Raw genomic sequence first — 72089 nt, forward strand, 5'->3', positions numbered from 1 at the left:
ATGAACATTCATAATAGGAAATGACTCATGATAGGAAAACGGGAAGATAAAATGTCATTTGATAGAGATATCGAATAAAAATACAAGTATAAAAAGTAGAACAGATACGATAGACATCATGATAAAACTATAATGAAAGTTGTAAGACTTTGTCGCAGTAAAAATATTTAGTCACAGAAAATCTATTCGAAATAAAATTAGGCATACACAATATAACAACTAAAAAAAATCAAAGAAACGTTACGATTTAAATACGTATTACCGTTAATTTTTTTTTTCTCTTTGATGAACAATTTTCGAAATTATAAGCATTAATCGACGATCTACTTTGCAATAACCGACGTGAAAAGTGATGACGTGAAAATAATTCTATTATTAAAAGTGGAAGATTATATGCCTATAGGAAAAGTCAAGTATACGCGGCAAGAAGAAGATAACGCGAGAGAAGGTGTGATAACTGCGGAGAGACATAAGCTATGTCAGCATAATCGGAGATATATCTCTGTGATTCTGTGATTTTTGCCACAAACGGCAGTATTGGCGCGTCTTAAGAAGAATAGCGGCGAAAAAGTCCGCCTTCGAATAATATCTGAATATTGAGGCACTATGCGAGGACTGTCACGGTCGTAAAGCAGGACTGATATGAATGCGGATAGCTCAATTTTACACGCTTACGCACACCCGAAGCAAGGCTGCTCCTCTTTTCCCCTGTCTTCCTCTCTTGCTCCCTCGCTCTTTCCATTGCCTGTCATGCATCATTTTCATTGATCGCATCTATCAACTCCCGTTGCGGTGTAAAAGGGTGTGAAACTATTCTCTAGAAATAGATAGCAAATATCACATCTATTTTCTAACTTAACAATTAAATTACTTTTACACACAAACAGAAAATTTAAAAATTATTATAATATACTATTTGAGTATTATATACCTATTATATAGTTATTTGATATTATCTTCAATATTTTTCATATATATAATTTTATATATATATAATTAAATATTGTAATAAATTATAATTATTATATCAAATAAATGTATTTATCTCATATAAAATTGAAAGTCTGTTATATTTTTCTTAATATCAGTTATATTTTTAAACAAACATAACAATATGTTTAATATGTTTTCAAGGAATGTATCATTGAAATAGTTATCAAAAGAGTGCAGAAGAATGTCCGATTCCGAGGGTAGCGTAGCGAGTCTGCATGGCTCGGAAAAATCAGCAACGCGAGATGAAACCGTTGAGGCGATGCCGAATCACAATGGAGACAAGCTTGAGGAATTTCAAGAACAGCTTCAATCAATGATAGCCTCCCATAGTGCTTCTGAAGAGGAAGAACAGTTGGATGAGGAAGATAATGCGAACGAGAAGAAGATTGTAGGTAGGCCATTGTATTTATTGATTTTCAACATTATCAGAAGTTACTCGCTCTGTTTTTTACTGAATAAAAATAAATTTCCTAATAAAAAATAAAATTCTATATCAACACAAAAAATATCGTAAAGATAGACGTAGTGTAGAATATGAAATCTTTTCGCTTCCAAACGCTCGTTCGCTTCAGCGTTCGATTCGAACGATGCTGAAAAGTACGAGGATGAAGCTGTACCGTAAAACTCAGGTAACCTGTTGAGAGATTCTAGAGAGTGGGCGAAAATAGAAAGCTTGCTGCAGCTTAACTTGGAGAATTTCCCAGACGCTCGCCAAGGGCATTATCAGGGAAAGTGGCTGAACAGTGGTAGACGAGGGAAATTTCTCTGGCCTCGGGGATTAAGTTCCACAGCTTGAATCGTCTCACTCTTTTCCTCCCCCTCTTCCTCCCCCTCCTTCGTCCTCCCCTCCCAGGCTTTATTTTTATTCTACTCTCGTGACGAGCGTTCGCGAGAACACAGATGCTGACTAGAAGTTTGGCGATCCCGCTGTCCCTCAGTTTTGAAAATTAGCTATTCTTCTCCGTAATTTCGTGTTCTCCGTTTTATTCCCGACATGCTGCGATGTGACGGCCTTTGTTTGACAGAACTTCATTTGCGTGCAAAAGAAAGTTCATTACGCGTGCAAGCGAGATTTAAAAGACAGAGGAAAGCGATACTGTCATTCCTTTTACTCGAGCACACGTTAGATTCATGTAAAGTCGGCAATTATTTTAATTGCTACCGGGTAAAAAGAGATTTACGCGAGTGCGTAATCCAATATCCGAACCCGCGGAATCGGCAAGCTGTTACCAATTCCACGACTGCGCCGCGACACTATCTCGGTCTTATACAAAGCATCCTAAATGTCTCGGTAAATTTCGCCAGAACCGAAACCCATACACGATGGAGAGAAACCGTCTGCGTCCCAAATTAAACTCATAAAACGCCCGCAACGCCCGCGGCCGCTTAAAGGTAGATCCACAAGGGTAGATTAAGATCGAGCCATCTGCGTACGAGAAGAAAAGATTAATGCTGGACATATTAAAATTGACTCGTCTGAGAGATATTATAATAATCTCTTATCGCCTTAGAAATAATTACAATGTTTTTGAAAAATAGAAGAAAGATTTATATACAGTCCCAAGTTAAAAAAATAAAATACTTTTCTGGCGACAGATTCGAGAAAAGATCCTTTGTGAGAAAATCTTCATTCGGAAATTATTTGAAATAATAATCATTTGTGCACAGCATTTTGTAATAATGATATTTTTACTCTTTCCCGTCACTTTTGAATAATCACGTATAAGTATGGTTAAATTTGTTATGAACGTACCCTGCCACTTGACTGCAACGACAAGCGTTTTGCAATGCCACATCCTTCTAGGTACGCAGAGACACATGCTGTCCGGAAGAAGAGAGGGGGAGGGATGGAAATTATAGTACGAAGCCATGATTAAAATAATAAATTTTCGAGATACGAGTAGAGAGGAAACGCTTTTAGACCAAATTAGTATTGCATCGAGCATGACACCGCACGACCGCACACGTTCTCGGACTGCAAAGGATCTTGAATTATATATAAATACTTTAAATTATGTATATGTCTTGAATTATATATAAATCTCAGGCTGAGCCCGGTAATGTTTCCGTATAATGTCGTTCGAATAAGGAGACTTTCGAAAGAAGGGGGTGAGATTTTATTAGGGTAACGTTCGTTAGGTTCGTCTCTGGGCAACGTTCCAATTCGATCTCACGGTCCGTTTCATTCTAGTGAATTGCAGATATATATTAGGCACACAAAAGATAGTTGGATAAGAGATTTTTCGATGTTCTGGAAAATTCTTTTGACGTAGAATGTTTATCGATAATTCAATCGTTTTCTTCTTATCTCAATTTCTATTTTTGATTTTCTTAAAAAGCTTAAGCAATACGTTAATCCGTAAACATATTAATCAAACGAATAATATAAGTTTATTAAAGTCTGCAATATAATTCAGAATTAATTATTCAAGTAAATATAAAAATTATCAATCATCAACAGAATCAAATAAATAAAAATTTTTATCTAATTTTTTCTATAATAGGTAAATGTCTAAAAAATGAATAAATATGTGAAATATTCATGTTTCTTAAGAAAATTAAATTTTAATAAAAAATAAAACCGACATGAGAATGTTATTTAGCACAATCAAATTTTTGATTGAATCATTTAATAAAAGTATCGTAGATAATAAATATTATTACTAATTAAACTAAATTCAAGAAATTGATTCTCTTAATTAAAATTTCATTATATACATAGACTTATGTAGCCATTGCAGTTATGTTATTTCATTTCTACTCTCGGTACGTTTTTAATTTCCTACAGTATGCAGGATATAATTACATGTAATAAAAACACATCTTATATTATTACACGTTTATTACGCGCAAATGTACGATAAAATGAGAAGCAAGAAAAATACCTCGAGTGTATACGACATCATATCGCAGTGCAAATAACATTCAGTTCTGTTGCGTTCTTTATGCATTTTATGTTCTACCGTATATTTCCTCTCGGTGGATCAAATCTCGATGTAGTTTCTCGTCGAAGAATAAATGTATTTTCCAAGGCTTTCACGCGTTCTCTGGCTCTCCCGTCTGAGAGAATTGGTACGTAGAGCGCAATATGCGATTTCGGATTACCATAATGTCGGCTGTCAAGCTTGTATATGCTTTCTCGCAAGTTTGACATCTTTTTTCCCTTCCATCACCAAGACACGCTTTAAGCTCTACTGGAAAGTTTCAGACAACGGATTTGCCAGATGTTCCGTGTTGCACCTTCTCCTCGAGAGGGTCCCTTTTGCGTTATAGTTGGCACTCGATTAGGGTCGAGTCCATAGACGCTTAAACTTTTATTCACCTTTGATTTATACGGTCATTTCTCAGATTACGAGAATGAGAACGATGTAGAGTTCACTGCACGCTATTTTATTTTAAATTTATAAGTCATGTAATATTATAGCGATATGTAAAGTGTATTTATGACTGTAATATTTGGACAGACATAATAAGCACAATCAAAATAAGTAACGATTAAACAAGACACTAGCATTTATAAAAGTATATTTATCTGATTGTAATATGTTTCCGGATTTATATTCTCACGAAATAATAAATGTTGGTAGTTTGTAAGCGACAGAAAAGAAATATTAATAGTCAAACGATTTCTCAAGAGGAATGATTCTGTGTAGAACGTCAAGTTCATGTTTTCACGATATTTATCTCGCTGGTGTCTTTTGTCGAGATAAGTGCGCGAATACTATCAAGATTCCATTTTTTGCGTCCGTATCTCTTTTACAAAAAAAAAAAATTGGAAACGTTTGCTAGCAGGAGTCGAGAAATATTCCTTTCTTTCGCGCGACATCCGGGGAGAGAAAGCCGTGAAAGTTTCAAAAGCGACGCTCATCGTATCGCTGCACCCGCGCGGTGTGAAAAATGACATCAAGTTCAAAAGCTCCCTAAATAAGAAATCATTCCCGGAGGCGCGCGATCGCATTATTCACTCGTCCGAAAATTCTAAAGTGAAATACCCGCGTGGGAGGCCCGCGGGATTCCCGATCATCAATTTCAACGTCGTGCCAGACAAAAAGGCAAAACACCCCCAATGGCGACGAGAAGAAGGAGAAGCAGAAGATCGCGATCTTGTTGGATGATCTGTTTCGCGAGGACGCGCGATAATCCGCGGCGGTCGCCGGTTTGTTAGAAAGACAGAAATCGCAGGGGAATGACGAATGGCTCGGAAGACAAATTTTCTCATAGGGTAGATAATGTCGAGAGTCATTTTTTTTATCGCGCAAATTGTTTTACGTCAAGAAAAGATTTTAGATGGCTGTATATATTTTTGCGAGAAGAGGAAGGCGTTTTTGAAATAAATGAATCCTAAAAAGACAGTTTAATCCTTCTGGAATAAAGATATAAGCTTGTATCAACTCGGGTTTTTTAAAATTTGTCACTTGCACCCCTTTATACGTGTACAAACCTTTCGAATCGTAAATAATGGCTCTATGCTGGCACAAAGAACATGTGAGAAAGCTTTCGAACGTTATTACAACGCATTTACTTCTCCGGAGCGGCTGGTCTGTGCCGCTCCAATTTTTGCGACCACCTAGCGAGGACGAATTTTTTTTCGCACACCCCGGCGACAGGGTGAAAAGTACGGGTACGCGGAGGATAAAAAGGTGGAAAGGAGGCGGAGTAATTTGATATGGTGGGCCAGAGTACAGGGGCACTTGCCCTTTTTTTCCTAATTTGAAGAAGGGCGAGTATCCGCGAAATGAAAAGCGTCGGGGCCCTTTGTAGATAGGCGCGTACGCACCCTGCTCAAGGTCGCGCGTGTGCGTACACGTGCGTGTGCGAGGATTAAAGCGATGAAAGAGAAACTCACCCCCACAGCGCGAGTAAACGTGCTCGATCGGGCACAACCGGAGATATTTTTATATGCTCATTTAAACATTATAGCGACATTAAACATTCAAGAGAAATTACATGTGCACAATAATTTACGCTCCTTTTAATAGTTATCTAACATTTATAAGATTGGTATAAATGTTTACGATTAATAGAAAATATCGCTTATTTGATAAAATTTTTTGATGTTAGAAAAAAGCATATTTAAATAATTTAAATATCGTGTACTACAATAAAAAATTTTCTTTGTGCTTTTCAAAAGAATAAAAATATCAATTTTGGTAAACAAAAAAATTTTTTTATTGTGTTTAAAATGTTCAAGTTTACTCCAAAGTTCAAATGCTTTATCAATCAGTTTTTACTTTCATGTTAATAAACTTTTATGTTAAAAATAAACTCTAATATCGAAATAAAATATTTAAGTTTACGGGATTTTATAATAAATCCAAGAAAATATAAGATCATAAATTAATTATAATGATGAAATTGTCGTCAAAAAGATAATGAATTATGTAGAGTATAAAAGCAGAATTGTTTTCTTACTACTATGTAATTTTTATGACCGATCGATCAAGATATTCGAGGTTATCCCTTCTTTTGTGCGCGGAAATGGTGCACGGCACAGAGTGACATTTCGAACGTAGTAAGTACTTTGCATTAAGTAGAGCTTTCCGTGACATAACATATTATTTATCACATTGATTAAAGCAAAAATTGTGTTTGCGTTTTTTGTAGCAAAAAGAAAGTAAAATTAATTTTGAAAAAATACTTTATAAGTCACAATATTTTTTTGATCAATTTTTTGCAATCTTCTTGGAAAGTTCCTTAGAAAAACAATGCGAATTATATATATATATATTTCATATTTTTATAAGATACATTCATGTTTAAAGTTTAAATTAATTGCTAATAAAATATAAAAAATTAACTGTATGTATATACTATGTTATAAAAAAAGATATATATATATATATATACATATAAAAGAGCTTTTGAAACTCACGAACAATTACAATGTTTTACATAAAAACTTACTGAGAAACACTCCGATCACTATGAACAATACAAAAGTACGAGGCATTGCTAATGATTCGATACTTTCTTCTATCAAGTTGCGATTGATATTGTTCGTGAGTTTCAAGAGCGCATTTATATATAAACAAATTGAAAGATAAAGATATAAAAAAATATCGTTTTACCTTTTTCGTCGCCGTGTCGTTACCGTTAATATTAGTCCTGAGGCTACCTTGATAGTTCTATGAGCATACCCTCTTTTTACAATGGGCAGGTTGCTAGCCTCACCCATAAACCTTCCTCCTTTACCCGGGCTTAGGACCGGCAGTGCGAGTCAACTCGACTCACAAAGACGAAGTTAATAAATCGCAACTTGATAAAAGAAATTATCGATTTCGCATTAGCCATGTTTCGTAGTTCTGTATTGTTCGTAGTGGTCATGTATGTATTGTAATGTAAACAAACAATGTTTTACATGATAACTTGCTAAGAACTCCGACTACTACGAACAATAGGAACAATACAAAAGTACGAGACATGGCTAATGCTTCGATACTTTCTTCTATCAAGTTGCGATTGATATTGTTCGTGAGTTTCAAAAGCGCTTTTATATATACCATTTACTTTGTAAATCATGATCTGTGATTTCCTCATAAATTACAGTTTATTATATCTATATTACATCATCAATATGCATACGTGCATTTAGGTATATACAATGAACGCGAATGTTAACAAAGAGTACATTCCAGCACGTAAACTTTATTAAACATTGATAGCATATTTTATCGATGATAATAATCTCTCTCTCTCTCTCTCTCTCTCTCTCTCTCTCTCTCTCTCTCTCTCTCTCTCTCTCTCTCTCTCTCTCTCTCTCTCTCTAATTTAATCATAAATATAACATGTCATTATGGCTGTGTTTGATGTTTGCGGATAATGACTGTTATATTTTGTTTGTCTTTGTATATTAAATTAGAAACTGTGTTACGTGTATCTTTAAGACTGTTTTGCGTTTTAATACGGATGTCCGTTATTTTCCAAGAGATATTTAATAAACTATTGGTTTAGTGATTCTAATATTGGGTAATACATATGGTCTAACATTTCCAATAAAAACATAATGACTGGAACATCACGTAAATTTTAATTTATAACGTAATTTTAATGTATGTACTCAACTTGTATTCGAAAATTGAACCGCAGATTATGTTTTAATTGTCTTAAGTAAGGCGACTGAAGAGACACAAGTAAGTGTCGAAACGTCTTGTTATATATATTACATTTCTGAAATATCTTTAATAAATTACATTTATAAAATAATAACCTATTTTTGCTCGAGATAGACTCTCAACACATTCATATTTATTGTTATTCATTAATAATAATCGAGCGTAAAATACACAATTAATTTTACAACTAATAATAATTTTTTATTATATCTTTACCGTTCAATTTGTTTTGTTCTTTGTTTTAGACAATATAAAAAATTTTTATTACGAACAATACAAAAGTACGAGACATGGCTAATGCTTCGATACTTTCTTCTATCAAGTTGCGATTGATATTGTTTGTGAGTTTCAAAAGTGCTTTTACGTGTATATATATATGTATGTATATTTTTTTTTATAATATAGTATATATATATACAATTAATTTTTTATATTTCATCAGCAATTAATTAAAACTTTTAACATGATCGTATCTTATAAAAATATGCAAGTTTCGAGCGATATCCGTACATAAAAGAATAAAAAACTTAAATTATTTTTCGCTAAGTGTAAAAATAAATGCATAATAAAACAAAATTATTATTCACATAAGATTTCATCAAACAGCGCGATGAACAGCGTGCGTGAATTTTGCGACACATGTGTTACAATGTGCTGATATTTGCATTGTGAAACTCACGAGTGACGAAAATTTTCGTTGTTGCAAGCTTGTGAGCAAAAGAAACTGAAGTAAAACGTCACGCTAGCTACCGGAAGACTCGGTTGCGCGAGTCTGAAGAAACTTCGAAAGAATGAGATCGTACCTGCCGCTGCGCAGAGGATAGATATCGCGTGCAATGTCAGTTGTTATCAGCATATTCCGTGCGTCCCGTGACAATAGGGAGCCAACAAGCGAGCAAGCTTCAACTCGGGAGACACGATCGTCCAATACCAAGCTGGTTTTCGTCGGTTCAGTCCGTACCTGGTTTCCTGACCCGCTTGCACGACAACCATTTAACGAACATAATACTGTAACGTCAGCAGAATTTCGTTTATCGTCTCTCTTCGTAAAGAGCTTACGAAAACGAACCTTTGCTTTCCAAATTCTCGATGTGGAATTGCTCGAATATTCATCTTTGGAGTTCTCAACTCGCACGGTTGTAAAATTATCCTTAAATCATTGCGAAATTTAAATTAATATTAAATGCCTTTAATATAATTATAATTGGTAAATGCAATTGGCACAGATAGATATACGAAAATATATAAAATAAAAATAACATTCTAATGCACTTTTTTTTAAACAAATATTATTTGCTAAAAAGGGAATTGCAAAATTTTAATTTTAATTTGTCGAAAAAGAAAATATATTTTTTGATATTCTGTAGAAATGACTACTCCGGATGCACCGCCCGATTTTCGATTGGAATACATTGGAAGCTTCGTGCAGAAAAGTCTGAAATTAAAACCAGAAAAATGGGGAAGATTATTACTAACAGAAGAGTATCGAAATGTAGTGCTAGATTTTTTGGACAAGCCGTTACCAGTCGCTCTTTTCGTCGTTCTAACATCGAATGCACAATTAGTGGCATCATCCAGTTTTCCCATACCATACCAGAGAACGAAAGGTGAGTTCATCATTGTTGTAATTTGTTATAATAAATCTGAAAAATATTGATATATTCTAATGATTAATAAAAATTTTATTTATTTTGTACAGAAGCTTGTTTTTTTGTATAGAAGCCATTTTTTTTAAATAACATTTTCGGATAATATATTGTTACAAAATAGAACAATATTTTTGTGTTAAAATTATAAGTTATTAAAGTCGCTAGTATTTAATTATAAACAACGGGTTAATTAAAAACGACCTGACTAGCCAAAATTATTCAATTTATTTACACGACGTTTCGACCATATGGTTGTGGTCCTTTTCAAGTGTAACTATAAAGAAAATAAATAACGGATCAAACATTGATATATGGATACAATTTTTAACGGATTTAAGCCAAACAATACAACATAATGGCGTTATAAAACTAGTCTACTCACACGTAAATTAAGAAAGAGAAGAAAGAATCCAATGGGACATGTTTAAAGGTAGAACTTAATGATGGAATAATTAAATATGTCACTTAGTTAAAAACAATGGTTATTAATTTTGAGATGAACACAAACAAGGAGACACGTCATGTCAGCATGAGTTTTTAAACGAAACTGTCAATGGTTAAAAGGAAAACAGTTCAAACGACCTTTATAATTTTGTCATAAATATTATTTAAATTTTCAGTATCTCTTTGTAGATTAATCGTGGAGTTAAATTTCTTAATAAAAAACATTTCAGCTATTTCTCTTTTCTTAATAAATTTTTTATTGTGTAAAATAACCGGATCGTCCCACTCAAAATCATGCCCAAATTCAACTCTATGTTTGCTAACGACTGATTGATTGGTAGGATGTAATTTTATATTGTTAAGATATTCTCTAATACGTGTGCGTATATGTCGCTTTGTTTGGCCTATGTAAAGCGCATCGCAATCCTTACACTGTAATTTATAAACAACATCAGTTCTAAAGTCAGTATGTAATCTGTCTTTACCACGCTTAATCAATGTATTAAGTTTATTAGTTATAGTCATAACGACGTTCAAACCAGCGTCACAAACAATACGACGTAAACAAAAGCTAAATTCATTAACATAAGGAATTGAAACAAAAAGGCTGCTTCTTTGTAATTCCTTCCCCCGGGGTTCAAATTCCAAATTGTCGTAATTTTTTAAAAAATTGATCCTCTTTTTGATGTGTCGTCCAATAAGGTTGTCAGGGAAACAATTATTACGCAGTGTTTTATAAACGATACACAAATTCTCATTGTGGAACCTAGTATCAGAGAGCAGCAATGCATGATCAACAAGACTATAAATCGTATTAATTTTATATTTCATGGGGTGATTCGAATAAAAGTTGATATATCTTCCCGACCAAGTGGGTTTTCTGTACCAATTAGTTATGAGTCCATTGTCAACACGTAAAACAGTAGTATTTTTGTGTTAATATAACTATTGGGTTACTGTAAATATCACAAAGAGATATTTGCTATTAAATAGAAAAATACATCGAAAAATTTATATTATTAAAATGCAGGAGTTTACGCCGTTAAGGTAAAGCAAGCGCCGCTACCAAAAGACAAGGAAGGATGTTCGACCATGTTAATCGTGGGAGATTTATCGCATCGGATTGTTGATCAATTGGCTACGTTAGTCGATAATATATTCGCTCCTCTTCTCACTAAGCCTGAAAATCATAAAGACTTGCCGAAAGTAGCAATTCAAGACATATGTAAGCATGTGCACGCTCTTCGTGGTACATTGTATCAGGTAACAAAACAATCAATACTTAATTTTTTTATCCTGCTAAAACGTATAATAAGACATATGTATATATGTAATGACATTTATGACACTCGAATGCACATAGGTGAAAGGTCAAGTGAATGGAAGAACGGTGTTACCGATGCCAGCTGGCCTCGAAAAGGTGACGGAGGTCGAGAGATTGGTTTCGACAGAGGGTCCACAGGCAGTCGATCTGTATCTAAAAAGTGCTATAGAAGGTGTCGTGATAAAGTGGGCTTACTTAGTAAATGACGTGGTTACTCATGAATCTGGCGTCGCGTTCGAAAATGGCCAAAATCCGACGCCCAATATCGAACTGGAATATTGGTCTACTAGATTAGCGAATCTGAGGTATTTTAATTATATAATTAAAATAATAGATAATGTAATATATATATATATACATATTTTTTAATAAGACGTCTTTACTATTAAATTACCGAATGTGTGCGCCTTTTTTTTCTTTTTACACAATTTTTGTAAGAATATCAATTAAGATATGTATTTTTTTTATAGATACATTTACGATCAATTGCAAGAGGATCGTGTGAAAAAAATGGCGACGATTCTCGAAAAGACCGATAGCGCGTATTTTCCCTGTTTCCGTACATTGTTCGATAACGTTGTTACTTCATTAGCCGAGGCGAAAGAGATATCGTTGTACTTGACACCTTTAGCGAAGGTTTTCAAGTCCGTAGAAGAGATTGATTTCTCCGAGGCTAAACCGTTGATGGCAACATTAATACACACACTCGGATTAGCGTGGGCAAAATGCAAGAGTTATCAGAGTTCCAGCAAACTCATCATCATGCTTCGGCAGATTTGTAATCTGCTGATACAAGAAGCATGTCGATTTCTTGATCCGACATCGATATTTCAAAGCGACGTCGACGAAGCTCTACAACGCGTTACAATATCAAGAGGCAAAAGATTAATATTTATTTCGATCTACTAAGAAATATTGGCAATATAATTGTTGCATTAATTATTTCTCATTAATTATGTTCTCATAAATTATGTTGTTCTATGATAATAATGAATAATTCATCCTTTCGCGTTACGTTAGACTTGCAAAACGTCAATTGCAATTAATCACTTTAGTTTATTAATAATAGATAAAGATAGAGCTTAATACAATAACTTTTATTGTCATAGTATTTGATGATTGATTGAATATACTAAATTTTTGGATAAATATATAGCGCAGACGAAATGACAACGAGTATACAATATATCGCATATTCTAATTTACTTTTAATTTGTAATTTTACTTGAAAAAAACGTCTTTTTCTAATCAGAAGTCCTGGAAGAATTCAAAAGACAATTCGAATTGAGAAAGAACATGCCTGGCTTGAAACCAGAAGCACCACCTTGGACATTTAATTCAACTGCCGTCTTCACTCGCCTCGATGCTTTCTTGAAACGGTTGGCAGATATCGAGTGGCTTTTCGATACCGTTCTCGAATTTTCCAAGTTAGAGAAAATTGAAATAGGCGGCATTCTCGGACGGTCCTTGAGCACGAGAATCATAAGTGTGTTTAAAGAATTCCAGCAGCTTTTCGTTTCCTTTACCATGAGAGCCAGCGACGTTCTCGAGCCAGATGACGAGTCTTTTGTCGTCGATTGCACTAAATTCGCAGAGTCCATTACCGATCTTGACAGCAAATTGGCGTCGATTCTATGTCAGGCTTTCGATGATTGTGGCAATCTTGAAAGTGTTTTCAAGGTATAATTTATTCCTCTTCTTAATAGATTTATACACTTTGTAATGCAAATGCTTATTTTTATCTTTCAGTTGATAAATATTGCCGGATCGGTTTTGGAGCGACCTGTCATACGAAAGCAATTCACTAATCGATATGCTAGAATCCTCGAGCTTTTAAACATGGAACTTTCGGTGGTGGAAGTACTATTTAATCGCGGTACTAGAGGTGCTCTGATTGATCTACCTCCTTTGGCCGCTGCCTTAACATTCACCAGCATGTTGAAACAGCGCATCGACTTGCCTATACGATCATTTAAAGCCATGTCGCATTCGTATGTATTAAAATGCAAATATTTTTTTAATTCTACTTTAATTTTGCTCGATTTGAAAGACTGTGTTTTCTTAATGATTTTAAGTAAAAAAATGATCTAAAGTTTATCAAAAATAAAATATATCTCTAATAATTTTTTCATAAACATATGATAAATGTCATATTATAAATATGATGAACATATTTATAATTTATTCCGCTTGTAGTATAATGCATGGCGATGAAGGGAAAAATATAATAGCGCGCTACGAAAGGCTGATAAAAATATTCGCTGATAAGGAAGACGATCTTTTTATTGAATGGGCGCAAACGGTACCGCAAACTGTTGATGCTGGTCTTAATTGTCATCTACTTCGTAGAGAGATGCACGATATTTTATTGCTAAATTTCGATCCCGATCTTCTCGCCGTATTAAAAGAAGTAAATTACTTGAAACAAATGTCACGTTCTGATATTCCCCAAGAAGCAATTAAGGTATAACATAATTTGAAACACGTGTTTTACTTGAACATTTTTATATTCAAAAAAATATCTATGCTACGGAATTTTGCGTTATTACGTGCATTAAATTATTCATTTTATATTATATTTAGGTATCTGAAAGTGCAGAGACATTCAGGAAATTTCGCACGATGCTAAGTAGCACAGTCGATTCATACAACAATATACGTAAAACAACTAAGCGAGTAGAATTTAATCTAATCGAATTGGAAGTGGCGCGTATTGATTCCTTGATATCTCGCGGGGAGAACGAATTATGCTGGAGATCAGACGGGCTTTTGGAATATATAACGGAATTGGGCGATCTCGTGGAAGGACTGTGGAAACGCATGAAGACCGCTCAATCGAATGTAGAGAAGATCAGAAACATTTTGGAACCTTGGACGAAAATGCCCCTCATAGAACGAAAGGATCGTCGTAAGGACACGCTGCTCGCCATAGAAGATCGTTCGGAAAAAGTAGCGAAACGTTATGCGGAGATCACAAAAGCAGCTGAGCAGATACACTCGATATTGAAAGAAAATGAATCGCTTTTTCAAATCAGCGAGATCGGACAGGCAGTTTGGCAGGAGTACGTGACATACATTGACGACATTGTGATCGAGTCTCTTCGAAAAGCAGTTGGATGTTCTTTAGGTTAATATCCATTCTAGAATTAAGAAAAAATTATATTCAATCCCATGAGAATTAAAGTTTTTTGCTGAATTATTAAGCAATTTTTAATTTTTTTGACAATATATACAATTATAAAAAATTAATAAAGTTTGTATTAGATATTTTTTTTATCGTGCTTAGGCTACTTGGCAGAAAGTATGGATCCGATTGGTGAATGCGAACCATTACTTGAAGCAAAATTGGAGCTCAGGGAACCAGATCTGTATTATATGCCATCATTGGAACCTGAAGATCCGGAAGGACTTGATCAGCTGCTTCTTGGCGTGTTAAATGACATTACTGGTATGGCTGGCTTGATACCACGATTGAAAAGTGATTCTGTAGGATATGCTGAAGAACTGGCAGGCGATGCTGATATTAAAGGAATGAAAGATGAAATACTAACAAATGTAGCTACTGCTGTAGAAGAAGCTACTGAATTCTGTAGTAATTTCGAAGGTACGATTATATTTTCATAAATAACTAATATTAGGCTAACAATAAATATCATGTAGTAATTTTTAGTCAATAAATAATATCTTTCAATAATACAAATTACATATTTAGAACTATAATAATCTAGTTTACATATAAAATTTTTAAACTCAATAAAATTAATTCTCATTTTTTTTTAAATAAGCGCAAAATATAAGTATTTTTTTAATTTTCTATTAAAATATATGTATATTAATATACATGTAAAACATGTACACACACACACACACACACACACACACACACACACACACACACACACACACACACACACACACACACATATATATATAAACATTATCATTATATAATAATAATATAGCAAATGAATAAAAAAAGATTCTAAAAGTTGTTACTTTAAATATTCTATTCTATTATTTTTTTCATCTCAATGTAACGATCCAATGTTTCAATAGGCTACGCCTATCTATGGCTGGATGATAGGGATGTTATGATGCAACAATTCCTCGAGTACAGCCGGCAATTGTCAATGGAGGAAATGGACATGGTGGCGGCCCAAGACCCTAAAAGTCCGACGAAGTCACCGCCGAAAATGGAGCAATTCCGCGAACAAATCGACCTTTACGAGGGGCTCTATCTCGAGATCGAGGAAATGGATCTGTCCAAAGTATTTTGCGGTTGGTTCAGAGTAGATCTAAAACCCTTCAGACAGTCGGTACTGAACACAGTGTGCAAGTGGTCGAGCATGTTCAAAAAACATTTGGTCGATCGTGTAACAAGCAGCCTCTCAGATTTGGGAACATTTATAAGGTATATCTGCATAAAAATATTTTATATATTTAACATCAAGATTTTATTTTATAATTATATATATATATATATATATTTATATATATATACATATATTTAACATCAAGATTTGTATGTGTAATTTATTATGTAATAATAATTTAAATATCACAAAATTTAAAATCAAATATTAAACTATTTCTTTCTCACATTTCTGGTATATATATAGAGGTTTTAATATATATTATTCATTTATATATTATATAAAGTCTGTGTATGTATAATAATTTTCTCTCATAAATATATTATCTTTATAAATATATTTTATTCAATTTTTAGATTAGCAGACGAGGGATTGTTACAACAAGTACAACCGGGTGATTACGCTGCTTTGGTCAGCGTAATGGGCTACTTATTACAAGTAAAAGAACGTCAACCAACTACGGATGAGATGTTTCATCCGTTAGAAGAGACCATTGAATTGCTCAAGTTTTATGATCAAGATATACCCGAAGAGGTAAACGTACTGCTGCAAGAATTGCCGGAGCAGTGGGCAAATACGAAAAAACTCGCTCTGATGGTGAAGCAGCAAGTTGCGCCATTACAGGCAGGTTTGTAGAATAATATGTACACGACAATATTATTAAATTGATAATATTTTAATCAATTTATCATTTTACTTGATTATAAATGTCGCTGAAAAGAAATATATGTATAATCAAGATATAATAATAAATATTAAGTATATATTTAAATATTTTTCGAAATTAATATATGCAGTAATGTATTTTGTAATATTTCTAATTATTGTAAATGCAATAATAACGTATCAAATTAGGTGAGGTATCAAGAATTCGTGGTCGAATCTCTGCATTTGATATTACAATAAATCAGTATCGAGAAGCATTTCGGCGATACACGTTCTTCAAGTACGATTGCAAGAATCCATACGAACTATTAGACGAGGCGCACAAGGAGATTCTCATGTTGGAATGCCAAATGAAGGACATACAAGAATCCGCCTCGTTGTTCGAAGTAATGGTACCCGAATTTAAACAGCTGAGACAGTGCAGGAGAGAGCTGAAAATGCTTAAGCAGCTTTGGGATTATGTAAATATAGTGCAGAGTAATATCGAGGGTTGGAAGACGACACCCTGGAGGAAAATTGACGTGGAGAATATGGACATCGAGTGCAAGAAGTTTGCAAAGGAGATACGTGGTTAGTAGCTAAGAAATTGTCTACAGTCCTGAGGGATTTTATCGAATAACACAATTTTATATCCTGAATATATTTTTATAAAATATTGTCATTTTTTTCTTGCATTAATTGCTTTTGTTTCATGCAAATTCATTTCACACGCAAATATAAATATATTTTACCTATTTACCTGCTTCTTCTTGTGGTTTTTTTTCTGAAAAAAATGATATCAAAACAATTTTAATTATTTACTCACCGGTTATATTTCGTCTAACAGCCTTGGACAAAGAAATGAGGCCATGGGACACATATATATCGCTTGAAGCGACGGTAAAGAACATGCTTACGTCATTGCGCGCCGTGGGAGAATTGCAAAACCCAGCTATTCGAGAAAGACATTGGCGACAGCTGATGAATAGTACTAAGGTATCGCTGGAAATCACAGAGCAGATGTATCCATTTTCTTACGATACAAACTCATGCAAATTAGGAGATATATTTAATGTCGTTAGCTGAAAAATACGAATTTATGTAGCTCTCTCACAAATCAGTTAATTTTTCATATTCCGATCAATGATTCAAAGTGTTACCTGATGTTCGCTTCAAATAAGATCCCCTTTCTGCGAAATTGTATATAAGAATCCCATAATACGAATCACATGTGTTATCACTATTAGGCTTAGTTGCACCGCTGTATATACGCTATCGATGTTACAGAAATTGGGCAACATGACTCCAGAAATGACCGTAAGTCTGCTGTATATACGCGCACATTTATAAATTCTCTACATTTTTATCATATTTTTAATAAAAGTAAAATTCTTTAATTTTAATAAAATCAATTCCAGCACAAAATTGATCTTTCAATGTGTATGCGTTTCTTCTTTTATAAATGCACATTGTTATGTATCAGATTAGTTTCACCTAAATGCGCACTGTTATGTATATATTGCATTTTTTTATCCGATATTTATATATCAAAATATCTAATATATAAGCATGGCTGAAATAATAGTATGCGGCACTCTGGCTGATAAAGTTTCAATTATTCACAAGACTCATATTCATAAGCTTATTTAGCGCTACATGTGTCCTTTAATGTTAGTTTTGATCTCTAAATTGTATTTTAAATACACATTTAATGATAGGATTAGATTAAGAATAGCCACACTCATTGTCAGCTAAATTACACACTCAAATAATACACCTATTTATAATTTGTCATTATTCTTTCATTATATAAGTTTTTCATTATTCATTTATTGTATAAATCATTGTACAATTTTTTTTTTTAATAAATTTGCTATAAAATACAAGACATCACATATGAATTTCATATTATTTAGCAACATCCTACGCCATTCTAGATTATTGTATGAGCTAAAGAAAACGACACGATCAACATAGTTTTATCTTTATCGTGAAAATATATTTATTTTGTTAGATAATTTTCCTATATGTAGGTTCGTTTCGTAATGGACGAATCGACGACTCTAGCCGATCTGCTCGAGCTAAATCTTCATGAATGCGAAGATGAAGTTAAAAATATCGTTGACAAAGCTGTTAAGGAAATGTCTATGGAGAAGTACATGAAAGAGTTAAATGTTACATGGTCGAAAATGGAATTCGAAAAGGAAGTTCATGCTCGGACAGGAGCTACTTTGATAAGAGCTAGCGAAGAATTGATCGAAACTCTAGAAGAAAATCAGGTTAAATGATGAAGATTCGTATTTTTGCTTAAAATATCAAATATAAAAAAAATAAAGAAACAATTATTAATTATTTAGTTATTTAACCATTTAAATCTAGTATTTTTTTAAACGTATCTTATTAAAATAAAATTTGCTGGAATATGAACTAGAAATATTATTTCTCTAGAGATTTAAAGATTAACTATTTAAGGATTAACTTTCCTTTAAATCGCAGGTGCAATTACAAAATTTGATTACTTCAAAATTTATCGCGCATTTTCTGGAAGAAGTGTCATCATGGCAGAAGAAATTGAGCATTGCCGATCAGGTGACGACAGTATGGTTCGAAGTTCAACGTACCTGGATGCATCTTGAGAGCATTTTCATGTCATCCGAAGATATCCGACGGCAGTTGCCGGTGGATGCTGAGCGATTCGATCGCATCGACACGGAATTTAAGGAGATGACGGAGGAGATGGCGAAAACGCCGAATGTCGTCGAAGCAACGAATAAGGACGGTCTTGTATCCGCTCTGGATGTTTTGCAAAAAGGGCTCGTATTATGTGAGAAGGCCTTGGCGGAATATCTAGAAACGAAACGTCTTGCTTTCCCGCGATTCTACTTCGTCTCTTCTAGCGATTTGCTAGATATACTATCAAACGGAAACCAACCGGAAATAGTGGCGAAACATTTGACAAAGTTATTCGATTCTATGGCGCGTCTGAATTTTGATGATAAGAACACTTCATTGAAACGTGTTTTAGGTAAATAATTAAATTATTAATTACGCATTCTAAATAATATACAACATTTAATTTCTTTTCAAATTCGAGGTATGTTTGCTAAAGACGGCGAGTATGTGGAATTTACAAACTGCGAGATGATTTGCGAAGGACCCGTGGAAGCCTGGTTGAATCGGCTTCAGAGCGCTATGCGCGTGTCAATTCGATATTATTTCAGCGAAGCGGTAGTGACGTACGAAGAGAAACCACGTGAACAATGGCTGTTTGATTATCCTGCACAGGTATCTCTTTGCGGAACGCAAATCTGGTGGACCACCGAAGTCAATATAGCGTTCGCGCGTTTCGAAGAAGGCTATGATAATTCTATCAAGGACTATCTGAAGAAACAGATCTCGCAGCTGAGCACTTTGATAACGTTGCTGATAGGTGAACTGACCAAGCAGGAGAGACAGAAGGTCATGACGATTTGTACGATCGATGTGCACTCAAGAGATGTCGTGACGAAACTGGTGCAATCAAAGGTCGAAAGTTCGCAAGCTTTTCAATGGCAGAGTCAGCTGCGGCATAGGTGGGACGAGAAGAAAAAGGATTGCTTCGCAAATATTTGCGACGCACAATTTAAATATTCTCACGAATACCTGGGTAATACTCCCAGGTTAGAGCTCATCGTGTTTCTTTTAATATTTATTTATTTTATCAATGCTTATGTCGAATAATAAATAATATTGTTTGTGTTTATGTACAGATTGGTCATAACGCCATTAACAGACAGATGCTACATAACTTTGACGCAATCTCTGCATCTTGTTATGGGCGGCGGTCCGGCTGGACCAGCTGGGACTGGAAAAACCGAAACCACGAAAGATTTAGGCCGAGCTCTCGGCATAATGGTCTACGTGTTCAATTGTTCCGAGCAGATGGATTACAAGTCTTGCGGTAACATATACAAGGGATTAGCGCAAACTGGCGCGTGGGGTTGTTTTGATGAATTTAACAGAATCACTGTTGAAGTGCTCTCGGTAGTCGCTGTGCAAGTAAAGTCAATACAAGATGCCATTAGAGACAAGAAGGAAACATTCAATTTTATGGGCGAGACAATAGCTCTTGAGCCAACTGTCGGCATATTCATCACTATGAATCCCGGTTATGCCGGTCGTACGGAATTGCCGGAGAACTTGAAGGCACTTTTTCGTCCCTGCGCCATGGTGGTGCCCGATTTTGAATTGATATGCGAGATTATGCTCGTAGCCGAAGGATTTCAAGACGCCAGGGTACTTGCAAGAAAGTTCATCACTTTATACACGTTGTGTAAAGAATTGTTATCCAAGCAAGATCACTATGATTGGGGATTGAGAGCAATAAAATCGGTCTTAGTAGTCGCCGGTAGTTTGAAGAGAGGCGATCCCGGTAGACCGGAAGAACAAGTATTAATGAGAGCTCTAAGAGACTTCAACATTCCTAAAGTGGTATCGGATGATTTACCAGTCTTCATGGGATTGATAGCAGATTTATTTCCAGCATTGGACGTTCCTAGAAAGAGAGATGTTGAGTTCGAGAAGATGGTTAAACAAGCGGCCGCAGATCTGAGTTTGCAACCGGAAGATGGTTTCATCCTCAAAGTCGTGCAACTCGAGGAGTTGTTAGAAGTAAGACATTCCGTCTTTATCGTAGGTATAGCTGGTTCCGGAAAGACTCAAGTTTGGAAAACACTATTTAAAACTTATCATAATTTGAAGAGAAAGCCAGTATATAACGATCTCAATCCCAAGGCGGTGACGAATGATGAACTTTTCGGTATCATCAATCCAGCAACACGAGAATGGAAAGATGGCCTCTTTTCAGTTATCATGCGAGAACAGGCTAATCTGGGCGGCGAGCATCCGAAATGGATCGTTCTGGACGGCGACATAGATCCGATGTGGATTGAGTCTTTAAATACAGTTATGGATGACAATAAAGTTCTGACGTTGGCTAGCAACGAGCGAATCGCATTAACGCCGGCCATGAGATTACTCTTTGAAATCTCAAACTTGAGAACAGCCACACCCGCCACGGTCTCACGAGCCGGTATTTTATACATAAATCCGCAGGATTTAGGATGGAATCCGTACGTGACGAGCTGGGTCGAAAAGAGGCCATTGCCGAGCGAAAAATCGAATCTGGTTATGCTCTTCGACAAATATATTCCTATTTGCCTCGAGACTTTGAGAACTAGATTCAAAAAAGTAACGCCCATAGCCGATATGGCGCATGTCGAGATGTTGTGTCATTTGCTTCATTGTCTTTTGAAACCGGAGCTGACGACCAGCAGTGATTTCTACAAAGATCACTACGAACTTTATTTCGTATTCGCCGCTGTTTGGGCCTTCGGCTCCTCCATGTTTCAAGATCAAACTATGGATTATCGAGTGGAGTTTACTAAGTGGTGGGTCAACGAATTCAAACATGTGAAATTTCCGTCACAAGGCACGGTATTCGATTATTACATTGACAATGAGACGAAGAGTTTCGTTCCCTGGACGGAGCGTCTTCCAAAGTTTGAGCTGGATACGGAGATACCTTTACAAGCTGTTTTGGTTTACACGTCAGAATCTATTAGAATAAGATATTTTCTAGATCTGTTGATGCCAGAGAAGCATCCTATAATGTTGGTCGGTACGGCTGGCTGTGGCAAGACTGTCCTGGTCGCTGAAAAGCTTTTACAGCTTTCTGAAAATTATGCAGTCTCTAACGTGCCGTTTAATTTTTACACCTCGTCCGAGATGCTGCAGAAGATCCTGGAGAAATCTTTGGAGAAGAAAGCGGGCAGGAATTATGGTCCGCCGGGAAATAAAACTCTAGTGTATTTCATTGATGACATGAATATGCCGGAAGTAGATTCGTACGGCACTGTCCAGCCTCACACGTTAATTAGACAGCACTTAGATTACGGTCATTGGTACGATCGTACAAAATTAACTTTGAAGGATATTCACAATTGTCAATATGTCAGCTGCATGAATCCGACTGCAGGATCGTTTACGATTAATCCAAGATTGCAGAGGCACTTTGCTGTATTTGCCGTTAGTTTTCCGAACGTAGACTCTTTGACAACTATATATTCTTCCATTCTGTCGCAACATTTTGCGAATATAGAGCACAGGTAATAAATTGTGGAAATAAAAGTAATAAAATTCTTGATATATCAAATACATATATAATACCTGTAATACGATAGAAATTTATTGAATAAAGTGATTTTTTGCTACTTAATAATATTAATTATAATATTAATTAATAATAATATTACTTTTAGGTTTCCTCTAAGTGTCACCGAATTATGTCCAAATATCGTGCAAGCCAGCATCCAGCTGCATCATCGCTGCAGTCAAATGTTTCTACCAACAGCCGTGAAGTTCCATTATATCTTTAATCTTCGCGAACTTTCCAATTGTTTTCAAGGTTTACTGTTCAGTGGGAATGAATGCTTGCAATCTTCGGTGGATTTAATTAGACTTTGGATGCACGAAACTCAACGTGTCTATGGAGACAAGTTAACAGATGAAAAAGATATTGAAAGTTTTTTGAAACTACAACTCGATATTCTAAAAAAAAATGTAGAGGAGGTGGACGAAGGAGCAATTTTGGAAAAGCCCAATATTTTTTGTCATTTTGCAGGTAAATTATTGTTATTTTATTTGTTAGAATTTTTGGCAAAATTAATATCTCTTTCTCTTTCTCTCTCTCTCTTTGATTTTAATGTTTCAAGATAATAAGATATATAATAAGAATATTTAAAATATTTACATTTTGTTATTAAATAAATTATATAAAAAATGTATAATTGTTAATAAAATAAAAATATAAAATTATATAATAATGTATAATTTTTTGGATATTAATAAAAAGATTACACGATATTTAGGAGGTGTCGGAGAGCCAAAATATATGGGTGTTAAAGATTGGACAACTTTACATCGGTTATTGTCTGAAGCAATGGTCAGTTATAACGATTTAGTGGCGGCTATGAATCTGGTGCTTTTCGAGGATGCCATGATGCATGTATGTCGCGTAAATAGAATTTTAGAGTCACCCCGAGGCAGTGCGCTTTTAGTGGGTGTGGGTGGTTCTGGCAAACAGAGTCTTTCACGATTAGCAGCTTTTATAAGCTCATTGGAGGTTTTCCAAATTCAACTGAAGAAAGGCTATGGCGTAACCGATTTGAAACTAGAACTCGCTGCTTTGTATTCAAAAGCAGGTTTGAAGAATATCGGTATTATGTTCTTGATGACAGACGCGCAAGTACCAAACGAGCAATTTTTAGTACTTATCAACGACATGCTTGCATCGGGAGAGGTTCCTGATTTATTTGCTGAGGACGAAATGGAAAATATAATAGCAGGTTTGTTGTGTTAAAAACAATTTTGATTACAAAAAGTTTGATTTTATTAAAATATAAAATAATCATCTATTAATACATTTCAATAAAAATATTTTAATGTCTATCAAATATATGTAGTATTTATCAAATACTAATATATCAAAATCTAAATATTTTATATTAAACAAATTAACACAGGAGTTCGTAACGAAGTGAAAGGTGCAGGAATGTTGGATACGCGTGAAAATTGTTGGAAATTCTTCATCGATCGTGTTCGCCGACAGCTGAGAATAGTATTATGTTTTTCTCCTGTCGGTTCTACATTGCGAGTCAGATCCAGAAAATTTCCGGCAATCATAAACTGCACGATGATCAACTGGTTTCATGAATGGCCTCAAGAAGCATTAATGTCTGTATCGAAAAGATTCTTACAGGAACTGGAAGAGCTGCCAGAAACTTATAGGTAAATGTTTAATTATCATAGGAGGAAAACAAGTGTAATACAAAATATATTAAGAAAGATATACATGTATTTTGACAGAGAATCAGCTGCCAAGTTTATGGCTCATGCACACACCAGCGTAAATATAGCCAGTCGTCATTATTTAAGTAGTGAACGTCGTTATAATTACACGACTCCGAAATCTTTCCTGGAACAAATAAGTTTATACACTAGGTTGTTAAAAACAAAAACCTCCGAGCTACGTGCTAGAGTGGCTAGACTGGAAAACGGCTTGGATAAATTGAGATCAACGGCTGTACAAGTGGATAAGTTGAAGGAGAAGTTGGCCGTACAAGAGATAGAATTGCAGCAGAAGAACGAGGCTGCGGATACTCTAATTGCTATAGTTGGTGTTGAGACGGAGAAAGTCCAAAAGGAAAAAGCGATAGGTTCGATACTATTAATACCGCAATAAAATATATAATTCTTTGTACACATGTATTTAGCAAAATAAATTATATTTAACCTTCAAAAAGGATTATATTTTATTTAGCGGATGAGGAAGAATCCAAAGTGGCTATAATAGCCGATGAAGTTTCGAAGAAGCAAAAAGACTGCGAGGCGGATTTAACGAAGGCCGAGCCTGCTTTGCTGGCTGCGCAAGAAGCTCTGAATACCTTGAACAAGGCAAATTTAACGGAATTAAAATCATTCGGCTCGCCTCCTGGCGCTGTAACGAACGTCACTGCTGCAGTCATGGTTCTTTTGGCACCAGCTGGCAAAGTACCTAAGGATCGAAGCTGGAAAGCTGCCAAGGTATTATTAAATCGACTGTAACAATTCGAGAGAGTTTCTCTCTCGTCGTGTTTCGTCTCAGAATGATAAATATTAAAGTTATATTTTTCATTTTTTTTTCTATAAAGATCGTGATGGCCAAAGTAGATACTTTTCTGGATGCCTTGATTAATTATGACAAAGAGAACATACATCCTGAAGTGATTAAAGCAATACAACCGTATCTCAAGGATTCTGAATTCGAGCCTGAGTTTGTAAGGTCCAAGTCAGCCGCCGCAGCGGGCTTATGCGCCTGGGTGATCAATATTATCAAGTTTTACGAAGTCTTTTGTGACGTAGAACCGAAGCGAAAGGCGCTTGCACATGCGAATGCAGAATTAGCCGCTGCTCAAGATAAACTTAGTGGTATCAAGAGAAAAGTGGCTGTAAGTGAATGATAACAAAATTTTTCTACTAGGGTAAACTCGGGTAAGATGGCTATAGTTTTTTAAAATGCAAAAAACATACTTTTATTTTTGTTATTTTTTAATAGTGTTTGGCATATTATCTTCACTGCAGCTTAAATTACGTAATATTATCGAAATTAAAAGCAAAATATTTAATAGAAATTTTATATTATCAAAATAGTACAACATAAGCATTGGCCATCTTACCCAACTTTTAAGGAAAAGATGACCATAGTGACGGAAAGATGGCTATAGTATTTATAAAAAAAAATAGTGACAACGAAACTAAAAATTATAGGTCATATAACAATTTATATATCTTTATAACATGTCTAACGTCGATTAGGATAGCTTAACTGTAATTTATTCGACGTTATACAGTTTTTAGTGGACACATGAAAAACTTTGCAGGTAGTCAAAAGTAAAAATATGATATAAGATTCACAATATCGTTATTTCGAATAATGTATGCACATAAACTATTGTAAATATCGATTATCTTTGATAATGATTAAAAAAGCGCACTATGTAGCGATTATTGAAAAAATTACAGTGACTATGGCCATCATACCCTAGTTTACCCTATTCGTTTCAATATGTTATAAAAAATTTTGCAAATGCATCTGTGTTACGTTTCATGCGTGAAATTTTTCGCCATTGTAATAATCTGAATAATTGATTTTCTCAGTCGTTGGAAGAACAGTTGGCAAAATTAACGGCAGATTTCGAGCAAGCGACGTCCGAAAAATTAAAATGTCAACAAGAAGCCGATGCTACTAATTCAACAATCGCATTAGCGAATAGATTAGTCGGTGGTCTGGCGTCTGAGAACGTTCGTTGGGCTGATTCGGTAGCCAAGTGAGATTTTAAGACGTATATCGCATCTCATTATATCATGTTAACGATTAATTAAAAACTATATAAACATTTTTAGTTTTATGCAGCAAGCATTGACGCTACCTGGCGATGTACTGCTGGTGACAGCTTTCATATCCTACGTCGGTTGTTTTACAAAACAATTCCGGCAGGATTTACTAAACAAGCAATGGTTACCTTTCATACGTAGCATTGAACCGACGGTCCCAATTACCGAAGGTCTGGATCCTCTCTCGTTGCTAACGGATGACACGCAGATCGCCAAATGGAATAACGAGGGTTTGCCGAACGATCGAATGTCGACAGAGAATGCTACAATATTGACAAACTCCGATCGTTGGCCGCTAATGATAGATCCACAGGTATATGTGCTAAAACATTATTGAAAGATAAATAATTTAAGATAAGTAATTTAATAAAAAAATGTTTACAGCTTCAGGGAATAAAATGGATTAAAGAAAAATACGGAGATGAGCTGAAAGTAATTAGATTAGGTCAACGTGGTTACTTGGATGTGATCGAATTATCCTTGACGAACGGATTTACAGTCCTATTGGAGAACATCGGAGAGACCGTAGATCCTGTTCTGGATCCTCTACTTGGCCGAAATTTAATCAAGAAGGGTCGAGCTATTAAGATCGGCGATAAAGAGGTGGAATACAATTCCATGTTCAGATTGCTACTGCATACGAAGTTGGCTAATCCTCATTACAAGCCGGAAATGCAAGCGCAAACCACGCTGATTAATTTCACGGTAACGAGGGATGGCTTGGAGGATCAATTGCTTGCGGAAGTGGTTAAGGCAGAGAGACCAGATCTGGAAGAGCTAAAGGCGGAGCTGACTAGGCAACAGAACGATTTTAAGATTACTTTAAATAGTCTTGAGGATTCACTTCTCTCACGGTATGAATTAGCTTTGTTATTAAACAATTTACTTACAAATTATTTAAAAGATTATAAAATTCATATATAAGCTACGATAAATTATATTTAAAAAATTTTTAAATTATGTAGATCCTATTTGTCATGTGAAAAAATATACCTTCTAAAAATAGTTATATATGTATGTAAATGTGACAATAATATTTTTATATACTATTGACAACATCAATTCTAATAATAATACATTTTTACTTTATGTAATTTGTAATTATTTACAATCTACAGCTACAAATATATATAATAATATTTGTTTCTTTAATGGAAAAGAAAAAGAGAACGTATTTGCCAGTATTTGAAAATATCTATAACAATTACTACGCATATATATATATATATATATATATATATATATATATATATATATATATATATATAATTGCATAATTTTAATTACTTATATTATCATTATCATAGATTATCGTCAGCTGGCAGCAATGTTCTCGAAGATACATCTCTTGTGGAAAATTTAGAGACCACAAAGCGTACTGCTGCAGAGATTGAATCAAAGGTTATAGAAGCTCGCGGTACCAGTAAACAAATTGACGCAGCTCGAGAATTATATCGACCCGCAGCAGCAAGAGCCTCATTGTTGTACTTTATTTTGAATGATCTAAATACTATTAATCCTATTTATCAATTTTCGTTAAAGGCGTTTAGCGTCGTCTTCCAAAAAGCAATTTTGAAGGCCGATCCCGCGGCCGATGTTACGGGAAGAGTGCAAAATCTAATTGAATGCATCACATATTCAGTCTTCATGTACACTAGCAGGGGGCTTTTCGAGTGCGATAAGCTAATCTTTGCCTCACAAATGGCATTCCAAATTTTATTGGCGAGAAACGAAGTTACAGCCAGCGAGCTGGACTTTCTCCTAAGATTTCCTATAACGCCACACGTTACCTCGCCCGTCGATTTTCTCACTAATACTAGCTGGGGTGGTATAAGAAGTCTCGCTACGAGGGAAGAGTTTCGGTACGTAGGATGAGAAACTGTTATCCCATTGTCGCGCTTTACTTTCTCACTGTCTTGCTCGTTTGAAGGAATCTGGATCGAGACATCGAAAGTTCCGCCAAACGTTGGAAAAAGTTCGTGGAGTGCGAATGCCCGGAGCGTGAAAAGTTTCCTCAAGAGTGGAAAAATAAAACGGCTATACAACGTCTATGCATGCTGAGAGCTCTGAGACCAGACAGGATGACGTATGCCATTGCTGCGTTTATCGAGGAAAAGCTCGGTCCAAGATACATTGAGGCGAGAACGGTGGAATTTGCAAAATCCTTTGAAGAAACTAGTCCGAGTTCTCCTATTTTCTTTATTTTATCACCCGGAGTTAATCCATTAAAGGTAATGGTGTAATATTTTTTCTTATCACTATTTTATAAATAACATTTCTTAAAGCAGAACTGTCAATAATTTTGCGTGTATATACAGGATACTATTTTATGCTGAGAGATGTTTTATAGTTTACGTAAAATTATATCAAATTAAAATATAAAATATATCTCGTCAACTATTCAATTTGTGGCTATCATATACGCCTATAACTTTTTACTCAGAATATTGTGAGAAATCCATTTACCTAAAAAAATTGGAATAATTTCATTAAAAACAGTAAAGATAATCTTTATAATCCGAAAACGTCAGGAGTAACATTTATAAAAAATTACAAAATAAGAAAAATTAAAAAATTAGTTTACATGCACTTTGTAGCAGATTCAAAGCCATGTAAATTTTTCTTATTAAATTTTTGTAACTTTAAGTTGCGAGATATTTGCTCGGATATTTATGACCAGGCATCTTGTATATGTGATATATTTAAACTTTTTAAAAATACAATTTGAGTGCACTGCAGTAAGATCAATACAATAAATATTATATTATATTAAGAAATGCATTTTATATAAAATATTAAAAACATAGATATAAAAAGATATAATAAATATAATAATATCTCGAAATATTAGGATGTTGAAGACTTGGGTCGACGCCTTGGCTTTACATCGGATAATCAAAACTTCCATAACGTGTCCCTGGGTCAAGGACAAGAAACTGTGGCGGAGCAAGCTATGGACGTAGCAGCTAAAAATGGTCACTGGGTGGTACTGCAAAATATACATTTAGTAAAAAAATGGCTTCCGCTGTTGGAGAAGAAATTGGAAATAGCCGCAGAAAGATCTCACCCCGATTACAGAATGTTTATGAGTGCAGAACCGGCTAGTACACCAGCCGGTCATATAATACCTCAAGTAAGAAAAAAATTATTATATAATATTTTAAATAGACACAAAAGTCTTACTTAATAATAATCTATTCGTAATATATATTTTACTTTTAATATATAGATACATGTTCCTTTTAATAATAATTTCTAGGGCATTCTGGAATCGTCAATAAAAATTACAAACGAACCACCTACTGGCATGCAAGCTAATTTGCATAAAGCTTTAGACAATTTTACTCAAGAAACTTTAGAAATGTGCTCTAAAGAAGCTGAGTTCAAAGCGATTTTATTCTCTTTGTGCTACTTCCACGCTGTCGTCGCGGAGCGTCGTAAATTTGGACCCCAGGGTTGGAATAAAATATATCCCTTCAATGTAGGAGATCTGAACATCAGTGTTAGTGTGCTGTACAATTATTTGGAAGCAAGTCCAAAAGTACCTTGGGAAGATTTAAGGTTAATATAATTATTAATAAAAATCAAAAATAAATGTAAAAAAATCATACAAAATTGATAAATATCGCTTTCATAATTACACATATATAAAAGTATAATTTAATTAAAAATAAAGTCTTCTCAAAGTATAGAAAAAAATTTAATAATATGTATCTTTAAAAAGGTATCTCTTCGGAGAAATTATGTACGGTGGTCATATAACAGATGACTGGGACAGAAGACTTTGCGTATCCTATCTTGAAGAATTAATGCAGCCTGACTTAATTGATGGAGAATTGCAATTGGCGCCAGGTAAACTAATACCTACGCGAATTTAACTGCTTCAATATTAAATGAGAGAATTCAATGTTTTCTGTGTTTATTGTTATCATTGTTGTTTTACATTTCAAGGTTTTTCCGCACCTCCTAATACAGATTTAATCGGTTATCATACATACATTGACGAAGCTATACCGCCGGAATCTCCGTATTTATACGGCTTACATCCGAATGCAGAGATTGGTTTTTTAACGATGACGGCTGAAAATTTATTCAAAACGGTCTTTGAAATGCAACCCCGAGACACTGGTAGCTCGGGAGGACAAACCATTACAAGAGAGGAGAAGGTTATTATATATTTGTTTAGAAATGTAATAAAATAAATATCTCTTTGGTTGTTTTATTTCGCAGGTGAAACAAGTGTTGGACGAGATAATAGAGAAATTACCCGAGGAATTTAACATGACAGAAATAATGGGAAAGGTAGAGGAACGAACACCTTACGTAATCGTGGCGTTTCAAGAATGCGAGAGAATGAATTTCTTGACGACCGAGATTAAACGATCGTTGCGTGAACTGGATTTGGGCCTGAAGGGCGAACTTACCATAACATCAGACATGGAAAATTTGGAAAACGCGCTGTTCTTCGATCAAGTTCCACCAGTATGGGCCAGCAGGGCTTATCCGTCTTTATTAGGTTTAACTGCTTGGTTCGTTGACCTTCTTCTAAGAATCAGAGAGCTGGAGACATGGTCTACGGATTTCGTTGTGTGTATATAGAGACAGAGAAAAATAATAATTCACGTTCCTAGAATAGTGCTGACGTACAAAAAAATTAATCTTATTTTAGTTACCGGCATCCGTGTGGCTTGCCGGCTTTTTTAATCCTCAATCGTTACTCACCGCCATCATGCAATCGACGGCGAGAAGACACGAGTTACCACTCGATAAAATGTGCCTCCAGTGCGACGTGACCAAGAAGAACAAGGAGGAGTTCACGTGAGTAGGAAAGATAATTAGACGGAAGTTGAAGTTTCACGATACGCGCGCTCGCGAGAGCAGAATAGTTATCAGTCGTTAACTTAATTCGTCGTACATCGAGCTGAGGAGTGACTTCCTTCCCGATTCGTTCGTGTTAGGTCGGCTCCGAGGGACGGGGCCTACGTCCACGGAATATTTATGGAAGGCGCACGATGGGATGTCCAAACAGGAATCATCGTCGACTCCAGGCCTAAGGAATTATATCCAGCGATACCCGTGATTAATGTACGCGCGATCACGCAGGACAAACAGGATTTGAGGAACATGTACGAGTGTCCGGTATACAAGACACGCATGCGAGGTCCAACATATGTATGGACGTTCAATTTGAAAACCAAAGACAAACCGGCCAAATGGACGTTGGCCGGTGTTGCTCTCCTGTTGCAAACCTAAAAAGAATAACCGTTGTTAATTTAGTAGTTAGTTAGAATAATTGCGCTTCAACAATATTACACAGCATAGTTGTACCTGATCGTAAGATACATCATTTCTAAGTCAAGTCATTTCTAAGTATTTTTACATTTAATTTTTGCTATAATGTAAAAAGATATTTTTAACTTTTTTCTGTTATATAATTTTATAAATAATTAACCGGAAAAATATTAATGAAATTAATATATAAAGGCAGTTATTTATTTTTAATAAGATCTATTTTTAATAATATATTTATAATTCACAATTATATTAATTTTAAATATTATAATTTGAAAAGAAATAGTATTTACAATTAGATTCTATAAATCCAATAATATAACAAATAATATATATAGTTATTGGCTATTAAAGTCAATATATATATTTGATTAGATTTATGTGATATTTAAATACTTTAGAATCAAATAAAACTAGATTCTATCAGAAGAATAATCTATGTACTCAACCAAATAAAAATAAATCTCATTTTAATCAAAATAAAAAGAAAATCTGTGTTAAAATTAGTACATTACGTATTTTATATACAAAATAACTGTTTAGATATTATTAGATTTATATAAGTTGACATAAATTTATTCCTTACAATCTCAGAATGATACATTTTGCACGAAATAGATCCGCAATTATGGCGTATAAAGAAGAAAACGATTCGACAATAAATCTCAAATGGTCGATCGAAGTTGAGGTACGTCGAGGTCGACTAATCGACCGAGAGTTAATAAAACGTAAGAGGAAAAACGACACGAGGTCTCCAAGGAGTATATCCGGCCCGTTTCACGATTCGGCGCTTTTTCGCAGGAAAAAAGAAGAAATTATCCGTCATTCGTCGAAATGGGAGTTCTCCCTGAAGACGTTGGAGATCAATACCCGTATCCAAAAGCCAGAGTAAACAAAAGCCGATGCCTATCTAGCTACAAAGTGTCGGTTAATTTAATTTAGTGTCAATTCTCGAGATATAGAGAGAAAAAAGATACAAAACACATCCGCGTAGAGAACACAAAGGTTTTCGTATCATCACGCGATATCACAAAATTACATTGCGTTAGGGGAATAAATTAAATTTTCGCTTGTTTCAATTTTTCTTTGAAGTAGTTCTCAGTTCAGAAAAGTTTATTAAGTATATGAAGAGAATATTCGAAATTTCAAAAGATTTTTTGTTAATTTGTAGGGTAAATATAATAAAAAAACGCGATAAGGCAAGTTGAAAAAATTTCTGCTAAGATAATTAACGTAAAAAGGTTAAAAAACGTTATAAAATTCTTTATCTACGTTATTTCATTAAATCATGCCTTTAAAATTATACGACGCTCAGATTTAATGTCACCTCTTTCTTAATAAATTGAAACAAAAGTAAAGAGGAAAATTCGATTCTATAGTTTATTTTTTATTTATATGTGCGTAGACTCAATCAAACAATTTTTTTATAAACTTCGGCAGTATTGTTACAACGTTTTGGTCACCCTAATGAGTCAAACACACACAACGGCAAAAACTAATAGTACGATCTGTACAAAGTCAACTCATGAATCCCATCGGACAGAAAGGGGGAAAAATTATCGTCCCTTTGACGGTTCCCAGTGATTGGCTCTTGGACACCCTCTTCGTGATACGTGGCAGATCGATTGGCATCCGTGCACCACCTTCAATCACGGTTTTCATTAAGTCGCGCTGGACGGTTGTGGAGGGTAAGAGCGACTCGAATAGCCGATGTTTCGCGTATCAAACGGAAAGAGATGAGGTTTGTGGTTTCAGGACTTGCATTTCCGATACGAAAATCGAAAGAAATTTCGGCACCTAATTGGGCATCAGCCACTCGTTAGACGATATCCCGAAAATTGTTTTGTTACTGAAGAGAAGTGGTGAAAATAGAAGAAGAGAAATCAGATTTAAAATTTTATCGATATATTTCAGAATGTACAAACAGTAAATGTTTAGAATAGATTTTGAGTAACTACCAAAAGTTTTAGTCGTCGCCCATTGTTTATTAAATTATAAGTAAAACTTTTTTTGTTTATAACTTTTTAATAAACAACAAGAGAATAACGGAGAAAATTTTTTTATAATTACTCACAATATAATGTCAAGCTCGATAGTCAAGATGATTGGCAATTCTATTCTAAACATTTATCTAACAATTTAATCCATATTATGTGTCATCAACTTTTAGTTACTATAATAAACATATTGATTAATGATAATTTATTTACAACATATTAATAAATTTAATAAACAGGTTGTTAGACAATATTGTGAAATATAATAAAATATAATAAAATACAAAACAGATTAATAAACGCTAAAGAGCATTCAAATAAATATTCAAATGGATCTTCCGCACACTGAAATTATTAGTATATTTCTTGAAGAGACTTGTATAACGACTCCGACAAGAACTAGGTAACGAAGATCCTTGACATAAGAGGCTTCGAAAGGAATTAAAAGTCTACACTGGCGAAAATTCCATATCAGCAGTCTTTCCTTTCGAAACCTCGACCTTCAATCCATTCGAACATAACAATCACTTTCATTCAACAAAATCTCACCGTTATAAGTGTGTTTAATGTTAGGATTATAAATATAATGTTACATTAATGATGTGTCTACAGTTGCGACAAGTGAGAATATTAATGAACGTTCGTAGTATGACAAATCGATTGTCAATACGACATATCCCCTCCATTTATATGATCGAACATATTGATAGTCAAGTTAATTGAAAATCGATAAATTTCTCGCCCGACGTACTTTGTAATAAGAGCTACGATAAGTGAATTTTTTTTATCATTCTGTGGTTTTAATTTATAGACATGCATCATTGAAAAATTTAAAACAAAATTGGAAAGTCAATTGCATTAATATTATTTAGAATTATCTGTAAGGCTAACAAGTATATTTCTTCTTTCTCTTATATACAAAAGAATAATTATAAGAATAATTAAATTTTCGTATAAAATAGCTAATTTAAGTCAAATTTATTTAATTTAAAATATTTATGTGACATTTTGTTCAATCAGAGACGCAAGTCTATATATAAATTATAAAGTTATTTGCGATATAAAACCTATATGTAAAAAATTTTACATATACTTATTAGTATTAATTTATTCTATTCTTCATTTTGAGTTATTATGATAAATATTAAAAAATTTCAGATTAGAAAAATAATAAAAAAATTTCCTATTTCTTTTTTAGTAATATAATAAGAAATATCTACACAGAAAGAATATATATGTATAATAAAATTGTATTTTACATTATATGAACGTGAGTATTTGTTGGAAAGTTTGCCTATTTTATTTATTCAATATAAAAAAAAATTCACATAATAGTATTGTTTAGGATAATGTCACACCCCGCATCCTGCACACGAGGGGAAGTTAATGACGCCTTTGTTTCGTCCTGGCGACTTCCATTTTTCATCGGCATTGGTGTGGCTGGGACTGTCGTTCTTCTTTAATCGGGTTAATCATTTTTAAAAGACCGACCACAGGTGACGGTGCGTCATACTCCTTGCGACCGTGATATTAAAGGACGTCAGGCATTCGTAAGCCGGGTTTCTCGGCTAGAATTAAATTTCTTAGGCGGGGAAAAGTCAGGTTAGACAGTCGCCCCGCTCGCAGAGGAATAATGAAACGCCACGAAAGCTGTCGCGCAATTTGTTTTGCATACGGATAACATTTTTCACTTCGTAGAAGAATGGCCTGATGTTTAGTGTCCTAAGTGTCTCTCGGAGATTTGCATTACATGTCTTAATTTTAAGATTACAAATGATATGTCGCAAGTACAATTTTGTGTTATTGCACGTTTCTCTTTTAAACATCGTCTTCCTCGAGTAAACATAGATTGTAGAAAAATGCACAAATGTTGATTGTATATAAATTGTAACTGAAAAAAATTGTATTATCTTGCGTAAAAATCTTGATAGAGATGCTTGCCGCACATACACGCATAATAAATAAAATGTATTTTATGACAAAGTCTAAAAATATTTTCATTTATCTCTTTATACATATGTATGATATCTACGGTCTTTGTCGAGTAATCTTCATCGAGAATAAGTCTCGATAAAAATTCTTCACGTACGGTACAAAAATACTCGACATGTTGAAACAGCCGCACGTGTCAGGTGTAATTCTTCATTTCAGCTTCTATAAATTTCCTCGTTAATGTTTTGCCAACGGAACGTATACACGGAATATATCTCACTCAAGGACGCGCGATATCACATGTTCCTCTTTCAGATATTATCTTCCTTACAAAGGAATAGACTGCGGAAAAATGCACAGAAGTTTATTGTATATAAAAAAATAAAAATTAAAAAAAGATTATATATAATCTTGTTTACGTTAGAAATATTGATCCATTTACAAGATGTGGCAACGCGCTGGTATATCGAGAATATTAATTAAACATTTGCGAAGGACGAGTTTGAACGGTAGATAGGTAGAGATGAATCGTGGATGGCCGACATAGCTAACTAGAGAGACCTTTGAGCACTGACTTCGGCTTGGGAGATCTGTAAACCAATTAGTAACGCCTCGTCGATACGGAGGGCTAAGTCGTCCTAACCGGATCGTTCGGTTAAACTGCTTACTTGATTACAACGTTAGTTAGTGTCACTGTAGTCGCCTGTCGACGTCGGTGATACCCCTAAATTCCGATCACGTAGAGAACCAGCAATTTTTGGCGCTTGGGAACGTTTCGGCTGTCACGCAATGTCGTAAACGCAATTTTATCGAACAAAATTCATTCACCTAGCTGCAGAAAATTTATACATTACTTATATTTTCGTTCGAGTCAGCTTACTTCGTTAATTCGCGCTATAATCAAATTCTAATATTAAAAAAATTTTAGTCGTTTCTATAAATTATATGTGTATATACATGTATATTTGACATACGTACTTTTCAAAGAGTAATATTGTTTAGATTATAAAGTTCGTTAAATAAATTATATCATATACAGAGTACCCGATAAGTGGTGAAAAACCTGTTAATGGCAGATTCTTGAGATCATTTGGAATCGATTTTTCCTCAGCGAAAATATCGAGAGACGTCATCATTTTTTGCAAGTTTCCAATTTTTATCATTATATATTTTTGTAGTAAACTCTATCTGAAATTAACTAAAGAATGCAGTTTTGGTGATTTTTTAACTTTAAAAAGTTTAGTTTGCGAAAAGCGCCTTTTTTCAATCGCTTATAACTCAGAAATTATCGATGCCTCGATATTTTCCCTCAGGAAAAATCGTCTTCAAATGATCGCCATTAGCAGGTTTTTCATCAATTACTGGACATCCTATATATCAAATAAGATTCCTGTTTTTAAAAAGTGCATGTATGGTATATGTGTATACAAAAAATATATATACTACGTAAATTAACACATGATTAACTTTCGATTATCGCGCAAGAGATGTTTATCACAGAAAAACATGTTTACGATACTATCAATAAAGTACTGAAAAATAACCCATTAGATTGAAGTAGTTTGTCAAATTGCCTCACCATGTAAATCTCACACTTAAAAGTTTGCACCGAAACATTCAGTCTATCACAAGTCGCATATCAATAGCACAAATAATATAAAAAAAATATATGGTAACACGGCTGTTTGCTCTGTTTCTTTTTAGTGCGGTCGGCATCTATAAGTTTTTAATTATTTTATTTTAACCTTGGTATCGATACATAAGAATTTTATATTTTTTTAAAACTAATATGAATTTACTATGATACAATTTTGTAGTATTCACATTCTGTCTTTTCTTGCAGAATGTTTTTGAAACATTTAATTTTATAAATACAATAACAGAAAGATAAAAATAATAGTTTTGAGATTTATCCTACACAAAACAGTTTGATGTTAAATCAATCACGTTGTATATAATTTTATAACATACACTGCTTATTGTTAGGCGGTTATCCTAAAAAATCTCAAGTATGCAGTCTTAATGAGGAATGGAATGAACGTGCAGTGACAACATTTTGCGAATCTAAATACGATCAAGTTCTTCGAAAATCTGTTCTTCGGTATGCAAATACAATAATTATTATGAGTATTACACCATAATAATAATTTGTTTATCATAGATTTATTATATTAGTTTATATACATATATATAGTGTTCGAAATAAAATGATACACCTGAATAATTTGTAAACAGTAAATGTTAGAAAATAATTTATTCAAATAAAAATTTAAATAAAAGTTGTGGAGGATAGGACAAGCTAAGGTATGATGTCATCACCATTCCACCACTTTATATTTTGGCGTACATCTATTTGACTCAGTTTTTTAAATGGAATTAATACCTTAATTTTTTATACATAAATCGATTCCTTGCAATATTTGTAAAAAGGATAAGATGGCAAAAAATTGAATAGTTTGTAAGATATTTTATATTTTGACATCATTTTACATAAATTTTGAAATTTCTCGTAAAATGTCCATTTTTCAATTCTTATCTCAATAATTTTATGCATAAAATAAAAGGGGCCAATTCGTGTAAAGAAAATACATAATTGTTTTTAAAAATTTGTTTTCGAGAAAAAATAAATTTGCAATGAGCAACTTAATATTTTTTTTTATCTTGCATTCTATATATCCTTCTATATACAAGTTTAATTTAAACAAATTTGAAATAAATCATTTTTACTGAAAGATGTGTTATGTAACAGTTTTGTTTCGAAATGTGAATCTAACAACAAGTATATTATAACCATTAAAACACTTTAATCATAATTGTTCTGTATTATTTTATATCGACACAGTTGATGTTTGGAATTGTATTTATTTGGTGTGCTGAGTTTTCACTTAGAACACTCATCTACAGGTATGCATTTATCAGTATCGTCTTTTATATATTCATCTTTGCACACATATTTAGCTTCACACGTGTGAAATAAAATAAGAAATAGTAAAAAATATATAGAGAAATTTTATTTATAAATAATTATTTTAGAATTTCATATTCTACGTAAATATACTTTCATAAATTCTAATTACAAAAAAATACATATAAATAATTTTGAAACTATAATAACATAAGACTATTTCTCAATCTACATTTGTGTAGTGCCAAATTTAAGGAGATTTTGAAGAAATTGGAGAAAATTTCTTTAAAATATTTAAAATAATTAATTTTGTAATATACTTCATTAAAGGAATACTGACCTTGTCATATTCAGAATCTGGATCGCTGCAAGTGGCTTGGCAGTCTTTGGCTGGAGCACAGTCATCATCGTATTCCTCGTTTTCACCACACTGAGATTTGACACCTGCAAAAACTTATTAATTGAAAATGAATTATTTGTATCTTTTATGTAGTAAAATTTTTATGTGTAAATATGTGTAATATATTGTTATTTTATACGAAATATGCTTGTAATTTAATTCTTTTTTTCATCTTGTTACTCCACAACATATTTGATGTGATCAATCTATAATTCTGTCAGCAACTTATGTTTTTAGTGAAATTTAAAAGTTAACTTATGTATATAACAAAAGTTATTTTATGTATATAGATATACACTGAGCAAACTTATCGCAACAAAAATGTATATCAAATGCCCAGTACATAATGTATATATTATGTATATGCATATATAATATTATATGATATTAAATACACAATTTTATTAATTATTTATAAAATTTTATGACAATATTAATAAATAAAATATTTTTAAGTAAAGTTTAATTTGATATTGATAAATGAATAGATTATTATTGTTTTGAACTAACTAATGGTAGTAACTGCGATTAAGAAGAGCAGAATTATGGCGCGGGTCATGTTTGTATTTCTCGATGTTATTCGATATTTGCTTGCGCTTGAACAACTTAAATTCTGGATTAACGTCCGTTTATTGATAATGAGCTTATATACAACACAAAATAAATGGCTCGCGCGTAGTAAAATATTATATTTTTTCTATATAAATGTACGGTGTTAATTGCATAAGAAATAAAGGGTGCGAGCTCCATGCGCACTTGTAGTGTTCTAGCAGATAAAAATTTTTTATCGCTCGAATTGTAAAATATCTACATGTATAAAATATTATTTTTACAAAATGGTAGTATGAAAGGGGGAAAAACAAAGCACAAAATTTGCTTATATACACATATTATATGTGTGTATATATATGCATGTGTCTTTTATCTCTCTTAATCTCTCTCTTTCTCTCTCTCTCTCTCTTTCTATGTGTATAATTTTTTTCTTTTTTATTATATTGCATATTTAATATATAATTTATATTGAGAAAGAAGGAGAGAATAAAAGAAAAAGAAAATGAATATTAAGTAATTAATATTAAGAGACAAAGAGAAAACATATACAGGGTGGACCATTTTAATCCATCCAGTCGAATATCTCGAAAACCAAGCCCGGGAGAAAAAAATGTTTCAGACAAAAGTTGTATGGTTTCGAGGGGGCCATAAGATGATACCATTGGTTTGACCTTGAAAAGTCATTTGAAGGTCACATGAAGGTCACTTCAAGTTTTTTAAATGGAACATCCTATATATTTTTACATATTCTTGTAGCTCATCTCGATAGCTTTCCAAAACACTTATGACAAAGTATTTTTCATTAAGTATTTTTTGAGTTATAAGGCTTCAAAGTTGCAGTATTTTGACATAAAATACAAGATATCTCGTAAAATATTCATTTTTTAATTATCTTACTCTAATACTTTTATGCACAGAATAATGAGACGAATCAATTGGTGTAAAGAAAACACAATTATATTAAAGTAAAAATGTGTAACTTAGTTGCAAATTCAGATTTTTACTTTAACATAATTATGTGTTTTAATTATGCCAATTGATTCGTCTCGTTATTTTGTGCATAAAAGTATTAAAGTAAGATAATCAAAAAATGATTATTTTATGAGATATCTTGTATTTTATGTTAAAATACTGCAACTTTGAAGCCTTATAACTCAAAAAATACTTAATGAAAAATACTTTGTCATAAGTGTTTTGGAAAGCTCTCGAGATGAACTACAAGAATATGTAAAAATATGTAGGGTGTTCCATTTAAAAAACTTGAAGTGACCTTCAAATAACTTTTCAAGGTCAAACCAATGGTACCATCTTATGGCCCCCTCGAAACCATACAACTTTTGTCTGAAACATTTTTCTCTCCCGGGCTTGGTTTTCGAGATATTCGACTGGATGGATTAAAATGATCCACCCTGTATATTTAATAGATTATATATTTATATGTATATATTTAATAGATTAAAATTTATATTGCTTTAAATCAATTTTTGTGAATAATGTAGTTAATGCTATGTGTTTCGCTTATATTTCGAAGAGAACATTTATCTTTTTAAATAGTTTAAAAGCAAGTCGAAATTTGTAGCCAAAAGAGAAAAGATAAAACAGAAAAAGAGAAAAAAGATGCTAAAGAGAATAAAAAGGAAGAAAAATAAAGAATGATTAAGAAAAGATATATATATATATATATATATATATATATATATATATATATATACATACATATATATATATATATATTCCAAATTTACATTACGTTGTAGTCAATGTGTGCTGTGTTTTGCGCATTTTAATAGCATGTGTACAAGCAGAATGTTTATATTATTTCTTTTACATCATTTAAAAAACGTGTATTAGAAATTGAATATTACTTGATTATATATTTATTGTTGTTAATAGTTTTACGTATAGCATTTAATAATAAATATAATATTAACACTTGAGAATTATTAAAAAACTAATAACAAAAAAAAAGAAAAAAGGAGCTAAGGAGAAGAGAAAAAGTAACTGAATATAAAAAAAGATAAAATATAATAAAAGTTTGGAGAATTATCGAAGAGAAAGAAAATTAAATAAAGGAAATGAATAAGAAAAAAAGAGGAAAAGAGAAGAACAAAAAAGAGAAAAAAGAAAAGAGAAAAAGAGAAAAGAAAAGAAGTTAAAAAAAAACAAAAAAGAGAAGAAGAAAAAAAGAAGAACTTAAACTCTAACTTTTTAACTTTGTTTTTTTAATTTTATTTTCTTTCCCAAGCTGTCAATTGTGTAAGAAAAAAATTTGCGTGATTAACAGTTGCAAATGATATGAATGAAGCAAATCGCAGCGTAAGCGAGACAGCCAATGATATATTCTAATCTGAAAAATATCTATAATATATATATTAGTAATCTTTTATAAAATATGACTCGGCCTAAGTAAAATAAAATAATGAAATATATAATATAAGGATATAAATTATTTTATAATACTACAAAATTTTATTTTTATCATACTCATTTAATTTCTATAGTATTTATAATTTGATTAAGATTATCAATTGGTTAAATTGGAAAAAACACTTGAAACTAATAAAAAAATAAAAGTAGCTGGTGTGTTATATATCACATATACATATTACTTTATAATAAACTATACGTTTCTTCTATTATATTCATATTATATTTTAAATAATAAAAAAAGAAGACAATTACTAACATTTACATGTTACATATTTTGTGTGTGTGTATGTATAGACATACACAAAATTAATAGCGCGTGCGTAATAACGTTATATTTTTTCTATATAACTATATGGTGTTCATTGTAATAAGAAATAATTGGCGCTCCACGTGCGCCTGTAGTGTTCTAGTAGATAAACATTTTTGATTGTATGAATTGTGAAATATCTATACATTTATGTAAAAATATTTTTTTCACAAAATAGTAGTACGAAATGAGGAAAAGTACGAAAAAAATGTGCTATATACACATATTCTCGCCTGTAAATATCCTTTTATTAAGTCGTATAGAATGCATCATAGAATGTAGCATAATAGCAAGAATATAGGGGAGGACTTATAAACTCTGAAATTGTAAACTCCTGGCTATATTGCGAACGTATCTCGACGAGGGTCACTCGATATACGCGGAGAGTTTCGAGCGTACGTGCGTTCACGCATCCCTCGGGAGATTACAACAAAACGCGGGGGAAGATGGTACACAGAGGGGCAGCTACCAAATTCGAACTATGTGTATCCGTGCCGGATATTTTTTTCATCCTATGCACGAATGCCCACGGGGCGTTATCATTGCCTTATTAAATTCAAAAATTACTTTTTTTTAAATAAATGATATATGTTTCGCATATTCTCATGTAGCATTATTATATAGTAATATGATTCATACATCGTGTGCTACCGTCATATCTGATTGTAATTATACATTTTCAATGTGCAAATTATCCAAAACTTTTATATGTCAATATAGAATTTTTAAAAAATAAAAATTTAATAGTCAATAGAATATTTACTTAATATTTATTTATCTTTTTTCCGAATCTTACGACAAACGCGATGAGTATATGTAAGAACCAGTTACGTGTTACTTACACAAGATACTTTTCCCCTTCCATTGAAATACACTCGGGACACAGAAAGTTATTCGAGTCTTGCCAAACACTGGTTGGCTCGATTGTATACTTTACCTTTCTCCGTCTTCTCTTTTATGTTTAAGAGAACTTTAGTATTGTTTTAATTAAAGGCAATAGCTTAATTATGCTGGCGATGTTATTTGATCCACTATGGCGCGACACGTATTGTTTATGTTTCTCTGACAATTGGGAATAATCATTTATAAATTTTAGTAGTTATCTAATTATTTATCTTTATTCTATATTCTGAAACAAATTTTCGAAAGCGCTTTTTTTCTTTTTTTAATATACAACATTTTAATTTTAGGCTGTTTTCTATAGTCGCTATTTTTGTTTCGTATTGTCAGCGATGTTTTCCACTTTCAGCTGTGTCCACATAAGTAGAAATTCAAATACTCGAATGTATTTGCTGATGCTCTCTGTGTGTCTTTTTCTCTCGAAACTCCATTAATACTGACATCGGAAATTTTGAATCGTTTGCCTTTTAGAAACGCAAATATTGCTTGCGGTTTTAAGAGTTTTAATTTGGTACACACATTCTAATGCGGACCATCTTTTTCCATATTTTTGAGTGAAGACTTGACTAAAGATGTGAATATCTGCTTTTTTTTGCAGAGATTTAAACGTATTTGAGAAACCTTTTTAAAAAATTGTATTAAAACTTCTTTTTTTTATTTTGAAACCAAAGTAGAAGCCAATTTAGAAAAGAATGACAGTTATTTTAGCATGTATCCAGAGACATTATACATGCTAGTGAATTTATGTTAAATTTATACCGACATGTATGTGAAAAAAAGACACTTATTCTTTGTGAAAAGATTGGCTGAATTTATCGAATAATTTGCAATTTAAAATTATTAAATATTTGGAATGTATTGTATCTTGTTTTCAATACAGTAGCACAAAATATTCACGTTATTACGTAAAGAAGATACATTATGAAAATAACGAGCAAGCTGAGTCATATCGCGCAGACAGGCGATAAATATTTTTCACGGATCGGTTTCTTTGCATAAGACTGTATAGTTTGTGTGATAATGAATTCGATAATTGCAGCCTTGTCGATGCGAAAACTCGCGGAATCTTGGCTTTTGTGTGCTACTCGACGATATAGCAATCGCGAAGGAAATATCGCGCGCTAATATTTGCGCTTCGACGGCTCTGAATCCACAGCCCGAGGGGTCCTTGGAGGCAGAGCGCTTATCGTTAATGCGATTAAGTCGATGCGTGATTCATTCCGCGCCAAACTCTAATAATACCGTGAGGAAAGGCACGTGTTATCGGTTCTGATACAGAAGTAACCGGCCGATCCGATCCGATCCGATCCGATCCATCTTCCGAACGACGTTTGAATTTCTTTCACGCCGACCATTTCTTTTATCTCCTTCTCTCTTTTTTCTTTTCTTTCTTGCGAAGGATTGTCAGCACATTATATGTGGGCACGTCTAGATCTAGATAATTAGCTTTTCCAGTGGATCATTTCACTATTTAGCATATATTTTTTAATGAAAATTATAGATCTTCTCAGTTGTACGATCTTCTAAAAAATATTTTTTTACTAACAAAATAAATTTCTTTCATTACAAATATAGTATATATTGTAGGTGTTTCTAGTTAGTAACATAATAATCCTTCGGTTCATCAATCATAATAACTGAACAGTTCAAGTGACATTTTATCAAACCCATCTCGTATACCTATATAAAACGACACAAACGTTTCGTTGCGTGTGTTTGTGTGCAAGAGGATGTAACAGTGGCTATGCAATAGACTGCATCCGACGCGTGTGGGAGGAGATATTTTCGGCGCACTTTTTAATCCCCGATGTTTAGCGATCCGACCTGTCCCTGAAATACGCGGATTTATGCGAGCGATTGTATATACGAGCGTGCGACGGACGCTTTTAAATTCGGTCGATCGCCCATTGAAAACCGGATCGGACCCCGTTAACCCTACGGCCCGGTCGCTATTCTCGAGTGTTATCGCGTCCTCCCGGGAAACAAGGACGCGTGATCCCGGGATTATTCGACAGTCTAAATCGACATCGGGACAATAATGTCGGGATTACATCAAGCTTGACGAGAGCTTCTCTTAGCGTCATTCGTGCTGAAATGCGTGGCTTTAAGTACGTCCAGTACAGACCAGACTTTGACGAGTTTCGTTTCATTTTCATGTGTGTGTTATTGGAAATAATCTCTCATTGTTTTATCTTTTTCCTAGTTTTTATTATATCATGCTATTTATCATTTTATTTTCCTTATTATTTACTTAAATGTCACTACAAATATGTAAATCTACATATTTTACAAGTTATATATAATCGTCCGTCGTTTGCTGGATAAAACAATGCGACATTCGAAATGTGTTCACCCTTTTTCGAGATAAAGTCCCGAGGATGTACGAGACCAGGGTGAATTATTCGTCGCGTGTGTGGCACTACGCATTGCGTGTCTCATGGTGATAATGTAGGCGCAGTGTGTAAATGTTATATACAACCGTTTCCACAAGACCGTGATTTGATCGAGAAAGACAAAAAAGATATATTAAATATCATAAAAAAGATCTATGTCCAAAACTTGTATCAATCTGCACGGCTATCTAAAATTACAAGTCAAAGAACATCGTTATATAATTCACACAAATACTCGGGACACATATAAATGATATAATATGTGATAAAATTTAGTATTTTATCACATATTATATCTAAATATAATATCACATTTTATCTAAATATATTAACGCAGAGTATTTTGTAATATAAAAATAAATATCATGAATATGATCATTATCTATGATCATGAATAATGATAATTTATCTAATTGCGTTATTTATTTCTAATTTATCATTATCTAATTATGTTATTCATTTCTAATTTATCACTATCTAATCCTGTTATTTATTTCAAATTTACTTCCGCAGTTAAAAGTAAAATGAGTTCTTTTTGATAAAAAAAGAATTAATATAAAAAGATTATCTTGCAAGACTTCTGTAAAAAATACATGTTCTTTTGTGAATTTAATAATAATCGTGTGTCTATTCAGAATACTTCAGAAATTCAATCATTTTCCCAATCGATTTGTCGGTATAGGAAACGCTTATTTCAGAAAAAAATTCGTAAAGCAGAGTATCTCTGGAAAAAAGAAAAAACATGATAACGAGCCACTTGTAGGAATGAAAATTTCTTTTTCTTTTCGGTCAATTTCTGCGTTCAGCTGATCTTGTGATACTTGTAATGACACATAAACTGTGAACAGTCATCTTAATGTAATCTAATCTCTATATATATCGCTTTAATTGTGATAATATCTAAATCCGAAATTTGTATCCAAATAACAATTTTAATACTTCGTGATTCATATAGCTGACAATAAGTTATCCAGTTGTCAAAATAATAACTGGATTCAAGGACATAAATAATGATATCGACAGTTTCATGTTCATTTGTTGAAATTTATATAATCCTTATTATATAATCTTAAAGCTAGTTACTATACATGAAAATACAACACACAAAATATTTATCTATGATGTAATCTTGTCATGTCGAAAAAATCCTCTTATGTAAAGAGACGAAAGCTGCTAAAATAATTGGATAATTGTAGGTAGTTTTTAAGAGCCTATAGAATTTCAAAAGATTGTAACTGCTTGCTTTTTCAATATGTTACATTTATTTATATGTTTAGATATCGTGATTATATTTTTGATTATTTATTAAAATCATTTATTAAAATTTCACACGCATACATACACATTTTAGGTTAAAAAACTTATCGAGATATTAATCTTTTTATCTCCTCTTAGTATATTATTACTTTTACAGAAAAAAGTGATATAATCAAATAGAAATAATGGTACACGTAATATGTAATATGTAACGCGTACTTTAAGCACCATTTCGAATTCAACCCTCGTTTCCTTGCAGCGGCAACCTCCGGCAGGGCAGCGGGAGTTTCGCATGCTTTGTGGAGGGTTGATTCGACGGCCATGTTTGGTTACAGAAAATTTCACAATCCCCCTTCCTCTTCGTGGTCGGCCTTCGATAGCAGCTTGCACAACACGTAAACTAACAAAGGGCTATAAGCTCGTAATGTTGTATGAAGGTACATGTTTTTAGAATTTTTAAAACCATGTGTGTGCAATCTCAGAAGCTCAACTAAACTATATTAATTATATTTATGTAAACTATATTATTTTTACAAAATGGAAAGAAGATGAAAACAAAATTTTGCAAAAATTTATCATTTCCCGTATTTACTCAATCTTTCAAAATTGAAGATACAACAGAAATACAGATAAATGTTTACATTCTGCGAACAGCCTTTGTATGCGCGGGTTGTGAATTTCGAGGAGATCTCGTGGACGGATGGACGGTCGATCGAGAGGGGTGCCATGGCGACCATGTCGGTTCCCAATTAAACAAATGCTGGCAGGAGCTCGAGCAACCCCTCAGGCACAGGCGTTCATCTCTTCTTGCCCTCTTGGTATACGTCAACGAATTTGCTTTTCTCTCTCTCTCTCTCTCTCTCTCTCTCTCCCTCTCTCTCTCTCTCTCTCTCTCTTTCCTGGCACGAGAGGGTTTCAATCGTTGCACGTGTCATATGGCATGCGAAACTCGAACTGAATTCACTATCACGTAATCCAGTTTCATTTTCGCGAGCTACATTTATACACAAAAGTTATAATAAATTATATTATTCATCACGAGACGTAAAAAAAGCATACATAGACATACTTTAAAAAATGCCTACTTCATTGTGAGTAAAATATATAAATAATATATAAATATAGCACTATTACTCTAAATTTTAATTAAATTAGAAGATAATAAATCCATCTTAAATATTCTTTTTGAAGATACCTTTTAACACAAAAATGTGAGTTAGTGTAAGATTTACTTGTTGTTGTGTTGTTATTTTAACTCTTAAAACCGGTGAATATTAACTCAATGCAGAAAATAACATAACGACAGTATGTTATATTAATATAAGAGTATGTTAAAAATTTAACACAAAAATTTCTACACAAGAAAATTTCAACACAAATACAAAATGTTTTTTACCGTGTATGAATGCCACTCCCAGCTCATGTCTGCCGCTGTCATTTGGGCTACGTAGTACTGTGTGGGATTTCATTTCCACATTGCCAGGATCCGTCCATTTAGTTTCTTGTATCGCCAAAATGTCAATGTGGTATCTGTCTTGTTCTCGAAGGAGCTTCTTTAATGCTCCGGTTCTGTGTAGACTTCTCACATTCCATGTACCGATATTCAGTTCCCTTCTACGATTGCCACGTCTAAATCTTCCTCCTTTACCTGGGCTTAAGACTGGCAGTGCGAGTCAACTCGACTCACAAAGGCGGAGTTACATAAATCGCAACTTGATAGAAAAAGGTATCGCAGCATTAGCAATGTCTTGCACCATTATACTATTTACAATAGTCGGAATGCTTCTCATTGTAATTATTTACATGAAAACTTAGTGAGAAGTATTCCGACTATTATAAACAATACAACGCTGCAAGATATTGCTAATGCTTCGATACTTCTATCAAGTTGCGATTTATATTGTTCGTGAGCTTCAAAAGCGCTTTTATACATACCATTCACTTTGTGGACTGATCGAAGCACGTATTGCGCTTGTTTTCATTATCGGTTCCGCTTACACAGTAATCGTACTCTCTGCTGTGTCGTACTTTAATTTTTGTGACGTATGCTTATCATTTTGCAATCCTTTTTATCTTTCTCAATATCCTTATTTATTTATTCGTAACTCTCTCTTTTAAACTTTTATATTTTATATTTTTACTTGATTATTATACTCCGATATTTCTTCATCTACTTTTTTATTTGTCACACCCGAAATTCCATGTAAAAAATATTGACATCATTATCAGAATACTCTTAGATAATTGCTATCCGCTCAAATTGATTTTTGACGTCATTCAACAACGCATAAAATATTTAATCAATAAACCTGATTCCGTTAATAACACGACACATAAAATTTCTTCCTTCTTACTTTACCGTTCCGTATTTACCAAATATTACGGAACAATTTAGAAGCATTTTCAAAAATACGGATGTCAAACTTATCTTATTGCAACATGAATAAACTAGATAGATTTATCAAGGTGCATAAGAGTATTATTCCGAACAATTGTAAAACTAACGTGGTTTATAAAATTAATTGTTCTAATTGTGATGCTTTATACGTCGGACAAACATCAAGAATGTTGAAAACTAGAATAGCTGAACATAAATCGCAGATCAACAGAAATGTCCGTAATTTTTCTGTTATTACTAATCATAAACTTTTTCAGAATCATGATTTTTGTTGAGGAACGACGTTGAGGTGTTAGAGGAGGTTCCCTTTTATAATAAGAAATTGATATCAGAAATGCTTTTTATTAAGAGACAGAAGAATGGTTTAAATCTTCAAACAGACACAGAAAATTTATCATCAAGCTTCCAAAGATTTAAAGGTCATTGATCTGTATATATATATATATATATATATATATATATATATACTGACTACCTCAAAGAATTTTGACAGTAACAGCTTGACACTTTAACTGAGCTATTGCCCATCATCTAATTAACTAATTTGTTGCCGAACATTCTGACATTGTACGTAGATACTTAATTGATTGTACAGTTTGGTAACTCGATGTATTGGTAATTCAAAATTAATTAACCATGCCATTATAGGATTCAACCGGCATTGTAGTCAAGTCACTAATCTATTTTAATACTTTTATTAATTCTTCGTGGCCCACCAACCATGGAGGATTATAAGTACTGATTATACTCCGATATTTCTTCATCTACTTTCTTATTTGTCACACCCGAAACTCCATGTAAAAAATATTGACATTATCAGAATACTCTTAGATAATTGTTACCCACTCAAATTATTATTTATACATATTTTACACATATTTGGCTTAAATATCTACATATTTGAATTTAAAAAATTATAACCAACTAAACGCATTTAGTTAAGTTAACGACTTTTTTTCTTAGTGTACTTACTATATAAAAAAATTTTTATGAGGGGTTTTAAGGGGGGCAAAAAGAAGAATTTCTCATTTTTTAAATGGAATGGGGTACAATTTCTTTTAATATTCGGATAGCTCTCATCAAAATTAATAACATTTATTTGAAATATTTTTTTATTTTGTACTGTTAAAGAATTATGGAAAATTCCATTTGATTTTCTGGATACATTTAGAATCGTATTCTTACTTCATCCTTGTTTATAAATATGTTTGGCATTAAGAAGGTAGTTGTTTACAAAATATCATTTAAAAAATAAAAAATAAAAATGTTATTATTTATGGAACAATTGATTTGAAATAACTGGATATCTGTCAAAAACAATGATTGCGTTTAAATCATGGTGATTTTATGCGTATTGACAACTGAAATCTAAGTTCTATGTAATAATTTTCAAGTAGGTTTTAAATTATATCTATATTTAAATAGCACTAATTTGAGAGAAAGACAGAAAGAGAGAGAGAGAGAGAGAGAGAGAGACTTGCTTTTTTTTTTTTTTTTAGGAATGCTTATTTCATTGTGAGTATAATATATAAATAATATGACAAATTATGTTCAGAAAAGATGTATTTATTATGTTAGAGTATAATATAATATTACGATTAAAATACATATATAGACAGTAACTTTTACATGTAATTAATATTATTATAATAACAAATATAGTATTATTAATACCCGAAATTTTAATTAAACTAAAAGATAATAATCCATTTTAAATATTGTTTTTGAAGATAGTTTTTAATATATCATATTTTGTGTATAAAAACTTAAAAACACACTTTGCAAGACATCCAAAAGTTTAAAAATAACAATTGGTTTCACATTATATAACTTCTATTAATTTCCCATGAAGTAAGACGCGTAAAATGAAATATAATCTTTCCACTGATTATCTGGGAAGGAAATCTCAATGTAATATGCAAATGATTGGTATATTAACCAAAAATTTCGAATATATATATCTGTCTTGTGTACAAAACAAAAATATAGCGCAACAGTTGAGAGAAACAGATTGTAATAACGAAATTTATTTAATTAAATTATTTTAGGCTTCTTTCTCTTATTGTAAGACACGCGTTATTTTTTCGTGTAAGTTTTTTATTACGAAACATAAACAATAAAAGAATAATAATTGTACAAAAAGGATGTATTTAAAAGCTGGTCTTTATCTCACTGTATAATCAATTCGCAATACAAAGTATTGAAACATGTCTCGCATTGTTTTCTGCCTTCTTGTTGTTGTCGCAGTATTATCGAGTAAGTCTATTAGAATGTACTTTACTACACATATAAATATAATTTTTTAGTAATATTTATAATTTTTAATTATGCACAATAATTATACGAGTATAAAACTAAGCTTTTATTCAGAAACTATTATATATTATTTATCACACAAAGGCAGTTTCTACTTTCTTTTTATAATACTTTTCGAGAAATAAAAAATTATTTGTAATAACTAAAACTATAATACATTTTACTTAACTAATATTAATTCTTATGTTTCATGAATAAAATAAATAGCTTACTATTTATTAATTACTTTTTGTAATAAAGATATAACAACATCTTAAATTAGTAACAGCGTAAATATTGTTATTACTAATCTTATGTATATTTATGAATTAATCAATTATTGTAGCTGCTTGGGGCGGTATGCCGCCAAAGAAGTGCAGAAAAAATGAAGTATTAACTGGTTGCGTTCCGACATGTCCCCTAAAATGTCACCCCCCGTTAAAACCTCAAGTTTGTCCTAGGGTAAGTTTTTAATTATTTTCTTTAAATATAATCAAATATATAAATAATAATAAACTTGTATTACATTTATAATATCGTACAATATAAGGAATGTCTAAATGATTATAAAATATTTTCCTTAAAATAATGTACTAATATATTATACTTTTTGTAAACTTTTCATATTTGCATTTCAGATATGCGTTGCAGGTTGTAAATGTAAAAATGGATATTTAAGAAATAGCCGCAATAAATGTGTCCGTCCATGCAATTGCGACTGCTAATAATGAAATTACAATGATTTATTTTTAAACTTTCTTGGCAATTATTATAAAGAATTTTTTTATAAATTATACATTATTTGACGTCAATATATATATATATTGACGTTAAAAATTATATAATTTACACAAATCTATAAAATAATACCATACACAAATCTGTTATCACAAACCACAGACTGGATAATCACAACTTTTATTGAAATAATGTGAAAATCTTGGATGCAAAGTCTTATCTGAATAAGAGACTTGTTTCGGAAATATTATTTATTAGACGCCAAAAAATAGTTTAACTCGACAGAAAGATATAGAATGCTTACATTATTCATACACGTCTATTGTTGAAAATATATCAAGTGCTTAAGAAATTTCGCGTTTAGCTGTCGCAACATTTCCTTTCTCTATTTAGTTATTTAATGGTTTGAGTTTATCAGTGACTTATAAGCAGCGTTCGAGCTTATTATCTTCATTTGTGCGTTCGATGCTTTGAGCGACGATAACGGTTGTGTGCGTTTTGTTACAATTATCTATTGCGATTCAGATCTATGATTCTTCCCGGCTTCTGTTTTTCTTTCAATTTTGCCATTATAGCGTTATATTAGGAAATGTATTTGAGCACGCATTCGGTATTTTTATTTGTGAAGTGTGGAGCCGATAAGAAACTTATTAAATTTTGCGCACATCTGCGTACTATTAAATGCTTTAGTGTGTTATGTGTTTATATATTAAATTGTATTACTGAAGATAATCCGAAGATGGAAACGTTCAAATTAAACCGTTTTTTTCCTAAAATTATTTTTATTAAAAAATCTTGTTTTTATTTGCGCCTCCACTTTGTGCTGGCTCATATTGCTTTTCTTCTTGACGTTATTATAATAGTTTTATTTTGGAGTATTATAAATTATTATTATTTCATTTTTATTTGCAATACGTTTATAACGCATGTGAAAAAACTGCAATAATGTTTATTATTGATAAGATGTGTTATCAATATTTTAGTCATATTTATGTATTGTACTCTTCGCTTAACATCAACGTTCAGTAAACATGTCGTATACATACATAAATATACGATCGCGTTTTAATTAGGGATCATCTAGAGAGAGATTAGAAAAATTGCTTAAGTATTCTATTGGTTACCATTATTTATGGTAAAACTGGAAGCAGAGATAGAAAAAAATATAAAGATAAAATAAAGATAGATAGATAAAATTTTTACGCAGTAGTGACAGCATAAAATTTATAATTAAGTCACTTCAGCATTTACACGAATAGTGTCGGTTATTCCTATCCCTCTCTGGAAGATTCTTAGTTTTGATGACGTAATAAATATAACAGACAATAATTTCAGATCAGCAAATTATAAATCAGAATTTGTTAACAAGGGATATATATAAAAGCACATTTGAACTATAAACAGTATCAATCGCAACTTGATAGAAGAAAGTATCAAAGCAATGTCTCGCAGTTTCGTATTGTTCGTAGTGGTCGGAGTGCTTCTCACAATCAGTAAGTTTTCATGTAAACAATTACAATGTTTATTCAATCTGTAATTAATCTAATTTAATTTGCAAGAACTTTTATGAATAAATTATAACGTATTCTCTGGTTTTAATCTTAATTTTCCAATTGTATTGTAAACATGTATAATGATTTGAATAATATTACATATGTATAGGCATAACTGCTGCACAACAATGCCCAGAAAATCAGGAATGGACTACTTGCGGATCAGCATGTCCACCATCGTGCAGTCCATCTAATCAAACCTGCACTTTGGTATTTATTTGATTTCATTAAGTCTAATAAAAAAATCTTATTGCCCTTTTTTATTATATAGATGTAAAATATATTGTGTGATTAAATATATATAAAACTTTCTAATTTAAATATTATATTAGATTTAAAAAATCTATTTTACGCCATTTTGTTGCAGCAATGCATTGAAGGATGCCAATGTAAAAAAGATTTCTTATTGAATGCTAATGGACAATGCGTGAGCCACACAGAGTGTTAAAAATTAATCAATATACCTATTAATGTGTTGTTAAATTTTATTTCAATGCTTTGAGAAAATGTGCATTAAAAGTAGTGTGTGCTAAAAATAAAAAAAATTACATGGATTCTAAAATTATATAGAATCTTTTTTCTTTACTCTTATTAATAAGAATATTCTTTACAGTCACTTTTTTTCATAACATAATAAAATAATTTTATAATAAAATATAAGTGCTAACTTTTATAATTACTATTATTATAGTAACAATATGGCTATTTTTTAATAAAATAAATTTTAATTCAATTAGAAGGTTATAATTCATCTAAAATATTGTTTCTATTAATTTGCCATGAGAAATAAGGCGCCTAATATGAAACATATTTTTGCCACTTATTATCTGGTAAGGAAATCTCAATGTAATATGCGAATAATTGATATTGATTACCAAAAGATTCGAATGTACCTATTAAGTAATTTGTTAATTCAAATAACAGAGGACGCAAAAAGACTTTACTTTACAAAAGGTCTAATAGTTTTAATTTTTAGATCTGTTTTTAGAGTTTGGAATCTATTAAAAATTTTAAGATTTTGACCTTAGCGCATTTTTATTTGTTCCATATATTGAAAGAAAGTTGGTCAAAACCAGTTTTTTCAAAGTACCTCTTCACCAGTGAATAAAATAATTAAGATTAAAAAGTTCTTATAGAGAATATTTCCTACACAACTTTTATTTGAAACATTTTTTTGTAAGTCTAATAGACCAAACTACATCGCTGTAAATTGGAGTAGATTACCAAAAAATTCCAAACGCTCCGTTTTGAGCAGACTCTTTTTATAAATACTGATTATGAATTAGTAACATATAATATCTATAATTATATATAATAAGTAATAATCATAAAAAAGTTTATTCACGGAACGTCCTTGGAATTTTCAATAATTATTCCACTTTACAGTAGTGCAGAACTCGGTATCTATTAGATATACAAAAAAATGTTTCAACTAAACGTAAGAAATTATGCTCTCTACAAAATTGAAATAGCTATTTTTATCATTGAACTTGTTGATAAGAAGATATTGCAAAAGATCAATTTTGAACGACATTTTTTTTATATTTTATATATTTTATATATTTTTATATTATTAATTTATATAATTTTTCTATTCTTTATATAAATGCGTTATCTTTTTATACTGAAATAAACAATGAAAGATAGTAATTGTAAAAAAAAGAAGTAATAAAGAAGTATAAAAACTGGTCTTATCATCTCCCTGTTTAGTAAATTCGCAATACGAAATACTGAAATATGTCTCGCGCTGTTTTCTGTCTTTTGGTCGTTGTCACAATACTAGCGAGTAAGTAGTCCTATTGAAATGTGCTTTTTACTATACCTATCAATATGATTTTTAATAATATTTACATTATTTAATTGTACACAATAATTATTCAAGTATAAAGCTAAACGAACTTTGATTTTTGAAAATTATTATATTTATCACATAACGCAGTTTTTATTTTCTTTTTATATTATTTTTCTCAACAATGCGAAAATTACTTGTATGTGTAATTAAAATTGTAATTAATTTTTATATTTCGCGAATAAATTAAATAGCGCAATTATTTTATGTAATAAAAATGTAAAATAGCATATATAAAATTAGTAATAATAATAATGTAAATATGATTGTTATTATTATTCTTATGTATATTTATGAATTAATCAATTATTGTAGCTGTTTGGGGCCAAGTTTTTGCCATGAGAGAAATGCGGAAAAAATAAAGTATTGTATATGTAATTAAATATTGAGCTTTCTCTCTGCAAAATGCCCGACCTCGTTGCAGTTATAGCATCTTGGCGAATCAGTTTTCCTCGACTTTCGTCGCTCCTTGCCTTGGGGTTGACTTGTCCTTGCAGAGGCGCCTCCGTGATGTTGCACAGCTTGTCGGTAGACGTCTCCTTACACAGAAAAAAGAATATTTTTACTTTGACAATATCTTTAGTTTCAAAATGTAAATCTTGAAATGAGATTATATTGCGTTAAACAAAGAAAATTTGCTTGGATGAACACATTTTATATAATTTAACCAAGAAAAATATATTCTTGTTAGTTAAGAATAATTTTCTTGAATGGAGAGAAAAAAATGTTGGATAAAAAATAACACATGTTCAAATCGAAGATTATTATTTTCTTAGAGTTAAAATAATTATTTTATTCTTGAAATAACAATTGTAGTATTGAAATAAGATTATAATATTGTTGAAATTTAAGATTTTTAAATTCTCCTAAGAAGATTATAAATTGTTGCGTATGTGTGAAACAATGAACGCGTTAATATGAGTATATAAGTTTTAATTTGACACTTACTTTTTTCGGTGAATGTTTTCTGCTAGCTTTCACTGCTAGTTTTAGTCCACCCCGGGTATTTTATTTCGCCGGTACCCTCCGGCGCACCGTTGAGCATTCCCCTATCCGCCACCTGGGGAGGCGCCCAATGGGGGACTAGCAACCCCACACGGGAATCATAACTTGGTAAAAAAAATTATTGCATATATTACCAATATCTTACACTTTCATAGTAGTGGTCGCAGTGGACGTAGTGGTCGCACAACTATCGGACAACAAATATGTCCGGAAAATATGGCATAATTATGTCGCAGTTGTCGGTAAGTTAATGCTTATGGTCAATGTGTCACAATGGAACAGTTATTCGAATATAGTATTTTCCGAATATATATAAATATTTGGCTTTACTTAAATCTGTTACACAATTGCGCCTTCTATATACATATATAGATAATCATTCAATAAACATGATAAGTTATATTCGGCGATGTGAGCCCATGCGCGGATGTTGATGCGTAAAGAAACTGCGTAAAGAAATTAATTCTTTTCACGAAAGAATTTTTAATTAATACCCATCATTCAATAAATATCCCTCTTCGCAATAGCAACCAGGAGCTGAGCATATCTACAACAGAATCGATTTAAAACAGAATAGATTTAAAAAAATCTATTTTATACAATTCTGTTGTAGATATGCTTAGCTCCTAGTTGTTATTGTAAAGAGGGATATTTATTGAATGATTATATATGTATACAAAAGGGCGCAATTGTGTACTAACAGATTTAAGTAAAGCCAAATATTTATATATATTCGGAAAATACTATATTAGAATAACACTGGTCTATTGTCACACATTGACCATAAGCACTAACTTACCGACAACTATGATACAATCATCCCCTCTCATATTTTCCGGACATATTTGTTGTCCGATAGTTGTGCGACCACTACTATAAACGTGCGAGACATTGGAAAAAAATTTGATAATTTCTTTTACTAAGCTATGACTGTTCGTAAGTTTCAAAAGCGCTTCTATATATACCATCCACTTTGTGTACTGATCGGAGCACGTATTGCGCTTGTTTTCATTATCGGTTCCGCTTACACAATATCCTTGCTCTCAGCTGTGTTGTACTCTAATTTTCGTCACGTATGCTTATCATTTTGCAATCCTTTTTATCTTTCTCAATATCCTTATTTATTCATTCGTAACTCTCTTTTAAACTTTCATATTTAATATTTTTACTTGATTATTATACTCCGATATTTCTTCATCTACTTTTTTATTTGTCACTCCCGAAATTCTATGTAAAAAATATTAACATCATTATCAGAATACTCTTAGATAATTGCTACCCGCTCAAATTATTATTTATACATTTTACATATATTTGACTTAAATATCTACATATTTAAATTTAAAAAATTATAACCAACTAAACGCATTTAGTTAAGTTAATGACTTTTTTTTCTCAGTGTACTTACTATATAAAAAAATTTTTAGGGGGGGTTTTAAGGGGGGCAAAAAGGAGAATCTTTAATTTTTTTAAATGAAATGGGATACAATTTTTTTTAATATTCGGACAGCTCTCATCAAAATTAATAACATTTATTTAAAATATTTTTTTATTTTGTACTGTTAAAGAGTTATAGGAAAATTCCATTTGATCTTCTGGATACATTTAGAGTATTTTTACTTCACCCTTGTTTACAAATATGTTTGGCATTGAGAAGGTAATTTCTTACAAAATATCAACATATTTACGATTGATTAGAGTAACTAGAGAGATAGATAAATTGCCAGTATTATATGGAATTTTTTTATTAAATGTTCAAAATGCTCTCTACGAACTTCTAAACACATATTAATGCGTTTATTGCGAATATTGTTTTGGACATCTGGTAACATTTACGGAACAATCGATTTGAAATAACTGGATATCCGTCAAAAACAACGCGTTTAAATCATGATGATTTTATGCGTATTGCACGTAATTTGTACAAATGACTTTAAAAAGATTATTGCGATGCCACGTAACTCTGTATACATTTTTTATATATTAGTATTGCCAATTAATTTACACAATCATAAAGTAAAGTTAATGGCATACTTTTTTGTCAATTTTGTGGTTTCATTTGGCTGTTGCTTTGTAACACGTTTCACTATGGTTGTTTCCAAAGTGAGGATATGTTTTATATACGAGAAAAATTTAAATAACGGTAAAATAGTTGTAGCGAAAGAGAGAGGAATAAATACTTTTTGAGATTCTAGTGTAAAACTGGGGAATCATAAAAATGAAGACTTTTTGAGAAACATAAAACAATTGATCGTTCACAATGGGATGCCAAAAAGAATGTTAATTCGGGTGTATATTCATAGAAGAGGTAATGTGATGGCTCGGGAAATCACTTATTGTTAGAGCAAAGAATTTCAAGTTTTAATTTTAAAGACTACTGTTTCTTATGCAATGATAAGATTAGTGATAAATTTTTGAATAAACAGAAAAAAATTCTTTGCCAAAATGGAATATCATATGTCAAGTGCTGAAAATGTAGATGAAAGATACGATTTTGAAGGTAACTGAGAATCACGATGATGAATGGATTCGGTAATAATAGAGCGCATTTACCATGTGACGGATTTGGTCGTAGTGGATGCAAAATGTCATTTTTTTCTGTCAGAAAAAGTCATCTACTATCGATAGGAAATAAGAGAGAATATCAACCAGGATGCAATCTGTCAATTTATTTTTGACAATGTTAATTTTAATACTATTTAATACTTTCGATAGCTTCAATAATCATGCTATTCAGTGCGTGATCACACTGCTGTAGCATCAGATCAAAATGTTAAGAAGTTTCTGTCAGTACAAGTTGTAGGAGAGTTTGATTCGGTTCAGTTGAAACTATTCTATAAAAGAAAAGACTCAGGTTTAAATATTATTACTATTACAGATGTCGAGAGTTTTCATCTTTTTTCAAATAAAATATTGTCAGCTCCCGATTTTCTCCTATTATTGAGATCTCTGATTGATTTGGAAGTGATCGAAAAACCCATTTATACTGAAGAAATAGTTTTAAGAACAGGCAACAATTGATAAATTTTACTTATCGTCAAAAATATTATATCTTCCATTCATAAATTTTCTCTCCGACTAGAATGACACGCTTTTAACATCTCTTTTTTCGGTTGCCGAGAAATGTAAGACCATAGACATAAAAGTATAGACCGAGTGTTGAGAAGTGGGGGTAGGTGCTCACGTAGAAAAAGACAGATTAAAATGTGTGACCGCGCATTCTCTCTCATTCGCGCAAACGCACGGTATATGAAAAGGAGAACGCACGGTCACACATTTCAATCTGGCTTTTTCTACGTGAGTGCTTACCCCCACTCCTCAAATAAAGGCAAACGCTAGATCTATACTTTTATATCTATGTGTAAGACTTTGAATATTTATTATAATTTCGAATTATGTCAATCCGACTTAAATAATATTATTTAAGACTTGAGCAATTTTATCTGCTTATGTCATTTATAAGGATATGGGTGGAAGCGGATTGAAGAATTTTTTTTAATACGATTTAAGAAAACAATGTCGAAAAAATTATGTCTGAACACGTGTATGCTCGGGCAATCCGGGCTCATATTTTGTCTCATCTGGTTTTGACAAATACAGTAATGCAATCAATCGAATTTACGGGAGACGATGCTACAATGGAAAATATTCTTTATGATTTAGACAAATCTGTAATTTTCACAGTAGCTAAAAATGTGAATTTTCAAGTTGTTGCAAGAAAATTCAAGAAAGAGCTAACAAAATTAAAAAATAACGGTTCTGCAAAATTAGGAGCCCAGTATTTTCACTTTAGTGAAACAGTCCATTGAAGCAGAGAGAATAGGCAATTGACAACTCTATCTCGATACCGTACAAAATGCTGCCTTATTTTCCAGTGATCATTTTTTTATTTTATATATCAGTAGTTTTTTTATTCTAAACCTGTATTTATAGTATATGTTTACTTTAAAAAAAAAAATAAATTTTATAAGTACAATAAATTTACGGCAAAAGAATATTTTACTGTCAGGTTCAGATAAGGTGCTCAGACAAATTTCTGTCTGACATGACTATTAGGGAAAAATGGAGATGATAAAAAAACTTTGGAGACCCTACTCACAAACGTAAAATCACTGATAAGCTGCTCAGGAATTCAACGAGTTAAAAGATTACTTAAAATTTGATTCTCACTCTGTTTCCTTTATCGATATTCTCGGAAAAAAGAATGAGGCACAAAATTGTTTTTGTATACCGCTTTTACGCCACAGATACGAGACTTGGAGATAATAAAATCAACGTAGTGGATGAAGGACATCTACATTACAATTCGTATAACAATGATTCTTTTCAATCGATTTGTACGAATATGCAGTACGTACAAAATTATTACAATTTAAACGCAATTGTTTTTGACATCCAGTTGACACTACACACAAAGAAAAAACACTAAAATCATAGAAAGACTTCGATCAAAAAAAACTTCCGCAATTGCCTTACTTGCATAAAATTTCACAAAAGAGATTCTGACAAATAAACTAATAAAATTTTTAATTTTAATGTTTAACCCTTTCGCTACTATAATCGTTCGTCACAAACATTGTTATGTTTACAAATATTTATTTCAACGTTTAATTACAAATAAATTTATTAAGAAATTATAAATATCTTGCTTTTAAAATAAACTCTTTCTCTTCCAAAAAAGCATTGTCAAAATCACTTTTCTAGGCGTAAGAAATAAACTCGAAACGCCGGAGACTGTCCGCGCGCAATGTGTACACTTTCGGTATAGCATCTCATTCAGCGGTGATATTCTAGCGAGGATCGTCATAGCGGAAGGATTAAAAAGAAATTCAAATAGTCAAATATTAGATAGTGAAATAGATTGCAAAAGATGCTGATGTGTTGATCAACATTACCATTTTCATGTTTTCATTTTATTGTTATCGTCGGAGACTAATCTACTGGTTCTGTTGACAAGATTAGCATTATTTAATGTACAAAAACATCTATAAAAACATTTATTTTCAGAAACCAGAAAAAGATAAGACAACAGAGTTATACTATACAAAATCTTTCAAGTTGACAAAACAACCAAGAATATTCTGTTTTTTCATGCATTTAGTAACTACGATATAACATCTGCTCTTCCCAACCAAAAAAACAAAATTTTGTACGATCGTCCAAAAGGATCTAAACGAATTTGCTAAAGTCTTCAAAGAACTAGAGACAATGCAGATCCAGAGAACATTATCGAAGTATTATACAAAAATTAACTTAAAAAGTTTGATAACTTTTCTCTTATTTTGCGGCACTTTGCAAACTTCCTAAAAATTCAAGCTTATATTCAGCCATTACTTCTTCTACCTTTACTTTAAAAATAATTTTCTCCATCAAAGGCTCAATTTTCATGAATAAAAATTTACAAAACTAATAAAATAGAATTGAAATTTTGTCCGTGAAAATGTTCTAATCTAATCAAATAAAAAGAATGATTAAAAATTTTTATTTTGCGAGTACTGAATAATTCGAATAATGAACCTGAATAAAGGAACTTTAACTATATTTTAATTATTATCTGGCAAAAATAAATACGGATGATATGTGCATACTTCTATACATTAATAAACTTGTATCGTATTACGTTTATAATATCATATAAGGAATGTCTAAATTATTAAACAATATTTCTCTTAAAATATATAATTTAATATATTATATATTAGTACACTGTTTTAAGAGAAATATTGTTTTAATGATTTAGGCATTCCTTATATTATACTATAATATTATACATTTTTCTAAGCTTTTTGTATTTGCGTTTCAGATATGAGTTGCAGATTGTAAATATAAAGGTGAATATTTAAAAAATAGCCACAATAAATGTGTCCGTCCGTGCAATTGCGACTGCTAATAATGAAATACACTGATTTATTTTTAAACTTCAACTTTTTGGTAACACTTCTAATATTTGGTAACACTTTTGGTAATAATTCTAAAGAATTATTCTGTAAATAAGATATTATTTAACATTAATATATATATGTATATTGACATCAACTAATATATAATCTACACAATTCTTTAAAATAATATCACAGAAAAATCTGTTATCACAGATTACAGACTGGATCACGAATTTATGTAGAATAATGTGGAAATATTGGATGCAGAGTTTTTTCTAAATAATGTGTCGGAAATGCTGTTTATCAGATGCTAAAAAAATAGTTTAAATCAAGAGGAAGAAACAGAATGCTTAGATTATGCATACACGTATATTGTTGAATATATCAAGTGTTTAGGAAATTTCGCGCTTTGTTTTCACAACATTTTCGTCCTCTATTTAGAGGTTTGTTTATTTGAAGATTTTAATTTGTTTTCGGTGACTTAATATAAACAACATCTGACGTTGTTATTTTCACTTGTACATTAGACGCGTTGAGTGACGGTTGAGCTTAACGGTTGTGCTGCCTTTGTCACAATTATAGCATTTGAGATCTGTGGTAAGTTTCTCCCTGTTTTCTATTATTTTTCTTTCAATTTTTCTATTATAGCGTTATATTGGGAAGAGCATTTGAGCTCGCATTCGGTATTTTTGTTCGTGAAGTTTGGAGTTGATAAGAAACTTATTACATTGCGTATATCTCTGCGCTTATCTATACTGTGATATGCTTTAGTGTGTTATACGATTACATATTATGTTGTATTGTTAAATATGACCCGAAGATGGACCGAAACGTTGAAATGCGGTTCTTTTTTAAAAAAACCTTTTTTATTAAAAATATTTGTTTTTATTTGGGCCCTTACACCCTGTTCTTGCTCATATTGCCTTTTTTCTTAACGTTATTAGTTTTATTTTAGAGTATTTATTATTATTTCAATTTTATTTGCAATATGTTTACAATGCAGGTGAAAAAATATAATAATGTTTATTATCGATAAGATATATTATCAATATTTTAGTCATATTTATGTACTGAAACGTACCATTCGGTTAAAATCAACGTTAGTAAACATTGATTTTGTCATATACATGTATAAATATACGATATTTTGATGACGTAATACATATAAAAAATATTAATTTCAGATCAGGAAATTATAGATCAAGATTTGTTAACAAAGGATATAAAAGCGCATTTGAAGTACGAACAATATTAATCACAACTTGGTAGAAGAAATTATCGAAGCATTAGCAATGTCTCGCAGTTTTGTATTGTTCGTAGTGGTCGTAGTGGTCGGAGTGCTTCTCAGTAAGTTTTCATGTAAACAATTACAATGTTTATTCAATTTATGATTAATCTAATCTAATTTGTAAGAACTTTCACGAATGAATTATAACATATTCTCTCGTTTTAATCTTAATTTTCCAATTGTATTGTAAAGATATATAATGATTTAAATAATATTACATATGTAATAGGCATAACTATTGCACAACAATGTTCAAAAAATCAGGAATGGACTGATTGCGGATCAGCATGTCCATTATCGTGCAGTCAACTTCAGAAGCCATCTTGTTTTAAAGTATTTATTTGATTTCATTGAATTTGATCAAAAATCTTATTCTCCGGTTTTTTTATTACACAGATATAAAATATATTGTGTGATTTAAAAAAAATTTTATAATTTAAATATTATGTATTTAAATATTATATTAATTTAAATATTATATTAGATTTAAAAAACCTATTTTACACGATTCTGTTGCAGCTATGCGTTCAAGGATGTCAATGTAAACCAGGTTATTTGTTGAATGCTAATGGACAATGTGTGACCCTTGAAGAGTGTTAAAAATTAATTTATTAAAGTGTTCATCAAATTTTGTTTTAATGGTTCGACAAAATGTGCATTAAAAGTAGTTAAAAATAAAAAATTATGTAGATCCTGATATTTTTTCTTTACTTTCATTATTAATAAGAATATTCTTTACAGTCAATTGTTTTTTTATTAGTATCTTTTTTTTATAATATTTGGACATCTCAATACGTAAACATATCAGCACATAAATTTAAGAGTACAATGAAAACTCGTAATATTTCAGAATAGATGCTGTTATATAATTTCAAAGTTAATATTAATTTAATTTCAAAAAATAATAAAAATTATTCGAGTACAATATTTCAAATATTTTTTCTTGTTTTAATACTAGATGCAGATATGTTTTTATATTCAATATACCTTAACATTTTCGGCGTGCATCCGCCTGCGGCATTAAGCAATAGAACGTATGAATCACGCGTAGTTAACGGTTTCGTAATCGTGCGCTATCCAACGCATTTTAATTGTAAACTGTTAGATACGACAGCGAATTCTAGGTATATAAAGAGTCGAGTTAGAAATTATTTTACTAACATTCAGGAAGCACATGTATTAGTGTGAAGAAAGAGACATTTTGAGAACATTATCCTCTTTCGCGACTTCTCCGTGGATTACAGGACCAAATATTGGAGCACCTCTTCGAAACCAGTAGCCAATCTGTTTGACTTACGCGATTGTGCGTTTGAACATCGAGCCGGTTACTTCGTTCGGCGCACTGAATCGTTAATAACTGGACAATGACTATGGAAGCTTGCTAATCCGAAAAGCGGCTTAGAGTAAACGCGAAGCCGGTCCTGATGAAAGACAGGGTTTCCGACTTCCGTCGTGTGTATTCTGAGAGTTGAGCATCATTATCTTGTTAGCGAACAATATTCTGGAAGAATGATTTCATGCAAATCTGTGCTTGACGTGCCGAGAGAAAAATGCACGAGCAATGTATTCACGCTTATTAGACGGCCATTATCATGATACAAAGTTATTATTTTTAAAAATCTTTATTGATGCAATATTATATACTGAAGAAATAACCAATTCTTTGCAGTTTGTAAATAATATAACAAAAAAAAAATAAATGTAATAATAAAAAACATTTAAACAATCTAAATCTAAAACAATAAAAGATGAGATAAAATAAAACTATCTTGTTTCTTAATTTCTCTTCTAATTATTTCTTAAAAATTATCGAAAAAAATAGTAATAATATAGGTTTATATATTATTTATGCATATTAATGTAATGTTCGTGATCAATGCAAAATGTATAAGTTGAAACATTTATGAAATCGATATAAGATGAAATTAATTTGGGAAAGAGAAAGATAAATTAAGTATGCCTTTCTAAAATCCATTAAAACATTTAATTTATTCAAAAAATAATATTTTTTTAATAAATTAAATGTATAATATATATATATTTAAAAGTATAATATATATATATTTAAAAATATATAATATATATATATTTAAAAATATATAATATATGTAACACATATGTAATATTAACAAGTGTTTCATATAATAAATTGTGTAATAAATATTTACTAATTAAAAAACTTAAAATATAATTTATTGCCGCAAAAACAATAAAAAGTAAAGATCGAATAACCGCTCCAATCAATATAGCATTAATTTTTCGTTATCATATAGTATTGAACACATTTAATTTCTTTTCTTAGGGCATTTGTTTATAGGAATGCATCGACTGTTATTGTCACTAATTCGCGCGTATCCTTTTTTGCAATAACAAGCATCGTTACACCTCTGAAAGAAGATTAATTTAAATACCATCGTTGAGCAAAAATAGAAATATTTACGATAAGATGTTAACAAGTTATAATCTTATAAAAATTAATCTTTTGATCCTTAATAAGTATTAATTTCTTATAAAATAAATTTTACTATAAAATACATTTACTTTATCAGTTAATCGATTTTTATATATAAGGAATAATACGAGTTTCTCAAAAGATTGCAATATTTATGCACTTACGATGTTTACTATAGGACAAGGTTTGCCTAAGTTTCTACAAGTTGTTTGACATGCCGATCCGCATTGATATTCCTCATTTTTGCGATTACAATAAAGCTGACGTGCAAACGTGTCTAAAAGCAATAATGTTTTACGTATAATACATAGTACAAATAAAACATTAATTGTTCAGAATTTACACACATCACAAATGTTACAACGTTAGACAAATATTAATTTAGTTAATTCTTCTTAAATGAATGTAATGCTTAATAAGCCGTTTAATAAAAAAACAACGCTGAATAAATATTTAATTTCAATATATTAAATTTTATCAATGTTTTCTTTTTATAATATGCTGAGAAATTTCAATATAAAATTCAAAGTGTAATATATATATATACTTATATATTAAATATATATATATACATACATGTAGAAAATATTGTCAATGCAATTAGTAGTACAATTATTGTGCGAGACATTATGATAAATTTTCAATCTCCGCGCACAATTAGCATCTCAGTTTAACTAACTGACACAGCTTCGCACTGTTTCGGTCTTATATAGAGTTTATGTGGACTTTATATAACAGGAAGGTATATAATACGACTAAAAATTGTAAATTTCTACATGTATTTTATATGTTAAATGTATATATGTGTGTTTTCTCGCCTGAAACAGCAAAAACATTGTTTAAAGATAATTTCGCATCTGTTGCCATATGAGCGATAATAATAATACATGTGGAAATTTTTTTTTTCCTCTTTAAAGGCGATTGTTGTTGATCGTTTATCTGCCTCTATGCTGTACGTGACGTATACGCGATCGGGGAAGTCCAAAATAAATATGTACATTGCGTGCTTTGACTACTCGTGATTCTTCGTTCTTTAACGATAGCTATATGGACATTACTGAATCTCATTGTTGTGCAAAGTGTTGTGTATAATGCAATTATTATTTTTGCCGCTTTCTATTTTTACAAGATGAAGAAGTAGTACTAGCTATCTCAATTCTTTTGACTGAAAAATTATCTATTATATTGTCTTAACGTTTTCTTTATAATATGTATAATGTTATTATATATATAAAATTTATATATATATTTAAATTTAAAATAATATTAATTCTTTATTAATTATTTAATTATTAATTACATTATAATTAGTAATTAATAAATTTTTAAATTAATACTAATAATTCATCTAAAAAACAAATTTTATAGCAAAAAGAAACTAATCACGTTTTCATGGTGTAATTAAATAAGTTTATTAACACACTCTCTGTCTAATTTAAAATGAAATATGTTTTTTATATCAAATAATAACAAAAGAAAAGCTGAGCAAATGTACAATTTAATAAAAAGATAAGTCTCGATAAGATATTCCCGAATCATTTAAAGTAAATAAATATAAAGCATTAGAGAGTTTACAGATAAAATTGATTAGGAGATACCTTAAATATTATAATGTGTATATACATATCTTTTGCTCGCTGTGATAAAAGTCAGTAAAAATATGATAGAGTCAGTAGTTCAAATAAGTTATCGTTTTTTCGAAGCTGCTCTGATTCGATAAAAGTTGAGCGACAAAAGTAGCATAGCAAGAGCTAAAATAGAACTTAGAGAGAAATACGAAGATTGAAAGCGAAAGAGAAAGGCCGTAGCAAACGAGCAGGGGATCTCCGGAATTCTCAATCGAGTTTTCGAGCTGTCGAAATCAGATGGCCATGCATTGTGAAATGCTGAATAGGACAGCTAAGACAATGGGAAAAGAGAGTGGATATCACAATTACACTCTAAGTTTTCCAAGTAATTAAGACATCGGCTCCACCATCGTAGGAAAACAGCTCGTTTGCGCATCTTCAAATTCTCGTCTCAGACGAGATCAGGAAAATAATTAGTAATAATAATTAGCTACAGTCTCTCTGGTTAAAAAATAAAATCTATTGCGCAAGCATCACGCAGTGATTTTACACGACAATTAAATAAAACTTTATTTTTTTTTTTGTAAGTCGTTATTTTCACAATACAATTTTTACACTACAAATAACAATATTTGCTAAATCAAAATACACATATATGTATAAAGATATTTTGTAAACAAAACTTTTTGAGGAATGCGTCCGTCATTGAAATAAATTAATTTAGTCGCTTCAATTTAAGAAAATGTGTTAACTAAAAGCAAGTTCTACGCGCAGATAATAATTCAATTCCCGATCGCAATAAATTCAATTCGAATCGCTAGATATTCGATTCTCGACGCTCTTTACGTGAAATAAAAAAACCAAGAGAACAAGGGGAAGCACAAGGGTCAATCTGATTCACTAGGGCTATCTCGCCGATGGCGAAATGGCATTTAGGGTAAAAGCGTATTCGGGAAGCGGCTGGAGTGACCGTCGAGCTTACGCTGACAAAGTGAACACAACGCATACGTTTTTGAAGGCCCGAAATCTCCCAATTGATCGAACAAGAATCTATCCTACTTTAGTCTTACGCAAAACACACTAATTACTGAATATAAATAATATTCATTTAATTATTAAATTATTATTTCGAAAATTTTACCGATAACAAAATTTGCGTAAGACTTTGCAAGCATGCTTGACTGATCTTTAATGGCTGGTAAAAAATTGGATCAGCAAATAATATTGATCACGCAATGGATAGATACAGACGGAAAAAATAACAACCTATAACAATAATAGGAAATAATATATTACAAATAATATATGTATCTATTCGGTATGGAAAATGTATATTAATAAAAATATATACAAAGATTTTTTTTTAAATAATTTTTTTTCTAACTCTCAAACATATAAGAATAATGAATTTGAATTTTATTTGCAATAAATTTGCAACGCATGCGAAAAAAATGCAGCAACATTTATTATCATTGATAAGATTATACTATCAATGCTTTATTGTTATTGAAGTTTACGTGCTGGAATGTACTTTTTGTTAACATCAGCGTTCAATAAATGAGGATTTTGTCATGTAACATACATGAATACATGAATGCATTTGATAATATAATAGATATAATAGACAGTAATTTCAAATGAGCAAATCACAGATCATGCTTTATTGACAAAGTGGATAGTATATATAAAAGCGCATTAGAAGCTCATGTACAGTATCAATTGCAACTTGATAGAAGAAAGTATCGAAACATTAGCAATGTCTCGTACTTTTGTATTGTTCGTAGTGCTCGGAGTGCTTCTTGGTAAGTTTTTGCGTTATGTAAACAATTACAATATTTCTTCAATCTGTGATTAATCTATTCCAAAAATATTCACAACTAATGAATTATAATATAGTCTCTCGTGTTAATTTTAATTTTCCAATTGTATTGTGTAAACATGTATAATGATTTAAATAATATTACAAATGTATAGGCATAACTGCTGCACAACAATGCCCAGAAAATCAGGAATGGAAAGAGTGCGGATCAGCATGTCCACCATCATGCAATCAATTACCTAATCAATTCTGTACAATGGTATTTATTTGATTTCATTGAATCTGATAGAAATCTTATTTACTTTTTTTATTACACAAATGTAAAATATATTGAGTGATTAAATATAAAACTTTATAATTTAAATCTTATATTTCATTTAAAATATCTATTTTACACAATTCTGTTGCAGCAATGCGTTCAAGAATGCCAATGCAAAGATGGTTTCATGTTGAATGCTGCTGGACAATGTGTGACACAGTGCTAAAAATTAATATATATATATATATATATATAAATATTAAAGTGTTTTTAAATTTTGTTTCAATGCTTCGAGAAAATATGCATTAAAAGTAGCTAAAAATAAAAAATTACGTAGATCCTCTAATCTTTTTTTCTTTATTCTTATTATTAGTAAGAATATTTTTTATAGATTTTTTTGTATTTAGTATCTAATTTAAAAAAATTTTTTTAATTGTCTACATAATAATGATAATAATAATAATGATATTTGTCTAAATAATATTGATAATAATTGATAAATAATTAAATAATAATTTTTTTTTAATAATATCTTTACTTTTCAATTTGTTTTAATTTTTGATTTGTACAGACAAAATATAAAAAATTTTATTATCTTTTTTCTATAGCATTTTTTTAAATAATTTTCATTAACACATGTCAAGGAATTATTAATACATATTAATGTTACAATTTATACCTACATTTGTCTTATATACCCATCTTGAAATTTAATTTAAATTAATTTACGTTAAAATTGTATATAGTAATATTCTTTCAAATCAACATTTGGCATTACCTATATCGTGATTAATTTTTTGTCAAAAAGTCATTGATTGTTTGATTGAGATACTGTTGAAACCTAAGTTCTATAAAATATTTTTCAAGTTTGTTTTTTTAATTATATTTATATTTAAATAATACTAATTTGAAAGAGAGAGAGAGAGGGGGGGGGGAGAAATATACATCATTTTTTTAGGCATGCTTATTTCATTGTCAGTAAAATGTATAATTTATAATGTTACAGTATAATAAAATAATGTTGCTAAAGGTAAGCACTAACTTTTATATATAATTACTATTATTATAGTAATAAATATAGCACTATTAATAAAATAAATTTTAATTAAATTAGAAAATAATAACACATTTTAAACATTGTTATTCAAAATACTTTCTAAGGGCCATATTTTGTGTATAAAGCACACTGTGAGAGAAGTCCAAAATCCGAAAATTTAAAAATAATGATTGATACTACATATTGCAGAGCTTCTATTAATATTCCATAAAAAATAAGCATTACAAAATATTAATTAAATATTAAATAAGCATTATAAAATATTAATAAATGTTCTTTTCACTGATTATTACCAACGAAATCTCAATTGTAATATGCGAACGATTGATATCGAGTAACTAAAAGATTCGAATGTACTTACTTTCAATAAGTCTTGTATATACAAAACAAAAATATAGCGCGACAGTTGAGAGAAACAGATTGTAATAACGAAAATTATTTTAAATATATTTTTTTTCTTATTGTAAGACGCGCGTTATTTTTTCGTGTAAGTTTTTTATCATAAAACATAAACGATGGAAGAATAATAATTGTAAAAAAAGATGTATAAAAGCTGGACTTATCATCTCCTCATGTAATAAATTCGCAATACAAAATATCGAAATGTCTCGTACTGTTTTCTGCCTTCTCGTTGTTATCGCAGTATTATCAAGTAAGTTTATCAGAATGTGCTTTATTACACATATAGATATAATTTTTTAGTAATATTCACAATATTTAATTATGTACAATATTTATTCGAGTAGAGTATTAAACTACAACTATTATTTATCACACAAGTAGTACATAGTTTTTATTTTCTTTTATATTACTTTTTAGCAATAAAAAATTACTTGTAGTAATTTTTTATTGCTAAAACCATAATTAATTTTATTTAATTAAAATTAATCTTTATATTTCGTGAATAAATTAAATTAAGCCTAATTATTTTATGTTATAAAAAATAATAGCATATAAGATTAGTAATAGAGAGAGTATAAGTAATATTGTTATTATTAATCTTATGTATATTTATGAATCAACGATTATAGCTGTTTGGGGTCAAAAAC

The 72089-nt window shown here is 31.5% G+C and overlaps 4 protein-coding genes, 1 long non-coding RNA gene and 1 pseudogene across 6 annotated transcripts in view; 5 read left to right on the forward strand and 1 right to left on the reverse strand.

The window, feature by feature from the left end:
* Positions 1-1072: 1072 nt before the first annotated feature.
* On the forward strand, positions 1073-31993 carry Dhc93ab (Dynein heavy chain at 93AB). The gene is made up of 38 exons (XM_072904726.1): positions 1073-1436; positions 9116-9241; positions 9473-9712; positions 11229-11461; positions 11562-11827; positions 11993-12399; positions 12775-13202; positions 13272-13513; positions 13719-13986; positions 14106-14649; positions 14809-15126; positions 15579-15933; positions 16252-16523; positions 16751-17131; positions 17388-17536; positions 17828-17857; positions 18574-18819; positions 19037-19565; positions 19635-20199; positions 20290-22686; positions 22840-23201; positions 23449-23925; positions 24103-24367; positions 24446-24795; positions 24900-25162; positions 25270-25566; positions 26276-26445; positions 26522-26825; positions 26897-27366; positions 27820-28374; positions 28443-28743; positions 29364-29645; positions 29772-30073; positions 30237-30364; positions 30464-30678; positions 30743-31099; positions 31182-31330; positions 31471-31993. Exons 1-38 carry the CDS (start codon positions 1175-1177, stop codon positions 31763-31765), a joined length of 13800 nt encoding a protein of 4599 aa, XP_072760827.1. The 5' UTR covers positions 1073-1174; the 3' UTR covers positions 31766-31993.
* Positions 31994-52742: 20749 nt separating this feature from the next.
* On the forward strand, positions 52743-54421 carry LOC140666355 (chymotrypsin inhibitor-like). Of its 2 annotated transcripts, XM_072893481.1 has the most exons (4): positions 52743-52799; positions 53644-53801; positions 53971-54071; positions 54229-54421. In XM_072893481.1, the coding sequence occupies exons 2-4, from the start codon at positions 53750-53752 to the stop codon at positions 54307-54309; spliced, it is 234 nt and encodes a 77-aa protein (XP_072749582.1). In that variant the 5' UTR covers positions 52743-52799; positions 53644-53749; the 3' UTR covers positions 54310-54421. The 2 variants fall into 2 exon arrangements, with proteins under 2 accessions (XP_072749582.1, XP_072749574.1); XM_072893473.1 differs by lacking the exon at positions 52743-52799 and having other exon boundaries at positions 53202-53801.
* A 1541-nt stretch (positions 54422-55962) lies between these two features.
* LOC140666367 (uncharacterized) lies at positions 55963-57662 on the reverse strand. Its single transcript, XR_012046746.1, has 2 exons — positions 56659-57662; positions 55963-56249 (listed from the first exon to the last, which is right to left on the reverse strand). It is a non-coding gene; the product is annotated as an uncharacterized lncRNA (long non-coding RNA).
* A 5458-nt stretch (positions 57663-63120) lies between these two features.
* LOC140671467 (chymotrypsin inhibitor-like) lies at positions 63121-64500 on the forward strand (annotated as a pseudogene).
* Positions 64501-69557: 5057 nt separating this feature from the next.
* LOC140666341 (chymotrypsin inhibitor-like) lies at positions 69558-70322 on the forward strand. The gene is made up of 3 exons (XM_072893448.1): positions 69558-69707; positions 69880-69983; positions 70135-70322. Exons 1-3 carry the CDS (start codon positions 69611-69613, stop codon positions 70207-70209), a joined length of 276 nt encoding a protein of 91 aa, XP_072749549.1. The 5' UTR covers positions 69558-69610; the 3' UTR covers positions 70210-70322.
* A 252-nt stretch (positions 70323-70574) lies between these two features.
* The window catches only part of LOC140666346 (chymotrypsin inhibitor-like), a 1937-nt gene continuing 422 nt past the window's right edge, over positions 70575-72089 (forward strand). The window contains exons 1-2 of the mRNA XM_072893461.1: positions 70575-71692; positions 72072-72089. The exon at positions 72072-72089 is cut by the window's right edge and continues 98 nt beyond it. Coding sequence (XP_072749562.1) covers positions 71644-71692; positions 72072-72089 — 67 coding nt within the window. The 5' untranslated portion in view covers positions 70575-71643. The remainder of the gene's footprint in view (positions 71693-72071) is intronic.

Source organism: Anoplolepis gracilipes, chromosome 1 (assembly GCF_047496725.1).
Source record: "Anoplolepis gracilipes chromosome 1, ASM4749672v1, whole genome shotgun sequence".
NCBI classification, from domain to species: domain Eukaryota; kingdom Metazoa; phylum Arthropoda; class Insecta; order Hymenoptera; family Formicidae; genus Anoplolepis; species Anoplolepis gracilipes.

Bases quoted from the DNA above. Each gene is read 5' to 3' on its own strand.
- Dhc93ab (XM_072904726.1), top strand. From the start codon at position 1,175: ATGTCCGATTCCGAGGGTAGCGTAGCGAGTCTGCATGGCTCGGAAAAA. The intron at 17,132-17,387 runs GTTAGTAGCTAA...TTCGTCTAACAG, and splicing joins GTTTGCAAAGGAGATACGTG to CCTTGGACAAAGAAATGAGG. The intron at 18,820-19,036 runs GTTAAATGATGA...TTTAAATCGCAG, and splicing joins AAACTCTAGAAGAAAATCAG to GTGCAATTACAAAATTTGAT.
- LOC140666355 (XM_072893481.1), top strand. From the start codon at position 53,750: ATGTCTCGCAGTTTCGTATTGTTCGTAGTGGTCGGAGTGCTTCTCACA. The intron at 53,802-53,970 runs GTAAGTTTTCAT...ACATATGTATAG, and splicing joins CGGAGTGCTTCTCACAATCA to GCATAACTGCTGCACAACAA. The intron at 54,072-54,228 runs GTATTTATTTGA...ATTTTGTTGCAG, and splicing joins CTAATCAAACCTGCACTTTG to CAATGCATTGAAGGATGCCA.
- LOC140666341 (XM_072893448.1), top strand. From the start codon at position 69,611: ATGTACAGTATCAATTGCAACTTGATAGAAGAAAGTATCGAAACATTA. The intron at 69,708-69,879 runs GTAAGTTTTTGC...ACAAATGTATAG, and splicing joins AGTGCTCGGAGTGCTTCTTG to GCATAACTGCTGCACAACAA. The intron at 69,984-70,134 runs GTATTTATTTGA...ATTCTGTTGCAG, and splicing joins CTAATCAATTCTGTACAATG to CAATGCGTTCAAGAATGCCA.